At 39.9% G+C, this 72,089-nt stretch overlaps 3 protein-coding genes across 11 annotated transcripts in view; all 3 read left to right on the top strand.

Annotated features, from left to right (window-relative positions):
- Window positions 1-18,941: 18,941 nt before the first annotated feature.
- LOC125880460 (tryptophan 5-hydroxylase 1-like) lies at window positions 18,942-30,098 on the top strand. Of its 4 annotated transcripts, none has more exons than XM_049563001.1 (12): window positions 18,942-18,962; window positions 19,907-19,975; window positions 20,689-20,835; window positions 20,986-21,169; window positions 21,439-21,539; window positions 21,649-21,716; window positions 24,717-24,913; window positions 25,299-25,434; window positions 25,539-25,665; window positions 27,656-27,751; window positions 28,863-28,996; window positions 29,907-30,098. In XM_049563001.1, exons 1-12 carry the CDS (start codon window positions 18,942-18,944, stop codon window positions 30,079-30,081), a joined length of 1,455 nt encoding a protein of 484 aa, XP_049418958.1. In that variant the 3' UTR covers window positions 30,082-30,098. The 4 variants fall into 4 exon arrangements, with proteins under 4 accessions (XP_049418958.1, XP_049418948.1, XP_049418931.1 ...); XM_049562991.1 differs by lacking the exon at window positions 18,942-18,962 and adding an exon at window positions 20,643-20,662 and having other exon boundaries at window positions 19,880-19,979; window positions 20,713-20,835; XM_049562974.1 differs by lacking the exon at window positions 18,942-18,962 and having other exon boundaries at window positions 19,880-19,975.
- A 10,637-nt stretch (window positions 30,099-40,735) lies between these two features.
- Window positions 40,736-54,406, top strand: LOC125878555 (protein NLRC3-like). 6 transcript variants are annotated; one of them, XM_049559830.1, is made up of 14 exons: window positions 40,967-41,035; window positions 41,123-41,194; window positions 41,315-41,430; window positions 43,083-43,193; window positions 43,305-43,406; window positions 43,494-43,565; window positions 43,686-43,802; window positions 45,072-45,150; window positions 46,622-46,850; window positions 47,163-48,963; window positions 49,066-49,239; window positions 49,502-49,675; window positions 49,778-49,824; window positions 51,197-54,406. In XM_049559830.1, the coding sequence occupies exons 5-14, from the start codon at window positions 43,318-43,320 to the stop codon at window positions 51,778-51,780; spliced, it is 3,366 nt and encodes a 1,121-aa protein (XP_049415787.1). In that variant the 5' UTR covers window positions 40,967-41,035; window positions 41,123-41,194; window positions 41,315-41,430; window positions 43,083-43,193; window positions 43,305-43,317; the 3' UTR covers window positions 51,781-54,406. The 6 variants fall into 6 exon arrangements, with proteins under 6 accessions (XP_049415805.1, XP_049415822.1, XP_049415814.1 ...); XM_049559848.1 differs by lacking the exons at window positions 40,967-41,035; window positions 41,123-41,194; window positions 41,315-41,430; window positions 43,083-43,193 and adding an exon at window positions 40,736-40,821; XM_049559865.1 differs by lacking the exons at window positions 41,123-41,194; window positions 41,315-41,430; window positions 43,083-43,193; window positions 43,305-43,406 and adding an exon at window positions 40,736-40,821 and having other exon boundaries at window positions 40,934-41,035.
- Window positions 54,407-69,634: 15,228 nt separating this feature from the next.
- LOC125879269 (hatching enzyme 1.2-like) overlaps window positions 69,635-72,089 on the top strand; it is a 7,872-nt gene continuing 5,417 nt past the window's right edge. The window contains exons 1-3 of the mRNA XM_049561028.1: window positions 69,635-69,804; window positions 70,764-70,834; window positions 71,580-71,630. Coding sequence (XP_049416985.1) covers window positions 69,635-69,804; window positions 70,764-70,834; window positions 71,580-71,630 — 292 coding nt within the window. The remainder of the gene's footprint in view (window positions 69,805-70,763; window positions 70,835-71,579; window positions 71,631-72,089) is intronic.

The raw sequence follows: 72,089 nt of genomic DNA, 5'->3' as shown, positions 1-72,089 counted from the left end.
ACAGTTATTTTCATTAATCTGTTGATGATTTTTTTTCAATTCAATGTATTCACGATGTGGGCAATAAAAAGTCAGAAAATAATACTGCTTGTTTTGTCTGAGCAGCAGTCCAAAATCCAAATATATTTACTTCAGTATGACACAGGACCAGTGAATATTGACATTTGAGAAGCTAAAATCTGTCTTTTTTGTCATTGTTGCTTGTAGATGGGTAGAAAAAGATTTCCGCACGCTTACATGTATGCAGTGTTTCACTTTATTGTTGAACTTTAGATCTATTCAACCTTCATCATAGCATACATGAGGCAACAATGGACAGGCTGGTAAAAGTAACCACTATCAGTCTAATCACTGGCTATATGCAATACACCTGTGTGCCACCCTGGTGGTAGAAGCTCCACCCTTTGGGAGTTGTAGTTTTTTAAATACTGGATGGCAAACTGAAAGGCATACAAATGGAAGCCATATTTGTCTTGTCATACAGTACCACAATATAAAACAAGGGTGGAACACAGTGAAAACAGAAAAACATTTAAAATCACAAAGCACCTTATAACATTATCAAATTCCAATTACATCACATAGTAAATGGTTCTCTGGCAGGATTCAGGCTCAAGCCTTCATTAATCAGAGATTATGTTAATATACAATACTACTGGAAACACAAATAGAACATAGAAATATGAAAGGATGTCAGATAAGAACCATCATAAATCATAGACCCCAAATTCTTTTTTAAAAAAATGTGTTATTTCACTATAGGACTTGAATGCAGTTTTACTTGAATGCAGTTTTTTTTTTTTTAAGCACAAAATAGGCCAAAAAAATCCATTTGATTATTAAATATGGTCTTCTGCAACTGTTGCATTAAAATGCTTTAGAAACCTGACTAAACATGTCAGTGTTTCTTAAAAAAATTAAACAGTGCTTCATAACTGTAAACCAGGATGGTGAGAGGGGCAGCCTGCAATGCTCTGTGTCGGAGATGAAAGCTTGGGTCACAGGAGTGTCACCTGTGTATTTCATGTTCTGTGTTGTGTATGACATGCTGATGTCTCAGCATGTCATACACAACACAGCATGCTGATGTCTCAGGAAATAGCACAGGATGAAGTCATATACCCACACTTACCAAGAGCCATGCTATTGTGAGTTCAGCTGTATATACACAATATATATGCAGAGATTGCCAGTAGGCTATGTAACAAAAAAGTGCAGCACTGATGGCCTATAACACCAAGAAGTTAAAAAATATATAAGTAAGTCTATATTTTTATTAGCATGTTTATGCTGGGCTGTTTGTTGGACAGATAAAACAGACAGTTGGTAAACCAAAGACAGTAGCTTTAGATTTATCTATTCAGACTTGGTAACAGTCAAACGTCAATCCTATTTGATTCATTTAGCTACAATAAAATAGTAGCCTAGTGATGTAGGCAAAACATTGCCAATATTGGAGGTCCAGAAGCAAAAGGTCTCGGTTTGTAGTCTGTTTTCCAGAAACATCGTCGAATGAAAGTTGAGTTGCTGCTTTTCTCTCCGACAGAAAGTTTGTTTTGGTTCAAGTGTTTAAATGTGTGAAAAGATGCACCTAGAGACAACATAGCAACCATGGAACCATCAGGTCCGTAACAACATGTCTGACCTCAGAGTTGTCATTACGTCATCATCAGCCATTCCTCCACTGGAGATAATGCCATCTATTAGTTTGTGGCAATTTATTAAACTGGCAATTTATTTGTTAAACACGCTACGGATTTTTTTTTTTTTTTAAAATGTGTGTGTTTTGTTTTCTGCTGTTGTGATATTCACAAAATAGCCTAAGTATTTTGTTGAGATATTATTACTTTTTATTTCCTTTCCTCTAAGAGTCACTTTCTGGTTTATCACAATTGTATTTTATTTTATTATGTCTAATTTATAATGAGAGATTACAGAGAAGCACACAATGACATGCTGTTTCATAAAATGGACACTTGGTGGCAACACTGACCAGCAGCGTCACTGGGACTCTTTGCCATGCGCAGCGGAAATTGAGCTCATAATCCGGATGAATAATAATGCTGTGTCCTGCTTCGCTGATTTCTGTTAAATATTTCCAATATTTCCAGGTTAGCTACCCACTTTTCATGTGACTACAGATGTTTATAAGCTAATGTGAATCCCCGGTGATGTGTTGTCTGTAAGCTAAAAGTGCGTTAAGTGCGTTAAGCGCCCGGCGCTGTAGCAAATTGTTTTCTTTTGTTTGTTTCTTTCGGCTCCTGGGCAGTTGTGGGTTATTTCTGTGTGTGAAAAGCAGTTGTGTGTGTGGTACATTGTTCGAAATGCACTAAGCCAATGCTAATATACAAAGTAAGCCAAGCTAGTAAGCTACGGCGGCAGCCTTGTTAAGGGTGCACACGTTAATAGTAGACAATGATATGGTTCTAGTTCATGGGATATGGCGGCAGCAAGCTATGAGGCAGCCATGTTCATTATTTTAGTTTGTGTTCATACAGTATAATGTAAATGTAATGTAACTTAACTGCAATGGAAATTTATTCTGTTATATAAAGTGGACACTTATAAAATGTCCCCAATCTGCATGTCTTTGGACTGTGGGAGGAAGCCGGAGTGCCCGGAGAGAACCCACGCTGACACGGGGAGAACATGCAAACTCCGCACAGAAGGGCTCCCACGCCCGGGATCGAACCGGCAACCCGCTTGCTGTGAGGCGAGAGTGCTAACTATCACATCACTGTGCCGCCCGATTGGGGACTAGATTAATTGATAACTCTAAATTGTCCATAGGTGTGAATGTGAGCTGAATGGTTGTTTGTCTCTATGAGGCCGTTTACACGTTGCCGGCTATTTTCATAAACGGACATTTCACCGTCTCCGTTTTCAAAAAGATCTTGGTTTACACTTACCCGTGTATATATACACAAGAGCACGCCAAACCTGTAGGTGGCAGTGTAACGAGAGGCTCAAGCCTTCCATGTATCCATTGTCACCATAGCAACATAGGTCGCACTTTTGACACAGGCGCAAGTTACGGCGCATACTGTGACGTCGGCTGCCTATAACTCCATTTATCTCAGTTTATATGCAAACGCGCAACCGGAGTTTTCCAAAATCTCCTCTCTGGCCGGAGTTTTTAGAAAGACTCGTTTTCAGAGCAGAAATCTACGTTTGCGTGTAAACGAAGGGCACAAACGAAGGAAGATGTCTCCGTTTATCAAAATCACCGTGTACCTGTAAACGGTCTCTCAGTGTCAGCCCTGCGATAATCTGGCGACCTGTCCAGGGTGTACCCCGCCTCTCGCCCGATGTCAGCTGGGATAGGCTCCAGATAATCCAGATGAATGGAGAATAAGCACCTGTGTCTTGCTTCGCTGATTTCTGTTAAATATTTCTAATGTTTCCAGGGCACTCCTATCAGAAGATTATCTATATATGTGCCAGTGGAGACCGAGCTGGGACCCGCTACACTGTATTGAGGTGGACAGTTTTTCTCCATCAGCAGCCTTATTGAGAATCGGTTTACCCAGCCGGGTTTTTGTTCTTCTTGATGAAAATATCATCATGTGAATTAATTAAGGTGTATTCATTAAACGCTTTCAAGTCAGCTCGAGGCTGTCATCGTCTGAATCTCAAAACACACTGGTTGTGTGGTGTATAGACTCTGCCTCTAAAAAAATGGTATAAATGCAACTGAGTGAAAACAGCAATGTTGCAAAAATCATTATAGAAATAAAAATATTAGGTTTGGGTTTGCTGGGCGCTCCCTCCCTCTTTCAGCACTGTTCAATAAAGGCGCACTGCGCTTTTACGCACGACTATTGACACTGGAGGAGATCAGAGAGCCATGAAGACCGTCAGCGTGTGAGCGTTTTGCTGCCACCACCGCAAGAATTTGATCCTGGTGCCTGGTCTGTTGTTCTCTGTCTGGGGAGAAGCGGGTCGGTGCCTGGAGGAGGAAGGTGGCTTCACTTTTGATGGGGACCTCCGCGACTTTGTCGTGGCCACCAACACGGTTGACATCGCTACCGAGGAGAGGCTGTACCAGCTGATCCACCACCTAACTCTGGTCCAGAGTCTGACCCAGAGAGAGTTTTACCGGGTTCCTGAGATGGATGAATGAAACACAGCTTTCAGCGTCAACATATTTCTGCCGTTTGTTGCTGAATGAACCTCTGAGCAGCTGCGCTGTGATGCAGGGCCGTAATCACCTATTTAACACTGGGGGGACCATCGTAAATCAGCAGTTAGTTTTTAAAAACTTTGCAGCTAAACTGACCATTTTACAGCAATGTGAAAGAAAAATCTTCCATCAGGAGTTTTCAGAGTTTAGATGGCTGAGTGCCATTTTAAGGAGTCAGCATATGATTGAGGGTTGCACAGGACAAGTCAACTGTGACTTTTTATTTTTATATTTTTATTATTTTGTCATTTTTAGGAATGACACACTGAACTATGCTTTGTTATGAATATGACTTTTTAAAACTACATGCCAGCACTTTACAATACTGATCACAATTGACAGCGATAGGCTATAGCCTACAAAACACTTATTACATTCTATCTTCCACTTTTTATTACATTTGAAAGTAATGAAATAGATAGCATAATAGTGTACACTTCACCTCAAACTGGAAACAATTGAATTAACTGTTCAATGGATATTAAATTGGTTTATCTAAATCTACACTCTTGGAAGTTTATTATTGTCTTTGGTATTTATATGAAAGTATTAAGTGTGTTGTTACAGTCGCCCCTGCACGTGGAGGCAGATGTAACATTTGACTTCTACTGTTTTAGTGGGGACTCAAACATGGCTTGTAAAAAGTCAAGTTTGAAAAAACACTCATTAAGACTGAACAGCAATGGTCTTAAGAGGAGAACTAACAACTCACTTGCCCGATCGGGCAAGTTGCTAAAAATAGTAAAAGTTAATAACTAATTGATAAAATAAATGTATTTTAAAACGTGCTCCTTCGGCTCTGATGCAGCGGCCTCTCTGCCTGAAGTCACAGGCACAGCTGTGTAACAATGTCCTGCCCACAGCCCCCATTGATATTATTTTGCGAGACGAACGCTTCATATATTAACATAACATACTATTTATGGTGTTATGTCATCGTGTCATTTCTGTCTCTACATGGTCACGCGTTAACAATTCTCCTCTGCTCTCTGTATCGTGCACGGCGGAGTTCCACCACACACAGGTGAGCACGCTAGAGTGGCTCGGCCGCCTTTTCCTGACCAAACCTGACCCCGAGCCCAGTGCAGTTTGTCAGCTGACAAAGTTATTGTTATGGACAGTGTGTAAATAACCATCAGACTGCTGTTAGGCACAGACAGACACGCTGCACTCCGAACAGCGTAGCATGGCACTCATGCTGAGCTTGTGTTGCGTTCAGGCGTTGTCACGTAAATAACAAGTTCCAGCACTTAAATAGGTCATAGCACAAAACAGCAGCATGTTAAGTGACTTTTTACTTTATTATATTCAATAAAATTGTATGTTCCTAAATCTTGAGACACCTCATATGTAAGCTCGACAGACATTTCACCTGCTCATTACTGTGCACACATGTACTGTATGTACTTAGTCCTAAAGAGCCCTTCTGGTGCCAGTAGATACATAGAAACATCCCAGCAGGCTGTGCTTTGCAAGCATACAAAAAAGTTTCACGCATGTGAAAATTATTCTTCATGCGTATGCTTCACCTCCGCTGCTACAACTCCATCCTAGGGAAACACTGCTGTGTGCGTTTTGTGCAACAGGTGGATGTGGTAGTCTACTGGTAGAGTAGAGAGAGAGCTAAGTAGTGTTGAAGTGGAGTAGAGCAGGGCAGAGAGATGGAAGCAAAGTATATTAAACCCGGTGTTAATACAGCAGAACTGGAGAGAGGGGTGAAAAATAAATAGAGGTGGGCATGAGCGCAAAATTATAGACGGAGAATGACTGACACATTTTTCACTTTAAGCCCTGACACTGTCATATTTGTGTAGGAATTAAGCTACAATACATATGTTGTTTTAATTAATAAATACAGTGTGAATAAAGATTACATAACATGAAAATAACTGCAGTCTTTGTTAATTGATAGCCGCTTAATTAAACAATTTTTATAGGGCAAGTAAAAACTGACTTCGGGCAAGTAGATCTCTGACCAACTTGCCCGAACCCTGATGATGATGATGATGATGATGACCAAGTTGTCATAAGTAGTGTCTCATATAAAATAGGTGTTGGCTTACTGAATACCAAACTTGAGACCTATTAATGATAGATGAATAAATCAGAAGGCACTGATTTCAGGAAGGTATCTGCACTCTCCACAGGTTGTCCGGTAAGAACAGGAATGATGTTGATGTTGACTCTCATTGAGATGCCACTCATTTATTTGTGAATAAACTCTTCTGTTGATATTGTCTGTGTGGTTAACTCTCATGGACGCACAAGACGGAGCAAATCAACAAAAGGGGAAGCAAGAGTCCAGAAAAACACAGCTGCAGGTTAAAATAGAGTCCAAACTGCTGGAATGAATGAATAAATTCCAGAAACTGCAGTGGTGTTCAAATAAACACAACATAAGAAGTTTGTGCTCTAGAGAAAGGATCAACACTCAGTGAAAAACCTAAGCCCTATGATAAGCTAATATGGCAAGCCTTAACTATACAAACCAGTGAGAAGTGATAACTAGCATGTCTTTGGGGTCATCTGGTGGGAACCTCCTTTCACCAGTGTTTTGTCTAGTTGGTCCCACGACACCTCCAGGAGGCTAGACAGTGATCTCTAGCGTCCCAGAGACACTCCCCTAATGCCAGGTCTCACTGCTCCCCTCCCCGCACCAACCCAATAACCTCCTTTACCTTACTTACTCATGGCTTTCTCAGCCCAAACAGCACTGCCACCTTCAACCAAACCCAGGCTCCGTACATGCAAGCTCCAGGTAGAAGCAGGGCTGATACTACCTTTCCTAGCACATTCACCATACTCTATTTCACACGCTACATAGCATATACAATATAAGCTAAAGTTAAAGGAGCTAAATAAACTTACAGGATCAGCAAACACACTCACCTTGCCGCATGGCCTCAAACAAAATGGATTCAAATAGGCCACTCCCACACTTAAATAACCTTCCTCTTCCTGGACTTCCTCCTTACTTACACATGGCTTTCTCAGCCCAAACAACACTGCCATCTTCAACCAAACCCAGGCTCCGTACATGCGAGCTCCAGATAGAAACAGGGCTGATACTACCTTTCATAGCACATTCACCATACTCTATTTCACACGCTACACAGCATAACTACAATATAAGCTAAAGTTAAAGGAGCTAAATAAACTTACAGGATCAGCAAACACACTCACCTTGCCGCATGGCCTCAAACAAAATGGATTCAAATAGGCCACTCCCACACTTAAATAACCTTCCTCTTCCTGGACTTCCTCCTTACTTACACATGGCTTTCTCAGCCCAAACAACACTGCCATCTTCAACCAAACCCAGGCTCCGTACATGCGAGCTCCAGATAGAAACAGGGCTGATACTACCTTTCTTAGCACATTCACCATACTCTATTTCACACGCTACACAGCATAACTACAATATAAGCTAAAGTTAAAGGAGCTAAATGAACTTACAGGATCAGCAAGCACACTCACCTTGCCGCATGGCCTCAAACAAAATGGATTCAAATAGGCCACTCCCACACTTAAATACTTCCTCTTCCTGGATTTCCTCCTGAGAGGAAGTGGATCTCTCCACCTGATCTCAAGGAGTTATGTGCCCTGTTTAGTAGTTCCTCCTGCTGGCCCCCAACTGACATTATTTCTTCTCTTACAGATAAACTGGCTACATTTAATTGCTTCATCTGACATTTCCCTCACTGTCTTCCTCAAACTCTGTCCCCGTACTCCGAGTTCCTCCAGGAGCGAGACAGCTGATCTTGCTCTGAATCCCCTACACCCCACTTCCACTGGACAAATCCTAGTCATCCATCCTCGCTGCTCAGCTTCTGCTCCTAAGTCGGCATATCTAAGCTTTTTTTCTTTCATAGGCTTCTTCCACTGAGTCTTCCCAAGGAACTGTCAGCTCAATGAAATAAACTATCCGTTGACTCACTGACCACAACACTAAGTCAGGCCTCTGCCTGGTACAAACTATTTCCTGGGGAACAACAAGCTTTCCCCCTAAATCTACTTGCATTTCCCAATCACAAGCACCTTCTAGGCGGCCACACCCTTGCCTCCTCACTAACTTATCCCTTCTGTGTTCCTCTCCCTCACGGACAAACTGAATTACTAAACTCCTATCCTTAACACCTTCTGAATTCACCTGTCTTCGTTTCCCTTCAATGCCTGCAGCTAAACTTTTCAACACCTGGTTATGTCGCCATGTATATTGGCCTTGTGACAAGCTAACTTTACAGCCTGACAAAATATGCTTTAAGGTTGCGGTACATGAACACAATGGGCATGATGGGTCCTCATTTACCCACAGTTTTAGGTTCTGGGGGGTTGGTAAGACATCGTATGTAGCCCCTACCAGGAATCTAATACGATTCTCCTCCATACTCCACAGGTCCCTCCAACTAAGCTTCCTCTTCTCTACACTTTCCCAATTCAACCACTGTCCCTGTTTAGCCTGGGCCACTACCTTTGCACCCCTTAGCATCTCTTCCTGTCTACGTATCTGTTCTACAACCAGCTTTCTTTTATCTTTGAGACCTGCTTTATTCCATACCGGTTTGCCTGAGCCAAGCCCCAGGCCTCCCCAGCCAAACTGAACATTACCTACAATCTCTGCATGCCTAAGAGCTGCCTCTGCCTCTTGAACTGCCGATCTTGGGTTCCACTTCCTCCCCTTGGTTGGATTTGGAACCACACTCCTAACTACCACGTCCTTACTCCCAGATAACAAGAGCTCTGTCCTGACCTTGGTACATTTAAATTCCTCTGTTAAACTAGATACTGGCAGCTGAAGTACCCCTTTCCCATACAATGTAATACTACTTAGGCACCTAGGAGCGCCCAACCACTTCCTAATATAGGAGCAAACTGACCTTTCAATTCTCTCCACAACGGATATTGGAATTTCATAAATTGACAATGGCCACATTAACCTAGGATATAGCCCAAATTGCAAACACCACAACTTCAACTTTCCTGGAAGTTCGGATTTATCTATTCTATCCAATCCTTCTGCCACCTCTTTCCTAAATTTCCCTACCTGTTCCTCATTATTCAACTCCACATTGTACCACCTACCTAAGCTCTTTACTGACTTTTCCCTAATTGTTGGGATTTCCTCATCATCTATGACAATCTTCCTATCACTTAACTTCCCTCTACATATCGAGACGCTTCTAGATTTACTAGGCTTGATCTTCATGCTGGCCCACTTGAGGTTCTTATTTACCTTCTCTAGTAGCCTCTTTGTACATGGCATTGTTGTGGTCACCAGTGTCATGTCATCCTTGTAAGCCCTAACTGGTGGAAAATGCAACCCATTCTGCCGTCTCTTTCCACCTACCACCCACTTAGAAGCCCTGATGATTACTTCCATTGCCATAGTAAATGCTAATGGAGAAACTGTACACCCTGCCATGATGCCTATTTCTAGCCTCTGCCAACCTGTTGTGAAACCTGCTGTACTTAGACACAACCTAATATCCTGAAAATATGCTTTCACTAAGTTAACAACTACCTGTGGCACTCTGAAGTAGTCAAACGCACTCCAAATGAGGCTATGCGGTACTGAACCAAACGCATTTACAAGATCTAAAAATACTACATGCAGCTCCCTTTTCTTAATCTTCGCTGCCTGAATCTGGTGCCAGATCATGCTAGTATGCTCTAAACACCTTGAAAAACCTGGTATTCCTGCCTTCTGCACCATGGTATCTATTAAGCTATTCCTTTCTAAGTAGCTAGCTAATCTCTGCGCAACTACACTAAAGAAAATATTCCCCTCTACATTCAAGAGAGAAATCATCTGGAACTGGCTAAGGCCCACAGACTCCTTCTCCTTAGGAATGAGGACACCCCCTGCCCTAGGCCATGCTCTTGGTATAACTTGCTTCTCCCAAACTATTCTTAGCTGTTTCCACAAAAATGTAAGGGTATCAGGCGCACTTTTATAAACCTGATAGGGGACTCCATTAGGCCCTGGGGCCGAAGAAGCCTTTGCACGCCTGACCACCTCCTGAACTTCCTTCCACCTAGGTGGTCTGACATTCTTCTGAATAAAACTCTCTTCATCGGCTCACGCCAGACACTTCACACAGTGCAGCAGAGGTCTCTGATTGGTTCAGCGCATCATGCCATTAACTGTGCATGTGTGCTCCATGCACGTTCACGTGAACACCATGCGCAAGGTAACAGGCTCTAGGATTGTGCATGTGAACTGTGAATGGGCTGATGAGGAGTGCTGTGTTTGAAATTGGCAATGAAGGGCTACCCTTCTGAACACATGTCATATTTCAGGGTCTGTTGAGGAGACCAGAGACCTCATTAGGTTTTGGGCTGAACACAAAGAGCAATTTTACAAAAAAAAGTTTGCAGCAAAGCAGCTTTGCCCGTGTTCAAAGAAGAACTTACATTAAAACAAAAATGGTGCTATTTTCCATACATGCCCTAAATAAGACGTTTACCTCGTAAGCTCTCTCTGCATCAGTCAGTGTCTCATTGTGAGCCATCTCCAGACAAGTCTTTTTTTCTTTCTTGTCCTTTTCTGCAGCAGTGCGGCCTCCATTTCTAGCTCTGTCTCCTTATCCTGCACCTGAATTATCTCATTTATCCATTGGACAAATTTGTCTGCAGCTGCTTTGACTGTCTGGAAGTCTCTTGCCATGCCTGTAAAATTGTCCTGTGTTGCCACAACCATTCTATGGGCAGATAGGATGTCCATCCCGCCTGTTTGCAGGTACTTTGGAAGTGTTGATGTCTGCTCAGATAACCTGAGGAATACTTGAGCTGTCAGTACTGTCTCATACCTGAGCAGGGCCTCTGTGTATCCTCTGGTTTTGACCCGTCCTTTTGTATTCTTGGTTGCCTGTAGCAGTATATCAATGTAGAGACCATTTTCAGGTTTTCCAAAATGTCAAAAGACTTTCTTCAGGGCATTGTCCTTGGCCCACCACCGTGTCTTGCCGACTGGAGAGAGACGCCTGTGTCTTTTGCCCTGGCTCTCCTTCTCCCACAGATTCATTCTTTTGTAAGACTCTCTGATGAACACAGCAATGTCATTGAGGAAAGCAAACAGGGATCCACTTTCGATTGCTATCTGGGTTGTGTCAGCCAGCACCAGATTAAAGACGTGCATAGCAACATACATGCACATGATTTGGGGGACAGTGAGGACATCAGAGCAGAGAAGCCTTGATACTGACCTTGCATATTAGAAGCCCCATCTGTCACACTTCCAATGCACTTGGTCATGTCCATGTTTCAGCTTTTCAATTACCTCGGTTAGCAAATTGACAAAGTACTGTCCAGTAGATGCCTTGCACTTGACCACTGCAACAAACATCTCATTAACAACATTGGTAACATATCTCAGAATAACCGAGCATTGGTCCTCAGAGGTTATGTCCTGTGTTGTGTCAGTCTGAACTGAGAACATTCCAACGTTCTGAATGTCACTGGAAATTGATTCTTGAATAAGGTGCTGAACTTTATCTATGACTGAATTGACTGATGTTTTGGAAAGTAGTGTGATGAGGGAACCTCTGCCTCTTGCCCCAGACTGATGCAATTCTTGCTCTTCTCAATACAATTACTGATGATGCTCTTTAAGGCAGACATATTTTCCCAGTAGAAGTATAAGTTGCCATGATCTATACTGCTGTCTTCAAGAGTATATGTTGCCTCATTCTCCACCTGCCTATAGCTAAGCCTCCTCTTGCCTATAACTTTAACAACATCCACTATACGCTCAGTCTCTGTAAGCAGATATCTGGCTGCCACTCAGCAAATTCTTTTATGTCAGTTTTGGAAGCCTGTAAGAAAAAATCTTCTGCACAGCTCCTATGTGCAATGCTCTTCTCGAGCTCCTCTATGCACTGGTGCACACGTTTCCAATCTGTCATTCCAGTAAAAAATGAACTACTACTATCAGTGGGCTTTCCAAATGCCATACAAATGGAGCAAAACAATGTGTGACATTCTTCACTGTAGGTTAGCCACTTTCTATTGGTGCCGTCTTTACAGCAGAAAACTTTCTGCACCACTGGGTTCTTTGCCTTTTGTTGAGGGTGATAACTGAAAAACAACTTGCTTGGGACGGGTATAGTAGCCTAATTGATAGTTGGGCTTGTTGGGTTTGGGCTGACAATTTCCTGTCTTGGAGTTTGGAGTTGTAGGGAGTAGATCATTCCATTTGTGTGATGCTTCAAACCTAAATTATGTTTTTCCTAGTTCAGTAGGGGAGAGCCGGTACAAAACTAACGTGGGACAAAAGTAACAAGGTGATTTTCTCAGAGCCTGTTGAAATTTGAAACGTCTAATTATGTCAGCACGTACAGTACGCAATTTTTTCTGTTTTTCAGAGTAATTTATTATTTTTTTCTGTTTTTTGGTGTAATTTTTTCTGTTTTTCTGAGTAATGTTTTCCCTGTTTTTCGGGGTATTTTTTCTGTTTTTTGTGGTAATTTTTTTTTCCTGAATGAGGAGACGAGATACTTCAAAATCTCGTGATAAGCTCCCACCTGGCACCTGCAAGTGACCCCTGCATCCATGGTGACTCCTGCTCATGGATGTATTTTGCATCCGTGCTCTTGCTCCTAGACAATTTCAACTACGGAATCAATAAGGGTAAGGCACGTAATTAGTTACACACAGGGTATGATAATGTAGCTATGTTTTCAACTGCATCCTTCTAGTGTAGGCCTATTGCTCAGTGTAACAGGTTAGGTTAGTAACAGGTTGTAACGACGTTACCTGACAACTGAAACTGAACGTCGTTACAACCTGTTACTAATGTAGTTTTTTTATTTTTGTAGTGTAACACACCAGAAAACTTTATTTATTCCTTATTCCTGAAGAATATATTCCACTCAGAAAATCCAAAACTAAAAAATTATAATGTTAATTATGCTAATTGCGGAGTGCACCATACTCCTGAGCTGGACCAGAGAAGCTGTGCATCCCCTAGCCCCTACCAGAGAAGCCGTGCATCATCCATCCCTGGTGGGAAATTCTTGTTACATAAAGCAAAGATATGAGTATTTCTGTACTTGCTTCTGTTTGTATCTGCCAGTACCTGCTTTTTGCCAGTAATTGTTTTGATTACAATAAATGTACATCTTTCCAATCTGTTGTGTGATAGCGGAGCGGAGAGTCAGCAGCTGGATATTGCACCCACGGTCAATAGTATTAGTAGGTGTATAGGCAAACAAACAAACAACAACCACAACGACCATTATTCATTGTATTATTACATTTGTGGGAAGTTATTACAATAAAGATTTTCACTTCCCCACAAACGTAATAAATCCCTGCAAACGTAATAGTTATTAGGCTACATTTGTGGGAAATCGTGTGTTACGTTTGTAGTAGGCAGCGGCTATTATGTTTGTGGAAAATTTATTACGTTTGTGGGTTTATTACATTAAATGCTGCAAATTTTTATTACGTTTTTGGTTTATTACGTTTGTGGACAGTTATTACATTGGCGGGCATTACAAGGCACTCACTTTTTTCTTTTTTCTTGGTAAGAATATCAGTTCTACTTGGGAAAAAATAAGATGTCCAGGGTTCCCATGGTCATGGAAAACCTGGAAAAGTCATGAAGTTTTAAAATGTCATTTCCAGGCCTGAAAAAGTCTTGAAATGAAGTAAAATCATCAAAAGTTTTTGAAAAGTCATGGAATTTAATTTTGTTGTCTGAAGGCTATCTTACATTTAGTGATGACCTCGTGAAGCCTCATGAAGCATTTTCTTTATTTTCTGAGCCCACTAGATGGCACTCTTGGTTTCAAGAGAGAGGCTCAAAGGATGGCAGTTCAGAGTGTTTTAAACCTTTTGTTGAACAGAAAGCGCCATCTCTCCAAAGTCTGTCCTCTGAGTGCCTCCACTTCTTGCACTTCCTTCAGAAGATACATGGTGTGCTGAGACATCTCTTTCACAAGGATGCTCTGCTCCTCCTCCAAGGATTTCAGCAGCATTGACTGGTCAAAGACAGACCTCTTCAACCTGAGGGTGTTGCCTTTAGGTTAAGGAAAGGAATGGAGTAGTGGACAAGAAATATTTATTATTATATTATACATATATTATTATAACTGAATGATGTTTATTTCTGAGACACAGATCTATGTAGGAATGGCATTGGTTTTCTTGAATGTAAACAATTAAAAAAATATATCATTACAAAGTGACAATCTTATTTGGATGGAAAGCTTGTTAAATTGTGATGGTAAAGTGTCTCATTTGTGATTACTACAGCATGGTATTAATATCACCATAACTTTTTTGCCCCATGATGATGGTGATGATGGTTCTGATGGTGATGAGGGATGGTTCGCCCATGGCGTAAAACTAGCCAGGACCACCTCTGATGGTGTTGCAATACAACACCACCTCTGATGGTGTTGTATTGCAAGACCTTTTCACGAAGCTTCTTCTTCAGCTCTGTCATTTCCTTTCTCTTTCTTTGTCTTGCCTGGTTGCTATCTGCAAAGTTTAATGAAAATAAAAATGTGTGATGGCATTTTTGTGGTTTTTGACGTGTAATTTAACTTGTTTTGACAACAAACCGTGCTGATGATACAGATCTTGCTTCTTGTGCAAAAGGGTTACAGTGATGCTCTCAGTATCAGCCCCGAGGTCTTCAGTACACCCTGGAGCGTAGACTCTCTCTAAATCGGTTAAACAAAACAATTGGAGAAGAGATACAATCAGTGACAGTCTCACTTTCAGACTATAGCAACCTTCTATAAAGGTACAGTCATTAACAGATGTATATACGAAAAGACATCAAAGTACTGTACATGTTTTACCTGTGACTGCCCAGTGGCTGACATCACACACCCACTGCTGTATGGTCTCCTGATCAAGGTTGTGCTCCTTTTGGATGTTGCTAAGGTTAGTAGCTTCCACCTTTGCCCTTTCTGTGACCTTTTGAGGAGAAATAAAATAACAAAATGTCAGAACAAAAGCTCCATGCAACACCATAATGCAAGACCTTCATCAGAACAGGTGAAACATTTAATGACACCATCTGTATAGACACCCAAGTGGAGGTCTGAATAAGTGAAAAAATGTCTATATAGCTTTGAGGTTACAAGCTTTTAAAACTGCAGGCATTTGTCACAAATATGTAGTGTCACATGAGAAGACAACTTTAATTTGCCCTTACTTTGACATATCTGTGGGTCAACACTTGGTGAAGGTTGTCCCTCTTCTGTTCCAACCCATGGCTTGTTGTGTCAGCATGTTCACTCTTCCTAATTAATACAAAAATGCATCCACAAGCCAGTTAGAATTCAAATAAAAAAAACTATACTAAGTGAGAAACCCAATAGACATGACTAAGCCCAATTCAACAACCCAAAAATTTGTTTAACTGGTAATGCATTATCACAGTGTTTACTGTAAGTGTAATACCAACCTGCCTTTGTCATGTACTTTGTGACTAGAGCTGCCCTGAAGAGAAAGCTGTTCACCTACAGTACAGGCCAAAAGTTTGGACACACCTTCTCATTCAATGCGTTTTCTTTATTTTCATGATTATTTACATTGTACATTCTCACTGAAGGCATCAAAACTATGAATGAACACATGTGGAGTTACGTACTTAACAAAAAAAGGTGAAATAACTGAAAACATGTTTTATATTCTAGTTTCTTCAAAATAGCCACCCTTTGCTCTGATTACTGCTTTGCACACTCTTGGCATTCTCTCCATGAGCTTCAAGAGGTAGTCACCTGAAATGGTTTTCCAACAGTCTTGAAGGAGTTCCCAGAGGTGTTTAGCACTTGTTGGCCCCTTTGCCTTCACTCTGCGGTCCAGCTCACCCCAAACCATCTCGAATGGGTTCAGTTCCAGTGACTGTGGAGGCCAGGTCATCTGCCGCAGCACTCCATCACTCTCCTTCTTGGTCAAACAGCCCTTACACAGCCTGGAGGTGTGTTTGGGGTCATTGTCCTGTTGAAAAATAAATGATCGTCCAACTAAACACAGACCGGATGGGATGGCATGTCGCTGCAGGATGCTGTGGTAGCCATGCTGGTTCAGTGTGCCTTCAATTTTGAATAAATCCCCAACAGTGTCTCCAGCAAAACACCCCCACACCATCACACCTCCTCCTCCATGCTTCACAGTGGGAACCAGGCATGTGGAATCCATCCGTTCACCTTTTCTGCATCTCACAAAGACACGGCGGTTGGAACCAAAGATCTCAAATTTGGACTCATCAGACCAAAGCACAGATTTCCACTGGTCTAATGTCCATTCCTTGTGTTTCTTGGCCCAAACAAATCTCGTCTGCTTGTTGCCTCTCCTTAGCAGTGGTTTCCTAGCAGCTATTTGACCATGAAGGCCTGATTCGCGCAGTCTCCTCTTAACAGTTGTTCTAGAGATGGGTCTGCTGCTAGAACTCTGTGTGGCATTCATCTGGTCTCTGATCTGAGCTGCTGTTAACTTGCGATTTCTGAGGCTGGTGACTCGGATGAACTTATCCTCAGAAGCAGAGGTGACTCTTGGTCTTCCTTTCCTGGGTCGGTCCTCGTGTGCCAGTTTCGTTGTAGCGCTTGATGGTTTTTGCGACTCCACTTGGGGACACATTTAAAGTTTTTGCAATTTTCCGGACTGACTGACCTTCATTTCTTAAAGTAATGATGGCCACTTGTTTTTCTTTAGTTAGCTGATTGGTGCTTGCCATAATGTGAATTTTAACAGTTGTCCAATAGGGCTGTCGGCTGTGTATTAACCTGACTTCTGCACAACACAACTGATGGTCCCAACCCCATTGATAAAGCAAGAAATTCCACTATTAACCCTGATAAGGCACACCTGTGAAGTGGAAACCATTTCAGGTGACTACCTCTTGAAGCTCATGGAGAGAATGCCAAGAGTGTGCAAAGCAGTAATCAGAGCAAAGGGTGGCTATTTTGAAGAAACTAGAATATAAAACATGTTTTCAGTTATTTCACCTTTTTTTGTTAAGTACATAACTCCACATGTGTTCATTCATAGTTTTGATGCCTTCAGTGAGAATCTACAATGTAAATAATCATGAAAATAAAGAAAACGCATTGAATGAGAAGGTGTGTCCAAACTTTTGGCCTGTACTGTATATAGAAAAAATAATGTTTTGTCTCCATTACTTAACAATATTACCAACACATCATATATCTTACACTGGATGGTTTAAGAGAAAACACGTACACTGACTTAACCTAGGAATTTAGGACCCCTTCCTACAATATGCATGCATTTTGTGTTTCTGAAAATATGAATTGCCTATCTTTGATTTTAACTCAGACATAAATGATGTGCTTTATCCCTAACACTCACTTAAATGACAAATAAGTAATTTTAGTGTGCTGGTTTCTATTAAGACTCCTTGTATACATATGGTTACAGTAATGAGCACGTGTGTTTGCAGAATGAGGCAGAACGCATTGGATAACAATACCTGCTACATTCAATGCTGCACAAAGGCCTGGGCTCTCTAATTGTATAAACAGAGAGCAGATGGATCCCACTCTGAGATTGGTTTTCATTAAGCTTCTCATGGAGCAGAGCTGCACCAAGGTCAGATTTACCGCTCAGAAAATCCTGGCTGCAGATTACTTGATACTTGTGAACAAATTTGCATCAGTGATTCTCTTCTCAGAGGGCTGTTAAAGGTCAGATCCGGCTGTAAACGTGTTTATATATGCCAGGTCTCATATGGAGCCTCCTTGAGACAGGCTGCTGTTTCAGACAAAATTAAAGAACCAGATGGAGACTTCCTGTCTCGTTATAATTACAGTTACTCAGATGGATAACTGCATGGGCAAAGTGAGCACATGCTCAGGGACCTGGAGTGAAAGGGGGGCCCTGGCCTTAAGATTTCTTTTCATTGATTGGAAATAGAACTACTTACATGCAGGTAAATCTGTGTGGCCTACCCCCTCTGCCAGTGACACAAAACATACGTCATTTCTGTGCTTCCTCACCACCAGCGTCAGAAACCCACATTCATCGTGTGAGAGCAAATTACTGAACCACATCCTCAGTCTTAGTCATTTTCCCAAGTGGAGTCCTGATACTGCTAGGAATATTTCTGAGCATGCATATGGCTTAACTCTCTCTAAATGTTGGGAATCAACATCCTATTTGATTAAAATGAAAAATCCAGTAGTCATCTGCACATACACAACGACAAACCAAGATGCACAAACATATTGTTTATAGGCATGTCTGACGTGAAGAACATAGATAAATGCAGCCAGAAAACGTGAAAGAAGGTCTGATTCACCCGTTTTCCAAGAGGGGAAACCTCATTAATTTCACCCCTAATGTGGATACTAATGGCAAGAGCTTATAAACATGTTGGGTGCTCGTAACAGCAACATCATTAACACACCATGCAGTCTTAAGTACATTTATGAGTCACCCACTAAAGCTGTTACACGTCAGTGACAGCTACCTTGGTAACAGTAACTATAAAGAAACTGATTAAGTGAAGCAGTCACAGAGTTGTCCTTTCCATCAGTATGGATAGATGAGCATAGAAACAAAATGCACAGTTTGTACAAGGAATTGGCCAGCATTACCAATACAACAGAATATCGACTCACCATGTATAACAGTCCTTGATGTTGCCTGCAACTTGACATAACTCTACACATATGTGACAGTAAAAAATGACTGTGCAGTTATAATTGATAACACGCAAAAAAGGTTTGGACACTCAGCCTCCAGCCTGGTTCACAGAAAATGTTCCTAGCAAGTTAGCATGCTAGCTCACCAGCTAGGAGTTCACCAACTAGCCCTGCAAGTAGTCACTGTGTCACCAAGCTTCTAAAACTTAAAAAACCCAACAGCAATGTCTGTCCCGCCAACTGTATCACATTGCAGCAGGAGGCATGCATCTAGTCAAAGCAGAGTCCTACACCAAGTGTGGTACCCATGGTACCCCATTTATTTAATTTCATGGGTATGGGCACAGTTAAAACTGAACAAAATGCAGGTGAGAACCCATCTTAAAATTTTATGCATCTTACACGGTTGTGATGCTATCGTGATGACAAAATATGTCCACACACATATAAACACCTGGCAAAATACTAACAACTACTTTTGTGGTGGTTTCTGCCAAAATAGGTGTCTCTGGGATCTCATTTTGCCATGATCTCTCTCTCTCTCTTTCTCTCTCTCTCTCTTTCTTTCTTTCTCTCTCTCTCTCTCTCTCTCTCTCCCTCTCGCTCTCTTTCTCTTTCTCACACACACACACACACACACACACACACACACACACACACACACACACACACACCCTTGCAACTGGTTGGAAATAAACACTTCATGGCCACTTAAGAAGCAGTCACTGTTGTGTTTTTCTGTGGTGTGTATGTCAGGCCATGTGATATGTCAGTTCTGATGTTAATCGTGACCTAAGGTATGGACCTTCCTCCTGCTGAAAGAAATGGCTGCCCCCTCTCTCCACGCACCCTCCCCTCCACTGCAGCTTCATAAACACCACAGCAGCTCTGTGTGACAGTACAGCTGGAGACATACACTGGAGCTGATCTCAAAGTCTTCTGCTGCTGAAAGAGGCTGTCTTCCTGTCAGAGAACTAACTGTCATCTAGTTTGGAGCTTAGCTGTAGCTTGTGTAGAACAAACAACTTTACCGAGAAATAGTAACATTTCTACCACTGATCTGGAGTCAGGCATGTATGCCAAGAGGTCTGAAGAACAGGGGCCACGCAGAGGAAGGTCTTTTGACTCTGTAAATCATGCTTATGAGGAGAAGCAGCTCAACAAAGAAGTAAGTAGCACTAATGATGCTTGTGTTCTGTGTCTTTTCTTATTTGAAAAGCTCCAACAGTAAGAAGAACAAGCTTTTAGTAGGGGTTTTAAGTCGGTGGTACTTTGAGGTAACCTCTTAATTGTCTAGTTGTTTGACCATCAGAGCTGATATGGCTCTGTGGGGCCCACCACAGCTGTCAAATTATTCCTGAGCCTCAACAGCAATGTCTCTTTCCAGAAATCATCGTTACTAACAATAATCAACAGATCTTGTTGTGAGCAAGATCATGTAGGGACTATTTTCTTTCTAGCGGACTACACCCACCAACTGTATCACAGCATAGAAGGAAGCATGCATCTACTCATGGACAACAGGCTCTTGACAGCATAGAGTCTAATTGTTAATGGTGTCCTCTTCTGCTGAGCTTGATTTTTTTTTTTGTTTTTTGGCACTTTGAGCTCCACAAGCCGAGTGCCATAGTTTAATTACATTGAAAAAAGACAGACATCTCTATGAGCAGTATCTCCAGCTCTCTGCAATTTACACCAAAACAATATAAATAGCACTACAGGTTAGGGTTCAAATATATATTTTTGATTTTGGGGCGAACTGTCCCATGAAGTCTCAGTGCATTAAATACTCTAAGCTAGCACACAGTTATGTAGCATATGTGTTTTTATTTTAGGCTGCAGTAAAATCACTGGTGCATACAGTATGCATATTTTTTAAAGGTTATATTTATTTTATTTATTGAGACCCAGGACAACAGGAGCATCTCCTCTGGAAGGTCCACCAGCTCTGAGAAAGGCACTGTAACTATCATATTCTCACTGAGAAATGAAGTTGGTGGTCTAGTCAAGGCACTTAGGCTTTTCCAGGTGGGTGTTATTTAAAATTTTTGAAAGCATGCTCTGTCATCTTTAACCTGAAATGGCTGAATCTGTTTTGTTGAAGTGATCTTCCCTGAAGGACTTTGATCATGTTTGGAAGCTTTCCCACATATTTTGTTTATCTTATGTTATGTGCAGGAAAAACATGTCAACCTTGTTCATATTGAGTCCCGCAAGTCCAAACGAAGGAATTCAGACTTTGAGATCTTTGTGGATTGTGACAGTGACCATGAACAGCTCAAGGAGCTGACTCAGCTGCTAAGGAAGCATGCTGATATTATTGAGATTACTCCATTTGAAAACTCCACTCTGTCTGATGATGGTAGGTCATAGTTTACTTTTGACTACAGTACACTGATTTATAATAAGAGAATACATCTATTCATGCTTCAAAACATATAAAGCAATAAACAATGTAAGACCTGCAAGCAAACACCAACATCAGTAGTGTACATGGTTCAAGTCTAATCCACAGGGCTATTTTGTAACAGTTAAATCATGATTACACACAAAGGCAGAAACTGTGTGACTAAATTCAGTCATGAGATACAGGCAGATTTCTATCTGAACTGAACCTAAATTGTATTTCAGATATTGCTGGTGTGCCCTGGTTCCCTAAGAAGATCTCTGATTTGGATCTGTGTGCAAACAGGGTTTTGATGTATGGCTCTGAATTAGATGCAGATCATCCGGTATGTAGGATGGACAAAGCTGTCATAGAGTCTGATACTTAATTTACTTTTGTAAGGGAATTGTACAACAGTAAACTGTGATTGTGCTTCTTTTATTTCTTTTTTGCAGGGATTTAAAGACAACACGTATCGTAAAAGAAGAAAGTATTTTGCTGATTTGGCTATGAGCTACAAGCTGTAAGTTCAAATGTTTCTTTGACTGTGATGTGAATTGTTTCATTTTGCTTTGATGTATAAAATTGATTGAAGTTATATTACAAAATTTAACAATGAACTCCCTGAGATGCGCCATCTCATCTTGGATGGGATCACGGACAATAGCAGTAAATAAAGGCAAAAAAAGGTAAAATATCAAAAACACACTAAAGCAAACAGGGCTCTCCCAGAACCCCAAACCATGTCTACTATATCTCTATTATGTGCATCATCTGCACAAAACTGACAATAAGTATAATAAATGAGCAAGTGGCAGAACAATTAAAAGTATTGCAGTAGCACAGAGAAATGTAACCTATAAACAATGAATGGTTGAGAAAAAAAGGATGATAAAGCATAAAGATTTAAGATTTGGGTAAATAAGCAAATGAGTCCTAAAGTCAGGATAATGAGTAGTGTTTTTTTGTGATTTTTGAATGTATTTGAAAGCCTGATGGTGCTTTTCAGTTAGAGGCTTGTCCCCCAATTTCTTTATGAATCACACACAACAAAGAAACAGACTTGAGAGTGTCTGCGTATGATAAGCAAAATGGAATATTAATTTTTTTTAACTAACTTTTTAACTTTGACATAAATGCATTTAAAAACAAAAAGCAAATCATGAAAACTTTTATTTAAAATTTTAAATATATTTATATATTATATGTGTGTGGCACAAGTTGATAATTCCTCCTGAGTCGCATAGACTCAGTGGCCTCTCTGGTTCCAGTAAACACGGTGTTACTGAAATGTTATTCATTGTCCATTTTTGGATGAGAGTGCCAGTGCACATTTTATCAACCAGGTCTACCACTGTCTGACATTTCTGGAAGTTGGGAATTGGCTCCCATCCAACATTGAATCAGTATTTAAGGAGAAGGTACGTAGCCTTAGCTTGCTATGGGGACCAGAGTCCGAAGCTGCGGCTGAAGTGGACTAAGTGTTATTGCAGTTCCAACAACTCCAACAGAGTGATACATCTTAGCTCTAGCTCATCATGTGACGTCATTTTCCAGATCTGCATTCAGCCAGTTAAACTTCAAGTAATGTTATATAGTTTGTTCTTGTCATTTTGAATCAGTATCTTCTGTGTTTGGATCAAAAAGTTTGTGAAAAAGTTGTGCCACACACATTTGTTACAGTTTATTGCGATGAAGAAGATGCAGAGAAAGAGGATGATGATAGCAGAGAATCAGACAGATTAAATATGTGATTAAGAGTAGATAGATGCTACTACTCTGGACAGAGAGACATTGACTGTTGCTTGCCTGATATCAGGAAGAATTATCAACTTATTACACTCCTTTTCCACTTGCAGTCCTACATTGCCTCCACTCTGGCTCCCCTACAAAACTCCCTACACACTGATGTGTAGCCATGCCAACAAACTAGTTTTGCTGGGTTTTGAGAGTGAAGCTGAGCAAAGTAAAACAAGAAACAATACAAGGATGTTGGCACAGCTTGACAACACTTGACAACAGACTGACAATGGTGTTAGTCCTGCCAGTGGTCCTGACTGGCTAATCGCCCATCCTCCTGCTTTGCTCACTGGATTGATTGCTTTTTTAACTGAGAAATAGTTGTTTCATGTCATGATGCCAGACGAATCAGTCTCAGTGGAGTGGGCAGAATTTTTGGAATTGGAATTAATATCTATGACAGTTTTCACACTTGGGAGTGATGAAATGGTAGAAATATATTGAGGCGCATGCACGGCACTGAACGCATGGGGCATGAGTAGCTCCAGGAAAAGCTGCGCCTAGACAGCATAAAATAAAGAACCAAAGAATGAAGCTTCATGTAAGAGCGAAGATCAACTTGAGTCAAGTCCAATTTTACAACTGTAAAAGATTTGAGAGATCCGATGCGGCGGTTAAGTGCAAATAATCAGATCAATTATGCCTCCAAAGGCCGCTGCAGCCAGCAGAGAGAACAAAGAACATGGAGACACAAAGGACACCAATGAACAGTTGTATGATATTCAACAAAACATTGAGAAAATACTGAAAATGCTGGTATCAGGTGAACGTAAACTGAAATCTGTTGAAAATCTTGAAAACTTTGTTGATTCTCAAGAAAATAGAATGGGAAGAAGTAGCATATGAATCCTCAATTTACCAGAAGAGGAGGGTGACAATTTAATGCACTACCTGGTCAACTTCATTTTTGGAGGAATTAGGAGTGACAATCATTTCAGCAGATTTGGAATGGTACTACAGAATTAGTGTCAAGCAGAGAAAAGCCAAATACCCACGCATGATTACCATGAAGTTCTGGAATGACCAGACCAAAGTCAACAATCTGAAGGCACGACAAAGACCAGAGGATTAGTTTTGTTCAGGAGAAAAGAACTAAACTTTTAGCTTCTGTAATAATCAAGGAAAGTATGCTGCTCCTCGTGTGTAAATGCTCGCAGTGTTTCTCTGAATGAGTCGGACAGCAGCTTCATGTTCACATTTTACAGAATGTCATCGAAATTTTCCTCATTAATGGTGTATCATTTCACCCACCTGCAACCCACCCATGCGTCCCTATGTGTGTGACAAGCAGAGTGTAAGTCGTTGTGAACCCGCTTATGTAAGTGTTTTATTGTCGGAATAATGCGCCCTGACGGTAAGCCAGGTTTTTCCTGGTCAGTGATGCAATTGCTTTCTGCTGCCTCAAAATAGCTAAACACCAATGATGCACCTCACCACACCTCACTTGAAAACCTACATGTCCATGGGCATATGGATGGGCGCAACTGCATTCACTATTTACACAATGTTAGTGCTTGCTAAGCGACAACTGCATCTGTCTGAAACTAGCAATGACAGATGCACTGTGCTGTGCTCTGCTTTAGTTTGGGTGTAAGATAGGGCCCAAAGACACAGTATTAATTTACGACATTACTACAATGTTTTACCCATGTTTTTATTTGATCTCTCAAAGTCATATTTTATATCGACATCAATAAGCTCACTAACTTCTTCTGTGTCTCAGTGGTGATCCTATTGTTCGTATAGACTTCACACCAGAGGAGGTGCGTACTTGGGGAGTGGTGTTCAGGGAGCTCAACAAGTTGTACCCCAGCCATGCCTGCAAGGAGTATCTGAAGAACCTCCCTCTGTTGACCAAATACTGTAACTACAGTGAAGACAACATTCCACAGCTGGAGGACGTTTCACACTTCCTCAAGGGTACCTGTTCAAATCTAATCAACTTTTGATAATTCTGAGTGTCTCAACAAACAATACAATACATTTAGCAATTGCCATGGATGAGTGCGCAAAAAGTAACACCACCTAAATTAAGAAATCCGATACAATGATATTTTTTATATAGTGTTTTTTTATATTATTTCCATGGCCAAGCAAAGTTCAGTCAATATTTGTGAACATAAACTACTCTGTCTTAAAGACTGATACCAGAGAAGTAAGTCTCAAACTTATGATGTCAGCTAGTATAAAGTCTAGAGCTGCTCCATAGACAATGCATGGGAGCCTGATTTTGTCGACCCATGGTTTGTTTTCTTTTTTTAATACCCAAATGGGCTCTATTCCATGTATGTGTGTGTGAATAAAGAACGTTCAGGCTTCATCATTCGGCCAGTAGCAGGGTACCTCTCCCCCAGAGATTTTCTGGCAGGCCTGGCCTTCAGAGTATTCCACTGCACTCAGTATGTCCGCCACAGCTCCGAGCCTTTGTATACACCTGAACCGTGAGTATATACGTACAAACACACAAGACATTGATATTTTTTAATTATGAATTTTTCAGTGAAGCAATATCTGCACTTACCCTCTCAATTTGTGTTTGATGCAGAGACACATGCCATGAACTGCTGGGTCATGTTCCTCTGCTGGCTGAGCCCAGCTTTGCCCAGTTCTCTCAAGAAATTGGTTTAGCATCACTGGGAGCGTCAGATGATGCTGTACAGAAACTGGCCACAGTGAGAAAATACACACACACACACACACACACACACACACACACACACACACACACACACACACACACTATGGCTCATTCTTACTTATAATCTCTTCCAGTTTCCAGAAAAAATATTTGTCACTATTTTGGTCACGTTCACCATTGCACAAAATGCTATCCCATAATGACACTCACTGTGGACTCACAAGCCCAAAACTCTGTTTCTTCCATCTACATGTCAACACTGATAATGGAGTTTCTGAAATCTTCACCCTGGATGAAATTTTACAAAAAGTCAGTTTTCTGTGACCTCAAACGTAGTTTGCAAGTGGACAAAAGGCAAAATGTATAGAAAAACATACATTTTTCAAATACAAATGAAAGTGTGTACTAAGCTTAAAACTAAAGAGACAGATATCTTTTTTTGTCACTGACACACGATTAAAACAGCATAAAGTGCAGTTCAGACCAAAGATCGGCAACAAGATGAAACTGTTTTAGAATGATGCAGAGAAAAGTTGCGCAGTGTGAACTGGCTGGTCTGAGTTCAACCAAAGCCAGCTGATGGTGTCACCTGTTTCAACAGCCTATCAGCTTGTAGATACATCTGCTGGTCAAGTCAAAATGACCGCAGACGGCATGTTCGCTTGCTGTAGCAGGTGCTCTGTCCCCGCCGAGCCCTCTGACGGCGTGCTGGTATTGAAAGGTGGGTCGCTGCTGCTGCTCGCTGTATGTGCTTCTCTGATCATCATCAATAAGCAGCATCATCTGACGCTTATTTTATGTTTTTACTGTTTCATCACTATTTCAAATGCAGATGTGGCCAGTATCTCACTATCACTATCCTCAGTCATATTTTAAGAAGCTACAAATTACTGTATATTCAGCCATGAAATGAGTCTCAAAAGCTGCAAATCAGAACTGAAGTAGAGAGTTGTTGCTCAAAGATGATACACTGTGTCATCTAGTTGCATTGGTGTGAACCGGCAGATTTTTGGAACATTGCAGAATGGCATATTGCAAGTAGCTGCCTTTTTCAACTTGTCTTGCCTCGAATCTTTGGTTTGAATTGGGCTCAGTATCGTTTGGCTGCTAAAGAGCACCCATTTTATTGAAACCAGCTGTCGTGTTTACAATTTGGCAAATTCAGCACACCTATTATAAGATGCAACACCGAGTGTCATATTGGTTAACAGCTCACTTTTGATCGACAACACAGATTGCATGTCAAAGTTCACCAGAGTAGAAGTTCATTTGTGTGGATTCACTTCAGCCCAGTCACCAGAATAAAATGTTGGCTTTGTATGTTTCTGTAAACCATATCAACATTCCTAAAGAGATGTAGTTCAGATAACTTGTATATTGGCTGACCATCTCAGTAGGAGGAGGAGGGTACTGTGGATGGCTTGAGACCGAAGGGGCGAGACGGTTGCCGAGCAGGCTGTCAAGCAGCAGACCACTGTTTGACACCAGTGACATTTCCAGCCATGTGTGTAGTGACAGAACTCGGTATTTTAAGCCAAAACATGTTTTCCTAATCAAGTTGACTTTGTGCCTGAACCTAACAATATGTTAACCATCGCATTATCACAGCATAATATTAAAAACTGAAACATAAAGAAATGTGAACTTTTCACATATACATATGAAATGTACAAATTGAATGTATCCGTGGTTTGCAGAAACATACAATGCCAACATTTATTCTGCCACTTGGATTGTTTACTTTGACACCACAACTAAATCTACTGATAACTTCAATCCATTGAATTTTAAATGTTGATGTGACCAGACCTTAAGGTCTTGACAGCATTAGCAATGGAAAGTGCTTTGCATTTATGATTATTTGTGATAGCATAGCAGGTGGAATCCATAAGCCTGCCTTAAAACAATAGAATAAAAGAATAGTGAATAGAATTTAAAGTTTATTTAAAGTTACATCTATTATGTACATTCTCATGTTGTGTGTCAATAGGATGGTGTCAAAGTTACAACCTGTTTTGTTCTAGTGTTATTTCTTCACAGTGGAGTTTGGTCTGTGTAAGCAGGATGGTAGGCTGAGGGCTTATGGAGCTGGACTCCTCTCCTCCATCAGTGAACTCAAGGTAACACATGACCTGCTATCTAGCTTTATACAGAACACTTTCAACTTTCACTCCAGTGTAAACCCCACTGTTTGTACTATATGAGTAACTGCTTATGGATCCTTTTTGGGTTTGCTTACACCACACTTTTTATATGCTTAAAAACAATAAAGATTACAACAAAGATGGTGAAAATGTGGCCATTTATGAAGGACTTGAGATTTTGGGTCATAACCTCAGCTCATCAACGGCAGTAGGTTTTAAGAGGAAATCCATAGCTAGCTTTTAAAACTCTTTATCGTTTAACAGATTTTTTTACTGGATAGACAACTCTACATTTTCTTCTTTTCTGTGTTAGTGTAACAATTAGAGCATTCCAACTCTTTCTCATCCCCAGGGCATCAAATATGACAGCTTGGTCAGTGGCCCCCAGAGTCCAATACTGACCCACAAGACACCCTTTAGTGTCTGAGACAAACTAAGCTTTGAACTAACTCCAGTGTAAACCCATCTGCAGCAACATTTGACACTCAGAGCAACTGACATTGTATAAAGAGCAAGAAAGTCTGCACACTGTGGGGTGGAAGGGTGCTAGATGGGTCAAACAATCACAGGACTTTTACCCAAGAGACCACTGACCACTGACACAAACTGTGTCCTGTGTGAAACCAAAAGTCAACTTTGAGTTTTATTACCAATATATCTCAATCAACGTCACATGACAAAAGTGATCATATCACATATGTCACATGACATAAACTTACCCACATAAGTTAGGTAACAAACATACTTTTTTAAAAACAAAACCATGGTCTTTTTTTTTTTTTTTTTTTTTTTTTTTAATTCTAACCAAATAGCTTGTTACCTTAAGAAGCTTTGGTGCAGAAACTTACATTTCCTGTAAATAGGAAAGTTTATTTTAAAAGACATTGTGCTTGCAACAAGCAGAATTAACCCAAGAACTGACATACCCAAAACCGATGCTAGAGGGGTACCGATGGAGTCATTTAAAGGGTAGGACTACTGACCAAGCAGCCTCATATTTGATGAGTTGGGAGTGAGAACGTGATGAGCTGGACCGACCAGGTTAAAAAGAGCATTCTCTTAACAACATGTCTCCTTCTTCTGTTAGCATGCTTTGTCTGGCAAGGCCCACATCCTTCCATTTGACCCCATGGTGACCTGTAATCAGGAGTGCTTAATAACTACGTTCCAAGATGTTTACTTTGTTTCCGACAGTTTTGAGGAAGCCAAGAACAAAATGAGGTCAGTAGAATTCTGCTCTGTAAATGCAGGTCTTCCTTAATAATTTAGCTATAATCCATTCTCTAATCAGCTGACATAGCCCAGCACTGTATCATGTGACCAGAGTTTCATCATTTACTTTCCTTTGTAGAATTGAATAAGATGTGTCGATCCATACAATATTTTGCTAGAAGCGGGTGGTGATCATCTTATCTAAGCATAAAGCCTAGAAGCAAGTAGAAACAGTTTGTCTGCTCCCTCCAAAACTTTAGGACATCACTGCACCCAGCTGTTGGTCGCCAAAAACTGTTGCAACACTTTTTTACATGAATGTTTTTAACTGATAAATAAGTAAGCTTTAGAAGTGTTTGTACAATTATGCAATTACAATCTGAAGTTTGGGCAGGGCAGGCCAGGCTAGTTGTTTCCCCCTGGTTTCACTCTTTATGCTAAGCTAGGCTAATAACCTCCTGGCTTTAGCTTCATACTTAGCACACAGGCATGAGAGTGGTATGAATCTTCTCATGTCACTCTTTCAGAAGAAAGGCGAATAAGCTCTAGGTCAGATTATTTCTTCACTAACAGCATCTACTGTATCACAGCAAAAGTTGTCAAAATACGTTTTAGCAGTTAGCATAGCTGCACATCTGGACCTTAGCTTGGCTGTCATCATAGTGTTTCCAATTTTTCACAGTGTGGTTGCTTAGGTTAATATATTTGATTAAACTTTTAAGAATTTCAAAGGGCTTCCTTTTTTAGGAATTTACACTTAGTTATGGATCCTGGAATTGTATTTCCCTTTTTTCATTTGAGGTTTTTTTTAAATTTCTACAATTTAAACTTTGGTTGAATAATTCGGTAGCTACAATGTTAGAGTGATGTGAAAGGTTGAACTGGGCTATCAGTACAAATGACTTTGCTGTGTCTGCAGGGAGTTTGCTAAGACCATTTGGCGTCCATTCACAGTCCACTACGACCCCTACACCCAGAGTGTGGATGTCCTGAAGGACACCAGCAGCATCAACAGCATGGTGAAAGACATCCGGCATGAGCTGGACATTGTAGAAGATGCCCTGAATCGACTCAACAAACACCTGAGAGTCTGAGAGTTGGTTGTTATGAGAGGAGGTTAGCTTGAGTTGATAAGGTTTGGCAGGGGATCAGTGGGTTGGATGGCCTGAGTATAAATGGCTGGGAATGTGTGAGGTTGGATGGGGATCGGGTTGGATTGGTGAGAATAGGTTTCAAGCAAACTAGGATACTGACTTGAATCCAAGATGGTGGTAAGGCTTTAGTGAATAGATACACTTAACATGACATGGCGCTTTGGCCAACCAGGGCAGAGATTCGCATCTCTGTACAACAGGGCTATCCACTTGAAGGTGTGTCTTTACCTGATGACGTGTTGTGCTTGTAAACTAACAGGTTTCTCAGTGTGCCCTCCTGATGTTGTTGTGGTCGACAATTTTCTTTTACTGTATCAGAGTTTTTGTCTCAAAGAATTGACTTCAAAATATTGTTACTTGTCTATAAATCACTTCATGGTGTAGGGCCTATTTGTTTCTACACTATGAACTCTCTAGACACCTAAGGTCATCAGGAACCAGTCTGCTAAGTGTTCCTTGAATTAAAACAAAGATTCATTCACTTATAATGCTGCACATAGCTGAAATAAACTTGTGGATGATGTTAGCTGTGCCTCAGCTCTGGATACTTTTAAAAACAGGCCATAGACTTTTTTGTTTTGCTTTTAGTCGCTGTTAATAATTGCACTCATGCATTTTATACTGCTTAATGTTTTTTTATTTTCTATATTCTGTTCTTTTATCCACTTTTATGTAAAGCACTCTGAATTGCCTCTGGGTATGAAATGTGCTGTATAAGTAAACTTACCTTGTCAAACCAAAAGCAGATTTAGAGCTGCGATGATCCCAGCCGCTGCTGCTGGCATTAAAAGTGTTCATCATAACAATATGAACTTGGTAGCATTGTTGTAGTCTATATGCCTTGGCAGTGACTGCTATGTCTGTGTCATGCTTCAGGATCTTACTGACTTTTTTTGTCTGACACATGGCCAGAGACTAGTTTATGTTGGGCTGCAGTAAAAGCTTAGAAATGTGAGAGTGCATAATCATGTGATTCGTTTCTCTTGTCATATATATGGCCATTACAATGTAAGAAATGTGGAGTAATAATGTCTTGTAATAACGGAAAAATAATGTAATCTATGTTAGTTTATGTGGTAGATTTTAAATTAATATATAATAGAGTAAAAAAAAAAAAACTTTTTTAAAACCCATTCAGAACCCAATTATGTTTCAAACACAGACACAAAAAAAATGAAACGATAGTGGATTTCTTCTTCTGTGAATGCAAAAAAATGTTTGATTACGATACTTAATTATGTGGTTTTTTTTGCATCTATTCTAATGGAGAAAGAATCAACACAGAAATCACCCAACAGGAAACAGACAATAACAGGACATTAAATGGTCTAAACAGAACTTTTTTCAACAAAAAACAAAATAATTTTTTATTTTTCATGAATGGTTAACTCAATGAATAAAATGATACTTTAAGACACACTGCATATACATATATTGCATTGTATTTGTCATATCAACTCAAAATATCCTTAATTTCTGAAGTATCTTGATAAAACAGTATGTTGAAAACCCCCTGAGATTAATATTCTGTGGACATAATCAATAAAATGCATTATAAGCTGATTATATCATTAGAAAATCAAATCAGAACAGTATTTCTCTATATAAACAGTATTTCTTCTGTTCATTTTCTGGTAATATTCAGATCCCTCGTCCATTCCAGTGGATGAATATCTTTGAAAAAAATCCTGAGAAATCCTGTTAATCTTTCATATGATATTTTGACATGTTTCATTAATATAACATTTCATGTTTACTTTAAACATAGTTTAAATGCAAATTCTGTACTTTAATAATATGATTTTTGGACTGAAACTTGTGCTTCTACCTTGCCTCATGGTCGGCAACGATTGTTAAAAAAGAGGGTGTGGCTCTTCTGCAGTCCACTTTAGATGATGTGGAGCATTGTTGTAGAAATCCCATCAAATAAGTTTGTGCATTTAGTTGGAGTCAGAGAACAGTAATTATAGATCTAGACATGCTATAAAAATCCTATAAATGGATGCGGGATCTGACAAGGTTAAATAAAAAAATCACATCAAAATCCTAACCTTGTTTTCACAGCGTAAATGCTACCAGCTCACACTGTAAAGATGGATCCTGGTATTTTCTGGTGACTGCTTCTTATTTGTTTGTTCCCTTCCTCTGTTGATAGAGCACTATGAGGTTATATTGACACCAATGGATTACAATACCTTTGTTAAATGGATATGGAACAGGCTTTAAATGGTGAGTACCAGTCCAATAAAAATACAGCTACACGAGGTGTCCAATCATATTGTTTTGACATACATGCATGAAACAACTTTTTTAAAGCTCAAGTGGAGAGAAACAGACCAAAGTTGTTGAACTGTATTAAAACTGATGACCTTGCAGTCACAGGGTCTGAGAGCAAGAGCAGATTACAAGCCTTTAAAAATCTCTGATTCACTGTGCAGTTATCTCACACTACAAGGCATTTTGTGTCCCAGACTGTTGAGTAGTTTATGTTCCATCACTTCAGCCACAACAATTACTACTTAGCAGTGTTGGGGAAGTTACTTTTAAAAAGTAGTGTTTGCTCGTTACTCGTTACTTCTTAAAAAAAGTAATCCCTTACTTTACTTAGTTACCCTCTGTGAAAAGTAACTTTTTACGTTACTTGTTACTTTTATGTTACTTTTATGGTGCTTGACTTTGGGTAGAACCCCATCTCATTTCCTAATTGTGAAAAAAATCGAGTTTCCCACTGGTATTTACCACTTTGGTGATAAAATAAAGATTAAAGAGTGAGAGTTAATTTGTGTTAACTAGGCTACATGAATTTGTTACATGACAGATTACTACTACTAATTGCCTATTTGCCAGACCTGCTGCATCACTGAATGAGGAATATTAATATTCACAGACACTATCTTTGAACAAATAGTGTCATATTCATGAATAAATCAATTTTTTTAAATCAATCAAATTTTCTGTTCTGTTATTACGTGTGTAACTGTGAGACTGTGTTTGTGTAACAGACTCATACTTTGCAGTAAGCTACAGACCTGCACGAATAAATTAATTCATTTTCTCTTCTGGTATGGTATGGTAGGTACTTTATTAACCCCTCGGGGGGAAATTTCAACGTCACAGCAGCAATTTAAAATACACAAAATAGGAGCTGCTGCAACAGGCTGCCGTTCACACAGCGCCAGGAAGGTAGGCAGGTTATTATTGTTCTGTTTTCTATTAACACAATGCTGCATTTTATTGATGTTTTGGCGGTTGTTTTGATTTCGTTTGAGGTTCCGGGGTCGTATGTTGCCCATGTCTGAGGTCTGACTAGCAAGGTTAACGTTACATTAAACAACACTTACCCAGCCATACAAGTGCAGTTCGCTGTCAGTATATAGTTGGTCGTCTTGTTCAGAATCGCCCAGGTCTTGTACATTAGTTAACGTTACTGTTTTATGTCCTTGTCGCTGGCTCGGCAGTACTTCGGTCCGTAGAGCACAAAAACCATCAGATAAATCCCGGTATTCAATATCTTGGACATGACCGCAAAGTACAACATTATACACATCAAGGGATTTACATGCCTTGAGTTTTTCATGTGTATAAACGCTGGGTTTCTCCACAAGATATAAAAAAATGTCCGGCCACTGTAGCTTAGGCCATTTCGTTGGGTCAGTGACCCACTGACCCGACATTAAGTACGGGTCAGGAAACCTCACTCCGTTGCTAATTGTTAGCTTATTACAATAAGCTAACCTGTCTTCGGTTGACAAACCGTTAAAATAATCCGAAGAGGCCTGTTTATCTTCCATTTTCCTCATACGATTCTTGATTTTGGCACTCCTGTCTGTACTGTTGACATGGCAACTGTTACAGTTCCTGCCTAGTGCGCAGCTGAGGCAGACAGGCAGTGTCACGGTCAAATCTGTCCCCGTGAAAAGTAACGTTGTGCCCAACTGACAAAGCAACTATGTTCCGTTACCATATTTTCAGTAGTAACGCGTTACACTACTTTTTACCCAATAAAAGTAGTTACGTTACTGTAACGCGTTACTTTGTAACACGTTACACACAACACTGCTACTTAGATTATTATTACTTAGATTACTTCACCAGAGAAATTGAGGAATGGATGAATTATCGGGATATTACCAGAAAATCACATGAGAGGTGTCACAATGTGGCCTCCTGTGGGACATTACAAAATAAGTAACAAACGCAAAATGCCAGCAAAAATTATTCAATATAAAGATCAACTGAGAGGTAAATTTTGATATGAAGTATTTTAGTCAGTGACAGCAGTAGTGTTCATGTGTAGGCTTTGTGTGTGTATAATAAAGTGTAAGCCATTGTTGTGAAATCAAAAGTGAAACCGCAAAAGGGGTTGAAGGGGCTGGCAGATGAGAGAGAAACATACTGTAAGCTGGGACATTTATATTCTTTGGAGCACCGAGAAAGATCTGGCTAGACATTACAGTCTGCTCCTCTGGCACCTTTAGGGAGATGTATTACGCTTATCCATATTTTCTTTCACATATATAATGTTACAATGTTGGATGTTCATACTGAATGTGGCCAAAGTTTCCAATAATCAGGAAAACATATAAAAGTAATTCCTGTGAGCCCAAACCTCCAGCTTCAGGCCGTTCCGAATACTCTGTTTCCAATGGGTTTTTTGTTGTTTTTTTTTACTACTTTAAAGACAAGCTGACTTCAGTTGTGACATATTTCTTTTTTTAAGATATTTTTTGGGCATTTTTAGCCTTCAATGGATAGGACAGCCAAGCGCGAAAGGGGGAGAGAGAGAGAGGGAGTGACATGCAGCAAAGGGCCACAGGGTGGAGTCGAAGCCGGGCCGCCGCGGCAACAGCCCTGCACACGGGGTGGCCGCTCCACCACCAAGCCACCAACGCCCCAGTTGTGACATATTTCTTCATATGGTTTGCTCCAGGCATGCTGCTGCAAGTGTTTACATCAACTTGTACCACGAAGCTACATGCTAATGTCAGGAAAACATAAATCTTGGTAGCTGATGTCAAGGCCCTAACACACCAAGTTGGTCAATGTTTGACTGTTGGTGAGCATCTGTCGTCCTAGTCTTTGTGGTGTGTTACGCACAGTTAGCCCTCGCCGGCCTTTGTTTGCTTTTTTTCAGCCAATTCTGCATGATGAATTGGCGTTGGTGATGGCAGAGTTGATGAAAACACTTCAGCTCAGTGCACGAGTGGAGAAACAGTAGTGACGAAAAGTACACACACAGCTTAATTCAAGAGGGAGTGAGACAGAAACAAACTTTTTCCATAAGATATGATTATTTTTCTTTTACCATTGAGCTCTGTAGCAGAAATGCTGTGTGATCGTTTGTGTTATTGTTCGGCCAGATGGAGCTGCTGAAAATCTTGGGGTGGCACAACAAAACCAAAAGCCACAACTGAATTTCAGGTATTCTATTGTGCTGTTGTTCAGCAAATTGAAAACTATCTCCGCATGAGAGTTAAGGTTCAGTATGCACTTCAAGGTCCAGGTCGTTAGATACCAATCTTGGGGTTGGTAGTTAGCCCAAAACGACAATCAAGGGCATTGGTATTTCACTAACCCAGGAATGAGACTCAACTATCTTTCTCCAGAATTACAAACTGCACCTTTAAAGAATCACATACTGATAGTGGGGTTTTTTATTTTACAGTAAATGTTACTGATTAGAGATGAGGGGATAATGATGGTTGGAGCAGGAAGCCTCGACAAGATGAGAGCAAGCAATAAAGCACAAAGTTTCATGAGCTGAGCCCCATCTAAAAAAACAAATCTTAACTCAGTCCGTCAGCAATGTTTTACCAAGCGCATCCAAATTATTTTGCTGGGGGGGGGGGGTCGAGTCACCAACGTGCCCTCTGTGCCAGCAGATGGAAACCCACATCCTCAGCTGCTGTTTTAAAGCCCTGGGTGAGGGACATTACTGCTGGTGCCATGAACAGGTCCTCAGGGCCATGGCTGACACTATTTGCAATGGAATCAGGCAAGCACCTCTGCCCTGTAAAGAGGACCATTACATTTGTCACTGCTGGGGAGATGCTAAAAAGAGCTGCCAGGACCTCCTCCTTTGGCCTGATAGCACCAGCACAAGACTGGGAGCTGAGAGTGGACCTAGGGAAACAACTGTAGTTCCCAGAAACTATTGCCAAAACAATACAAAGGGCAGGGATGATTCTGATCTCATAAGCCCCTAAGCAGATCATTTTCTTGGAAGCCACTGTTCCCTAGGAGGAAGGTACTGAGAAGGCCAACAAGAGGAAGAGGGCAAAGTACGCTGAGCTAGTGGAAGAATTCTAATGCAATGGATGGCAAGTATGGTGTTTGCCCATACACAGATTCTACATATATATGCAGAATCTATGGATGACAGGACAAAATTTTAGTATCAGAAGTGTTCTAGTTTCTGTCTGTGGTTTGTTTGTAGTCAGACTAGTATTGACCAATCACACACTGGCTGAAATACAATCTCTGAACACATGTGGGCATTACAGGGGTCATTAGGAGAAGGGCCATCGAGTTGGCCAGTGAGGCAGCATAAGTTGACTGTGATGGCTGTGGATCAGGAGAGCTGTGGGTAGGATATTGCTACTTGGACACAACCCTACTCAAGTTTAAAAATAACACATATAGGCCTTCAGTTATTTTCTGACCAGCATTTGTATCAGAATGGCCATGACCCAGTTCAGCCTGTTTGCAGTGGCCAGTGGCATGCACAGATAGACACTAGGTGGTGCTATAGCACCTGCCATTTGCCCTCTGGACCAAGCAAGTGCCCTTTTGAAAGTTAGTTTTTTTCTTTTTACAGTATGTGGCCCATGTTGACATGATCATCAATCAATTCTCGATTAAAAGTGTGTGATAATAATTGTCCCCTAAGCCTCAGTTGCCAAGCTATAACTTGCATTTATTTGTCTTTGCTGTGAAGTAGCCTGTCTCAAATACAGCGCCAAACAGCTGAGCCTAAATTAGCCATCTGTCCACCTGCTGAACAAACTAGACCATAGCCAAAATCAATAATGGATATAACGTGGTGACCACCACACAACCAATGTCGGTAGAATTTGTCATTGGTACAGCATGTAAAGCTATCAGTATACTTCAGCTGAATATTTAGTATCGTGTAGGTTTACATTAGGCTACATAATTAACACTTTCAGTAATTTATTTGCTAAATGACAAACAGGCAATTCCCAATTGCCTGCAGAAAAAGTAGCCGTCTGCCTTGTTGTAATGTCACCAAGCAGTCTTATTCATACTGTTGGTCTCTTTTCATTTACCAGTTGCAGCATAATGCCTAGAAAGAAAAGGCTGAGAAAAGAAAAAGAAAGGGAGCTACAGCAGGCAGCCCAAGGAAGCAGCTCTCTGCTCTCCTGGATAAAGCCATCTACTAGCAGCAAGGAGGATGAGGAGGCAGATGTACCTCCTCAACCCACTGATGAAGAAGAAAGGTCAGTCAAGACCAGAGGCATGTTGACTGTTTAGGGCCTTTTAAAGCTCAAATTTTACAGTTGAACTGTTCCTCTAATTTTATTGAAATATCTTAAAAGCTGTCCACGATTTATCTTAACTACACAAAGTGGTTTGGTGGTACTAAATCAGGCGTGAAGCTATATTAGCTAATTCTATTATTTTGTACCAACCATAAGTTATTTCTATGTTACAACACTTGCGGTAATCTTGTAGGCTATTTACCTTAATAGGCTATTATTAAAACTTTGACAATGACAAATAGCCTATTAAAATTTGTCTGCAGAACACGTTTTTCTCACACTGCTATAATAAGGCAGCTAACGGCTCCACATGCCGCAAAAGGTGCCCTTATTTTTCACTGAGCACCTGCCCCCCAAAATGTCTGTGCACGCCACTGGCAGTGGTTGTATCTGTGCCAGAAATGTCACAGATCACATGATGTATTTCTACTGTTTCTCCAATAGGTGGTGGTAATTAACCTCATCCAGGGCAGTACTGACTGTAATGTAAGCCAAATTTGTGTGGGGAAATGGAGATAGATAGATGGTCTTTATTGTCCCAGGAGTTAATTTGTTTTCACAGTTTGCTCATGTATCTTGCATGATAAAGACACATATACTGCAAACCACACCACATATACATGAATGTGAATATATATGTGTATGTGATCAGTGTATACTATACACTGATCAGCCAAAACATTAAAACCACTGACAGGTGAAGTGAATAACATTGATCATCTTGTAACAATGCAATGTTCTGTTGGAAAACCTCAGGTTCTGACATTCATGTGGTTGCCACCTGACATGCTCCACCCACATGAACACCAGTGCAGAACAGGTACCCCTCCCTATTTACCATGGTACTGCCATCCACAATGCCATCCTCATGAGGGGGTTTACTTGGTCTGCAACAGTGTTCGGGTGGGTGGAGCACATCAAGTAGCATTTACATGAATGAGGGGATCAAAGGTGTACCAGCAGAACATTGCACTCTAACAAGATTATTCACTTCAACCAGTGGCCAGTGGTTTCAGTGTTTTGGCTGATTAGAGATTATGTGGGGATATAACGCACTGTATGTAGGAGCATGAATATACACCAATCTACCTCCATGTAGTTTGTATGTCTCCACCTGTGGGAAGAAATTGTGGAGAGTTTGGAGTCCTGAGGAAAACAACAACAAAACAAAACACTGATGTGCAAAAACCTATTAAAGAGAAAGATGAGGATATTCAGGACTGGAAAGAAGCAAAAGTTCAAAAATGTGTTCAGTGGGATTGATGTTTAATGTTTGATATTTACCATTTTTCACAGTTATTATCTTCAACAGCTTTATATCGAAGCCTCAATTTCTCCCAGTTTCTGGATATGATGGAAATGTAGGCAGATATTTCACAGTTTTAGTCAACTTGAGATAATCAAAAATGATGATGCAGATGAGAGCGCAACAAACTGAATGTCTGTCCAATGCTCCTGTGACTATAGGTCTAGTTAGGGACTGTTGTAAAAGTGCAATATGACCCATTTCAGTATATGTGTAATTTTAATATGTAATTTCAATGTTTTCTTATTCATGAAAATATTGACAACAAATCTCCTGTGATCTGTCTTTGAAAATCCTCACACAACTTTCACATCTGGTAGTTTGTGTAAAAGCCCTTTGCAAATCTCTTAACATAATTACCTGTGACTTATTGCCTAAAATAAAACCATTTCAAGGTTGTTATTTCAATAGCTTGCTCTTTTATGAATATATCGACGTCATATCACATGCCATGTCTCATCGCCTTAAATAAAACAATTTCAAGGTTGTGATGTCATTTGCTCATTTATAAAAATGTAGATGTGAAACCCCCTCTGGTGTGTCTTTGACATCCTTTCCAACTTTTACAGCTGTTAGTTTGTGGAAAAGCCCTTAGCAAATCTCTTAACATCATTACCAGTGACCTATTGATTTGATATGCACAATTCAAGGGTGTAATTTCAAAAACGTGATCATTTATGAATATATTGACATTGAAAGACTTCTCATGTGTGTTCTGTTTCAAAATTCTAATATATACATATGTGTGTGTGTGTGTGTGTGTGTGTGTGTGTGTGTGTGTATACATATAGGTCCACAAAATCAGGCATCAGGCTTCCATTCAGAGACTTACTTCTTTGGTTTTTGGCTTGGAGAGAGAGTAGCTCATGCTCACAAATTTTGATTTAACGTTCCTAGGTCCCGGAAATAACATATTGGAATTCTAAATTTAGGTGGTGTTTCCCTTTAAGACTAAGCTGAGGTGAAAATGTTGACATTTCTTTTTGTTCAGTCCATAATATGGAACTTTTTGAAAAATCCTGCAAGAAGTACAAGTGCAACTAAATAAAATAGCAGGAAGTGCATTTTATTCAATGCCTGTGACTTCAAGGAAATGTGTTGCAAGGAAAAGAAATGCATAAAAAGTCAAATGAATATGAGTTACAGAAAGTCACTCAGACTTTAAGAAAATGTAAAAATAATAAACTTTACAAAGGAAATAGATACAACAACAAAACAACAGAGGTCGGTTATTAGCTGCCAGGTAACTGACGTGGACATTCTTTTGAAACCAGTCTTTTCTGTGTGCAGGTGATCAACAATCTATGCTTTGTAAGGACTGTGTGGGTGTGGTTTAACAAGATTTACAGAGATGTTGTGTCACTTTTTTTCCACTGAGCCCTACCCGTCTTCAAACCAGGAAGAAACTAAACTTTTTAATTGTGTCTTCATGAAGGAGCCCATTGCTTAATGGTTTTCAGAACCTTTAAGACTAGCTCAAAGGTCAGAGTATGGCAAGTAACACTTATGATTAAGGTTAGGGTAGGCCTTCAGGGAATGGATGAAAGTCAGGAGAATGTCCTCATTAGTATAGCAGTGTGAATGTTACATGTGTATAGCCTTGTGGGAAATAACCCCTCTGGATGAGGTTAATTACCACCATCTACTGGAAACACAATAGAACTACGTCACATGATCTGTTACATTTCTGGCACAGATACATCCTCTACAAACAGGTTGAACTGGTAAAAGAATGTAAAAATAAAGCCAGGAGCATGTGAAAGAAATAACTCAGGCACACAAACCCTCAGGAGCAGCAGACGGAGAATACAGAGTGCTTTCTGGTTTAATACTTAGTGGTTTTTAATTATGATCTGGATGTAAATTTGACAGGTAAGAATCTTTACCTACAAATGACTTGTCGGCGAATAATAGGGATGATCATATCCCTCGAGGTTTAATGGAGCCCTTACTGTGAAAATCAGTCCAGCTTGTTTCTGTAAAGGTGTAGCTCCAACATGAATGTGTCTGAGGAGACAGAGGACACGGGCTCTGCCTCTGATGTCACTCCATCTGAACAACATGACAGTCAGACCAGAGATATGAGGTAAGATTACATTTTCTGTGACTGTTTATGACTGTTCACCATCTCAGAGCTCTAAAATCAACTTATAACAAACCCACCTGTACCCAGCTGTGTGTCCACGAAAAGTGAACGGTGGATGGCAATTGGGTTCAAGAGTCGAGGCCATTCTGATAAACAAATGTAAGAAATTAAAACATGTCTGTTTGTTATTTACTGATTTGGATTTGAATTAGAGTCAGAAATTCACATAAGTTCAATTCATAACTGAGAGTTTGAATTAATGTCTATGTTGTGTTAAAGCCCACCAAAGCAGGAGAGACAAGATCCACCTTTGCCAGACTATGTGTCCGTGAGAGTGACCAGTCTAAAAGTGAACCTATTGAGTTCAAGAATGGAGCACCAATCAATGAGACAAGGTAAGTATTTAAAGCATGAGTATGTTACTGCATTTGACTTGTACTATATCTGATTCAAAGGGACCTCTTATTATTGTTATTATCATTATCATTATTATTATTATTATTATTATTGTTTACTCTGTTATGGGACCTGAAAGTGACAGGAATTTTTGTGGTAGTGGGATGGGACAGTATTGAAAATCGACTCTGTGTCACCCTCTAGTTCTGTAGTCTTGTTTAGCTGTTTGTTAGCAACTGCCTTTTTTAAGACATGTAAATTTCATGTGTGGGGTATCCACTGACATATTTTACATCATAGCACAAAAGTGAAAACTTCTTAAGCTTGTGTTAACTACAGATCTTATTTCAGGCATCTAATGCAACTAAAAGCCCATTCAAAAAACCCATTGACTTGAGGGAACCAAAAGTGGTGAACCACTAACTCATTTACGGGATTTAGGATTCATTCCTGCACCACTCTGTTGCAGCTGGGGAGAATAGTGGTAATTTCTACCATGAAAAATCTCCAATAAAGGCTTCAAAACACAACTGGACATGTTTTAGCAGGAATATGACCCCAAATTGCAGAGAAATAAACACTACAGTATGAACAACCAAGATACTTTCCTGACATTAGCATGTAGCTACATACAGCAGTGTATTTGCAGCTGGGGAAAGACTGTGTAGCAGCATTTTTTCCTGTTAAATATCATCAATAAAAGCTTCTTAACACAATCAAACATGCTCCAGCTGGAGTACGATCCGCAAACAGGAAGAAATTAACAACACTGGCAACCAAGATTACATCTTTCTCTGGCGCTAGCATGTAGCTTCATGTAGCAGTGTAGGCTACATAATGTAAATGTGCTTGCAGTAGTGTGCCTGGAACAGATGACCATATAAAGAGATCCCTCACAATCTGATGTTGGCAATATACATACATACATACAATACGGGAACTGCCCATTGGTTCGACTGCCCATTGGTTCGACATCCCATTGTTCCGACCATATTAAACTCATTGTTCCTAAGTCCATTCTGAAATCATCATGATGCCCTGTGGTTAAGGTCTGGTTAGGTTTAGGCACAAAAACCACTTGGTTAGGGTCAGGAAAAGATCATGGTGTGGGTTAAAATGAAAAAGAAAGTGACAAACACATAAGCCGTGAGCCTGCTCCGCCTCAAGCCGGTCGCGGCGCACCATACGCCCGCCGCAAGCCGTTCAGCACTGCGGACAGTCGGACTAATGGGATGTCGAACCAATGGGCTGTCGAACCAATGACATGGACCCATACAATACAATAAAACCTTGGAAACAGAGCTGTCAGGACTGTCTGAAGACTTAAGTTTTTGCTCACATGGATGGCGTTTACATACTTTTATCTCATCATTTAAAGCCATGTTTAACATTAACATCTGATATTGTAAAATTATAGCCTATGACAGATAATGAGGTGAATAACAATAGGTACTCTTTAAGGTGAGTGGAGAGAAATGTTCCCATTCCAGCAGATGAAAGTGAAAACCTCTTTGGGTTAAACTTTTTCTGCACAGTGAAGTCCAAAATGCCAAGTGAAGTAACAGAAAGCAAATCACTTTTTTTAATGGAGGGGTACTTTAGGATCAGTACATAACTTGTTTGGATGTAAAATGTTTATGTTGTGTTGAAGCCAAGTACAGCAGGAGAGACCAGACTCATCTGGACCCAGCTTCGTGTCCTTCAAGAGTGACAGGTCTTTGGGGGAGCCAATTTATTTCAAGGATGGATGCCAGTTTGACAGGTAAGAATCATTACCTACAAATGACTTGTCGGCGAATAATAGGATGATCATATCCCACGAGGTTTAATGGAGCCCTTACCGTGAAAATCAGTCCAGCTTGTTTCTGTAAAGGTGTAGCTCCAACATGAATGTGTCTGAGGAGACAGAGGACACGGGCTCTGCCTCTGATGTCACTCCATCTGAACAACATGACAGTCAGACCAGAGATATGAGGTAAGATTACATTTTCTGTGACTGTTTATGACTGTTCACCATCTCAGAGCTCTAAAATCAACTTGTAACAAACCCACCTGTACCCAGCTGTGTGTCCACGAAAAGTGAACGGTGGATGGCAATTGGGTTCAAGAGTCGAGGCCATTCTGATAAACAAATGTAAGAAATTAAAACATGTCTGTTTGTTATTTACTGATTTGGATTTGAATTAGAGTCAGAAATTCACATAAGTTCAATTCATAACTGAGAGTTTGAATTAATGTCTATGTTGTGTTAAAGCCCACCAAAGCAGGAGAGACAAGATCCACCTTTGCCAGACTATGTGTCCGTGAGGAGTGACCGGTCTAAAAGTGAACCTATTGAGTTCAAGAATGGAGCACCAATCAATGAGACAAGGTAAGTATTTAAAGCATGAGTATGTTACTGCATTTGACTTGTACTATATCTGATTCAAAGGGGACCTCTTATTATTGTTATTATTATTATCATTATCATTATTATTATTATTATTATTATTATTATTGTTTACTCTGTTATGGGACCTGAAAGTGACAGGAATTTTTTTGTGGTAGTGGGATGGGACAGTATTGAAAATCGACTCTGTGTCACCCTCTAGTTCTGTAGTCTTGTTTAGCTGTTTGTTAGCAACTGCCTTTTTTAAGACATGTAAATTTCATGTGTGGGGTATCCACTGACATATTTTACATCATAGCACAAAAGTGAAAACTTCTTAAGCTTGTGTTAACTACAGATCTTATTTCAGGCATCTAATGCAACTAAAAGCCCATTCAAAAAACCCATTGACTTGAGGGAACCAAAAGTGGTGAACCACTAACTCATTTACGGGATTTAGGATTCATTCCTGCACCACTCTGTTGCAGCTGGGGAGAATAGTGGTAATTTCTACCATGAAAAATCTCCAATAAAGGCTTCAAAACACAACTGGACATGTTTTAGCAGGAATATGACCCCAAATTGCAGAGAAATAAACACTACAGTATGAACAACCAAGATACTTTCCTGACGTTAGCATGTAGCTACATACAGCAGTGTATTTGCAGCTGGGGAAAGACTGTGTAGCAGCATTTTTTCCTGTTAAATATCATCAATAAAAGCTTCTTAACACAATCAAACATGCTCCAGCAGGAGTACGATCCGCAAACAGGAGGAAATTAACAACACTGGCAACCAAGATTACATCTTTCTCTGGCGCTAGCATGTAGCTTCATGTAGCAGTGTAGGCTACATAATGTAAATGTGCTTGCAGTAGTGTGCCTGGAACAGATGACCATATAAAGAGATCCCTCACAATCTGATGTCGGCAATATACATACATACATACAATACGGGAACTGCCCATTGGTTCGACTGCCCATTGGTTCGACCATATTAAACCCATTGTTCCGATCATATTAAACCCATTGTTCTTAAGTCCATTCTGAAATCATCATGATGCCCTGTGGTTAAGGTCTGGTTAGGTTTAGGCACAAAAACCACTTGGTTAGGGTCAGGAAAAGATCATGGTGTGGGTTAAAATGAAAAAGAAAGTGACAAACATAAGCCGTGAGCCTGCTCCGCCTCAAGCTGATTGCGGCGCACCATACGCCCGTTCACTGTTGTGGAATTTGTTTGTGTAAAATGACCTCATGTTTTCTGGATCTACAGAGCTCACTGGATGAGGTCAGAGGTTCCCAGTAATGGGGCAACCAAGAAGCACCAACAAAACCTGGACTCAATTTTTATGGTATGTAAATGTGTGTTCTGAAATTAAATTGCATGCGCTAAATTTGTATGTGCATCAGTGGAAATGAATGCTGTGATTTTTATCTGAATACAATTTTAAACACTTTCAGAGTCAACATTATACAGATGTTGACTGATGTTTCTGTATGCTTCTTGGTTTGGCACTCTTTCAAAGCTGTCATGAGTTTTATTGTCTGGAAAATCCCACATATTCAAACCTGTTTGTTTACATCGTCAGGCCATGACAGTCACTTCCTGTTGATGCATTAGATGAGCTCCAACAATGTGTTGCACTAACTGGTCTTAACAGCTAAGGCAGTCTTTGTTTGGACTTTAAATTGATTTTACGTTGGTTGTACCAACCAAACTAAAGCCTAATCTTGAATAGATCCACTGCACGTTCATATGAATGCCCAGCAACTGGATACATGGATACGTTGGATACATTGTTATCATTCTCCTGCTGTCTGGCGTATGTGTAGCAAATCATTCATCATTTGCGGAAACGTTTTCATGGGGGATCAGAGAAAATAAAAAGGAAATTTCACAAACATCATGATACAAAAAATGATAGAGCTGTACAGGAGAGACATGTTGGTGTTTGACTGACAGCAGCTGGCAAGTGGAGCTCCACAGGAAACATGAGAGGAGAGAAAAAGTAAATAAAATTGGCTGTAGCTTACAAACTCATGGATGGACAGTATGTTGTTTGTACCACATCAGCATCTGAAAAGAAACAGTTGCAGGTGAGTTTATAATGCTGCTTAATGTGCTGCAGGTGACCAGCCATTTAGCTTGTTATCTTGCTTGATAACTGACATTAGTAGTGCACTTTTTCACTGGTGAGTATTTGTTTGCTCACAGTTCAACATGCCAAGGTGAAGGACAAGATGTGTGTTCATGTTTGTAAGTCAGCTAGATAAAAAGAAGTTTGTGGTTTTTGTATTGTGTGTAAGGCTGCTGATACAGGCTATGGAAACAGCCTAGATTTTGATTTTAATCCTCACTAGGCATAAGATTTAGGCCCATGCACCGTTTTAGCAAGAACAAGTCTTAAGCCTAGATGGTGCAACTGGTGTAATCATTAGGTTGGATTTAAAACACCAAGTTATGACCACCTCAGCTGAAGACCAGGCATGAGCCCTGTTGGTGCAACAGGCCCCAGGTGGTTTATTGCATGTGCAAGTTTGACATGTATTATAGCGGTAGGTACCCGCTGCAAGTGTCACATGAGGAGGCAGGTGTTCCTGCAGTAACAATTTTTGGCCACTGGAGCATCAGAAGCCAGCTGTGTCTTTCAGCAGAGGCAGATAGACATGAGATATAATTCATGTCTCTTGTTCTGGGTACCTTGGGTGTTTTGTAAGGTGCCTTTTTAAATAAAATGTGTTATTATTTATTATCTCATTATTGGAGTTCTTTGTTTCCAACATTGTAAGAACATTTTTAAATGATACACTTTACTCTTTTAGCTTCTTGAAGAGAGCATTGTGACATTTGTGAGAAACGAGCTGAAGAAGTTCAAGAAAGTTCTGGATTCACAAGAGCCAGAGTCCTTAGAGAAGCTGAGAGAGGATGATGACATCTTTGCTGGTGAAGAGGAAGAGAAGAGAAAAAGCAACAAAGACGCATTTCTGAAGCTCACACTGAACTTCCTGAGGAACATGAAGCACGACCAGCTGGCCGACTCTTTGCAGAACAGTAAGACACTTTTGAGAATAACAAACCACTCCCGGAAATATGGAATTTTTCTTTTAGATCTATGAATCCCAAATTTGAACAAACTTTACAGTAATCTAACTTTAAATCGTCTGAATATGCTCAATGTGAAGTTGTTAATGTGGGATTGGATGCCTGAATAAAGTAGTCATTATTATCTAATCATTATTTTAAATTAGAGGTAAATTGTGATTTGCAGAACCAGACCACTGAGAAATGTACACATCAAAAGGTGTCTCATTTCACAAATGTACCGCAACAATCATTGACTGAAGTTGCCTGTTGTTTCCTCAGAAATTTGTGCTGCAATTTGCCAACATAAACTGAAGTCTAAACTGAAGGACAAGTTTCAGTGTATATTTGAGGGGATTGCCAAAGCAGGAAACCCAACACATCTGAATCGGATCTTCACAGAGCTCTACATCACAGAGGGAGAATGTAGAGAGGTCAATGATCAACATGAGGTTAGACAGATAGAGGCAGCATCCCGAAAACTGGCAAGTTCAGAAACAACAATCGGATGTGAGGATATATTCAAATGTTTACCTGGAAGAGGTGAACCAGTCAGAACTTTGGTGACAACAGGAGTGGCTGGTATCGGGAAAACAGTGTTAACGCAGAAGTACATCTTGGACTGGGCTGAAGGCAAAGCCAACCAGGACATACAGTTCATGTTTCCATTCACTCTCCGAGAGCTCAATTTGCTGAAATCAAAAAACTACAGCTTGGTGCAACTTGTTCATGACTTCTTTACTGAAACCAAAGAAGCAGGAATCTGCAACTTTGAAGAGTTCCAGGTTGTGTTCATCTTTGACGGTCTGGATGAATGTCGACTTCCTCTGGACTTCCGCAACAATGAGATCCTGACTGACGTCACAGAGTCAACTTCAGTTGATGTGCTACTGACAAACCTCATCAGAGGTAAACTTCTTCCATCTGCTCGCCTCTGGATAACCACACGACCTGCAGCGGCCAATCAGATTCCTCCTGAGTGCGTTGACATGGTGACAGAGGTCAGAGGGTTCACTGACCCACAGAAGGAGGAGTATTTCAGGAAGAGATTCAGAGATGATAAGCAGGCCAGCACAATTATCTCCCACATCGAAGCATCACGAAGCCTCCACATCATGTGTCACATCCCAGTCTTCTGCTGGATCACTGCGACAGTTCTGGAACATGTTTTGAAAACTAGAGAGAGAGCAGAGCTGCCCACGACCCTGACTGAGATGTATATCCACTTCCTGGTGGTTCAGACCAAACAAGGGAATGTGAAGTATCACAGCAGTGCAGCGACAGATCCAGTCTGGACCACAGAGGCCACAAAGACCATTCTCACTCTGGGAAAACTGGCTTTTGAGCAGCTGGAGAAAGGAAATCTGATTTTCTATGAAGCAGACCTGAAAGAGTGTGGCATTGACATAAAAGCTGCCTCACTCTACTCAGGACTATTCACAGAGATCTTCAAAGATGAGCATGGGCTGAACCAGGGCAAAGTGTTCTGCTTTGTCCATCTGACTGTCCAGGAGTTCTTGGCTGCTCTCTATGTCTTCCTGACATTCATCAACACTGGCATCGATCTGCTAAGAAGAAGAGGGCGGTTCACTTCAGTTCATGCTTTGCCATTAAAACATGACTTCAAACACCTCTACCAGAATGCAGTGGACAAATCTTTGCAGAGTCCAAATGGACATCTGGACTTGTTTGTCCGCTTCCTCCTGGGCCTTTCACTGGAGACCAACCAGACTCTCCTTCGAGGACTGCTGAGAAAGAGAGGAAGTAAACAAGATGTCAAAGAGATGCTACTACAGGACATCAAGAAGAAGATCAGGGACAACCCTTCACCAGAGAGAAGCATCAATCTGTTCCACTGTCTGAATGAGCTGAATGACCATTCTCTAGTGGAAGAGATCCAACAGCACCTGAGATCAGGAAGTTTATTTGGGAAAAAACTTTCTCCTTCTCAGTGGTCAGCGCTCGTCTTCATCTTACTGTCATCACAAAAAGACCTAGATGTGCTTGACTTGAGGAAGTTCTCTGCTTCAGAGGAGGCTTTTCTGAGGCTGCTGCCGGTGATCAAAGCATCCAAAACAGCTCTGTAGGTGTACACATACATGGAAGCATAAAATGTGTTAGATGTGGTAATTTCAATGGCAAAGAGCAAGGGAAGACTTTACTCTCAAACTTTTTTCTTCTTCAGGTTGAGTGGCTGTAACCTCTCATCCAGAAGCTGTGAAGCTCTGGCCTCCATTTTCAGTTCCAAGAACTGTAGTCTGAGAGAGCTGGACCTGAGTAACAATGAACTGCAGGATACAGGAGTAATGCTGCTCTCAGCTGGACTTAAGAGTCCACACTGTAGATTGGAGATTCTCCGGTTAGTATTTCTTAACAACAAAAAAAAAAAAAAAAAAAAAAGGTTACTATTTAAATACGTTAATGTCTATTTGTAGTCTTTCACATTTACAGGATGCATCATTAAAGTTATCTGACCTCTTTAGAATTCTGTTCTCTGTTTGTCTTTGTTCTTCTAAAAACTGTCATTGTCAGAAGTGAGCTAAAGGTGAACCTCTCAATTTAACAGTTATTTCAGAAAAATGATTGATTAATGAGGGTGTACTTTGTGTATGTGTTTGCAGAATGTCAGATTGTCTGATCACAGAGAAAGGCTGTGCTTTTCTGGCTTTAGCTCTGAAGTCCAACCCCTCCCACCTGAAAGAGCTGGACCTGAGCTTTAACCATCCAGAAGACTCAGGAATAAAGCTTCTGTCTGCTGGACGGGATGATCCGCACTGGAAACTGGAAACTCTCAAGTAGTAGATTATATAATTGTACAAATACAGTTGTAAAGTTTTCTGTGGGCATGTGTCCATTTGACTTTCTGTGTCATTCACAAGTCTGTACCTCTCCCCTAGGACTGATCACTGTGGAAAATGTCGACTGTACTCAGCACCTCTCAGATGTAAGTTAAACTTTTCTAGTGTCACTGATGTGATTAATCCTCATGTAAAAAGGTTAAGCATTAATGGGATACTTCGCTGATATTTAGCCACCTTTATATCATATCAATGTGGGTAGTGTGTGTAAATGAACTATGGTTAACATCCCTCCATTTTACTCATGCCCAGATTACCCTGCTCCGCTCCCAGCAAAAATTGCACCATCTAGCACATTTTTGATGTCTCTCAGGCTGTTGCATGGATGTATAAAGAAACCTAGCTACAGCATTGAAGGCAGGACCCCGTTCATTCCTATATTCCATGCCTAAATGTTAGACCAGAACTTGAATGGGGATACAATTATTTAATCATTCAGCTATCTAGACTTCCCAAGTGTTGTCAGGCCAAACTGATTAAATCTTCATAGTAAAACAAATCATTTCGTGGAGGTTGTGCTGCTCCTAAAAACTTAATCCACTGATTTACAGATGTCTCTCTTGCCATGAAAGTCAATATGAAAATGCCATTTGGGCCTCAGGGTGTCACGTGATGTTGTAATTGCATTGTTTGGCCACTACAAAAATTAACTTCAAATCCGAAGTCAAACCATGGGGCCTGGAATGTCATCGGTCAAACTACAGATTGTACTTTCCCATTTTTGCATGCCTCCCATCATGGACACAATAAATGTATAAGCAGAACAAGAAAGAGACTCGTCTTCTCTCACTCTCTCTCAAATTCAGACCGAACTTCAATCAAACTGTGAATCTAAACCATGCTGATTAACTATAAACCAAGATTCTGTTGCTACTACTACTTTTTTTGTGTAAAATGTCTTCAGAAACATTTTAGTGTACTGTTTGGCTGTAATACAAAAATTTGTGAACTGGAAGTGGGCACCATTCAGGTCCCTGTACTTTGAAAAAAGAAGATTCCTTTACTGCGTTGCCTATTTCGTGCCTCAAAGGTTTTCAGAAAAAGATTTCAGTGTGCTGTTTAGCTGTAACTCCAGACTGTTTGTTACCGCCTGCCCCAATATTGTTCTTCTGGAAAAACGTCCAAGCTTGCATTACATCACCCACCAGCTGGAGGGTTTATTAGTCCTGTGTGGCACTGTGCATTCTGATAGTTGTAGATTTTCTACCTCTTGAGCAAAAACATTGATATCAATGCTCTGAAGTCCTGCAGTAAAAGTGGCCCATTATTATAACAATTTTAGTCTGATAATAAGACTGAAATGCCATTTAGTTTCACCTCATTTATTTATTTTGTTTTGTCCTTATTATCTAGTGAGTTATGTGTCCGTTCACCCAACATCATGTTCAGTTAATGTGAAGCTGCAGTTGTGGTTAACTTAAGTCAACTGACATGTTTGTGTCTTATTTCCTCCATTAGATTTCTGTGAGCTTTCATTGGACCCAAACACAGCAGACAGAAACCTCTTACTGTCTGACGACAACAGACGAGTAATGGTGGTGAAGGAGAAGCAACCGTACCCTGATCATCCAGAGAGATTTGACAGCTGGAAACAGCTGCTGTGTTGCGAAGGTCTGACTGGGCGCTGTTACTGGGAGGTCCAGTGGAAAGGAAGGGTTCATATAGGAGTGACATACAGAGGAATCAAGAGGACAGGAGACAGCGATGACTGCTGTATTGGATGGAACGATCAGTCCTGGAGTCTCTTCTGCAGCAGTCAGAGTTACACTCCGTGGCACAATAACAAACCAGTGGACATCGATACACACCCACCCTCTGAGTCCAACAGAGTAGCAGTGTATCTGGACTGGCCTGCTGGCACTGTGTCTTTCTACTGTCTCCCCTCCATTGTCTCTTCGCTCAAACGGATCCACCTCCACACCTTCCACTCCACATTCACTGAACCCCTCTACCCTGCATTTGGGTTTGGGCGAATGCGTGAGTTTGAGACTGACTCGAGATTTTTACCATCCTCAGTTCATCTGTCACAGGTTGAGGGATAAATGTTTCCCCTTGTGTAGAACAGTGGTTTTCAAACTGGCGTGTCTTAGAGACAGTACCTATGTGGAAATATTTACTGTAAGAGCCAAGGCTATAGCCATGGAGTCAAACCTGCAGACCCTGCTGGAGGGTCATCATGTTTTCAGGTTGGTTAAGAACACCTTGAGGGACTTTATTTAAATTTTGCACAAACCTCCATTTGTAATCAAAGATTAACTGATCAGATTTTTTTAGTTAGGGGCAAGGTCACTGTGGCCTTGTCATTCTCATTCTCATGAAAGCAATACCTCGAGAAACCTTGAGGGAATTCCTTCAAATCTGGCACAAATGTTGACTTGGATTCAAGGATGAACTAATTAGAATTTAGTGGTCAAAGGTAAAGGTATAATTACCGCTAAAGTAAGAGCAAGAGATGGCTAGTATTGTCACTGTAAATCAGGGGTGTCAAACTCATTTTAGTTTATGGGCCACCAATTTTATCTCAAGTGGGCCAGACCAGCAAAACTACTGTAAAATAACATATAGATAACACCAGCTACAATAATTTCACTTTCTTTTGTTGTAAAGAAGTACAAGGACATTCTGAAAATATCCTTTTACAACAAAATGATAAAACAGTTTTTCCACATTCAGTCAGTCTACTCTTCACTGTCATTACATGTGTATTTTTTACATATATTTCCACCCCTGTGTAGAAATGCTGGCATCAACACACCAAACTAAAGTGGAAGCTACTGAAGTTGCTGATTGACAATACTGTGTTCTGGTCAGGGTGGAGCAGCCTCTGAAGCTGCATTTTATATGAAGGCCACTTACTGTTGATCTTGCTCCTGAAACCTGCCACCTCTTAGCCTTCACAAGTGCATCAATATTAGATGTGCAAAGTCATCCAGCAGGCCAGGTTTGACCCTTTGGCAGGCCAGTTCTGGTCCATGGGCCATATGTAAATGCCATATGTAAATAAATAGAGCTCAAAGAAATGTTTATTAATTTATCTCAACACAGACTAACAGACCTAAGCCAGTCAAAACACCTGAAATGGCTTTTTGTAGATAGCTAAAACTTGCTGTCCCACACTGAAATGCCATTGAAAACAATGCTGCAATGGCAACTAAACACAAGAGACATCTTTAGACACAACAAAACTCTTTAGCAAAGAGTGAGTAGAAACTGCAGTTTGGAAGTACCTCAGTTTTGGGGCCACAGTTCTGTATATTTTCCGGCACAGCGGGGGAAAACAAAAGCATATCAAGATATCATTTATGCCTTTATCTTGTAAATAGTAAAACTTGCTCCTTGGCTATAATTCTTACCATAAGAATTATGGTCATCAACTCCAAAAACCTTAAACAAACTTTTAACATGGACAAACAAACAAACAAACAAACTGATATCAGATTATTTGGCAAAAGCTACTTGATTTGCCTTCTGTGGAGAGGGGAAACTAGCCATCTTCAGGAAAACTCAAGAGACATCTCAACAATAAAGCAGTGCATGATGTCATGCGTTGACCTGAACTGTAACCAAATTTTCTATAAATACATTTGACCATTAACAGTGACTACTGGCATACTTAATTTTTAGTTTAAAGGGGCTGAATGTGAAATTCACAGTGTATGAACTGTCTGGACACTGGGAGTGGCGCTTACACTGGAGTCTGCGGCTAACAGCCAATGGTGCTAATTTAACAGCGCTAAACAACAGCAGCAGTGCTGACAAAGCTAAGGGTGTTAACCAGGGAGGAACCAGTAAGTGTGCGCTGTGCTTCCACAACAGCGGCTTTCTGATAGCAGTGTAAATCACCATGTGAGCGCAGTGCAAAGTGGCAGTGATAAGCTTGCCAGTGGGATACAGACATGCACTAACATGCATGTACAGCCGGTCCATCTTACCACAACAATCTACAGAGAAACTCAGATTACAGCACACGCAGAGGACGCATCATTCTGCCATTATTCCACTATATCTTTACATGGCAAAAAGTGGTTTCCAGCTATATTCATCCTCTGAATGTTGCAAACAAAACATTTTACTTAAATCTGCACAGCAACATAGTGAAAAACTGCTGGCTGAGTGATTAAATATAGGATTTTATTATCTATCATCATACTGAGATTGGTTTATATGCGTTTGAGATTTTTATTTCTAATTTAACTTATTCTTAAATAGTGTAAAATACATTTAATTCTTTTAATTTCTTTCTTATTCTGTATCTGTATTATGTGTTCATGTGCTTTGTGTTTTATCGTTTGTGTTCACTGCTGCACATCCCCTTTGGTAACAAATAATGGGATTGATTGACTGATTGATTCATTGATTCATTCATTCAGAAATATATATTTGGCTCAGTTTCCTGATACTGATAAAAAACATGGCTGTGTTGTTTTGTGATTTTTTTTTATGTGATGGCAGAAATGTATGTAGAATATTTACAATCACATAAAGTTGTATTTTATGTTGTCTTTGTTTTTTGTTTTTTTGTTTTTTGTTTTTTTTTATCAGAAATGTCAATACATGAATTTACCAAAAACAGTAATGGTGTTATTTGCTATGACATGATTTTAATGACTCGCATGCATGGGAATTTCATTTGAAAATAAAATGAATGAAAGATTCAACCAGACAGAATCATTTTGTTATTAGTCACATTTAATTTATACACAAAAGCCTCAAAAGGCTCAGCTCAGTCTAATTGTTCTGCTCTGTTCAGGTTTTCTTCATAACAGTCTGTGTTTGTAGATATTCACTTTAATGTGTCCAAAATCATTGTAATAGTTCAGTATAAATACTTTTATTGAGTATTTTTTCCCTACAACTATTGCCAGATGCAATACCCATTAAGGTCAGTAGAGAGCAGGGCAGGCTTGGTTTTGCTTTAGTATAGTACGAGGGAGTCAAACTTCAAACTTAATAATGTGTTTTTATGTATCAAGTGAAGCCCAATGAATGTAATTCTCTCATGGATGACTGTGAGGATAGTTATCAGAACATTATCTTCATGGTATAAAGCCATTTTAATTTAGTAATAACTTTGAAAAAATGAAATACCTGTCATGGCTGGTGTGTGTGAGGCAATGGCAAGGATATGAATGGAGATAAACACAAAAAGGGAAAAGATCTGGATTGATTTATTAAAGAAAATAAGCTTACAGGCAGGTTAAGACAGACAGATTAAGATGCAGGTACAGCATACAGATACAGGAAAAAATCAAAACAATAATTGTTATAAGTAACAAGATGTAAGTCTTACTTTAATCCCTTGTCTTTTAACCGTCAATTCTGACATATATCACTACCATAGCATGCTACACATACAAGCACACTATGATGTTATTAAAATAACTAATTTGACTTTTGGTATCACACAGGAAACAAACAACAAGTTCCTGGGTGAAAGTTCAGAGTTTGTTTGATCCATCAACCTCCCCTGCCAACCTCCATATGCAAACAACATCCATAAAAACTCATTCCTACCCACTGCCATAAACATCTTAAATAAGCAATGAACAATGGACAAAAATAACCCTGATGCACTATGTCACTTCACACATATCCACACCTTTTATCTTGTCTATTTTTACAGTTTTTAATTTTACTTTACTTTTTATACTTGTTTTTAAGATCTATGCACACTGTGTGTGCTCTCAGAATCTGTGTTGTGCAGTTGCTTCCAATCAGTGTATTGTCTTGTTTTGTATGTGGAGCCACGTCAGAGCCACGTCATGTGGAGCCACGTCAGAAGAAGATAACAGAAGATTTTCTGTTATGACAGACAATAAAGTTTTCTGAATCTGAATCTGAATCTTTTTTCACTCTTTCTATTACAGCAGTTGCTCAAAGCTTCAAAAAATGCTGCCACTTGATGTGTCTGACACCACTGATAAATTGTGCATCTGTGCATCGGTATCTTGTCAGTATGTGAGAAGTTGTGAATGAGACCAGGTTGTGATATCAGAGAAATAAAGGAGAAAGAAGTGACTGACTATGTGTTCTGACTTTGAAGTAAATCAAGTTAAAACTTTACTTTTTTCATAATGATGATAATTCAATGATATGCAGTTATATAACAATTTGGTAACACTTTAAGGTATATAAAAAAGAGTAGTTACTAACGAAATAATGAGGAAAGAATGAGGAACTAACAATTAGTTAATGGTCCTTCCTTGAGTAACTCTCAATCATATGTCATACAGGAGCTAATCATTAGTTAATAATGTATTAATTTGTAATGACTAAGGGAACTAATGAGAAATGAATGAGTAACTAACTATTAGTTAATGGTCCATTCTACCCATCGAATGTAATAGAGTTGCTAATCAGTTGTTTATGACTAGTTAAATTAAGAAACAAGTAAGGGAACTAATGAGGAACTAACTATAAATTGATGCTGGGCTGGGAACTGGAGGGTCGCCTGTTCAAGTCCCCGTCCGGACCAAATATGGAGCGTAGACTGGTGGCTGGAGAGGTGCCAGTTCACCTCCTGGGCACTGCTGAGGTGCTCTTGAGCAAGGCACTGAACCCCTCAACCGCTCGGGGCGCCTGACCAAGGCAGCCCCCTCACTCTGACATCTCTCCACTCTGTGCATGTATAGGTCCTGTTTGTGCATGTGTGTGTATTTCGGACCTGTGTGTTAGTGACAAAAGAGTGAAAAAAATTAATTTCCCCTCAGGGGGATTAATAAAGTATATAAAATTAAATAAATTAAAAATTAAAAGGTAACTACCCATCACATCTCATAGAGTGTCTAATCAGCAGTGAATGATTAGTGAAACGAGAGAGGGAACAAATGAGGAATGACCTGGAAGCCTACTTGTTAACCCGCAGGCTACTTTCCTAATAATTATGGAGGACTACATAGATACTGACAAATTACAGAGAACAGAGTGAGGGATCCTATATGAATTCATCATTAGGTAATGATTAGTTCATGAATATCTGTGAATCTATCACACTGAGCACTTTCTTCGTGAGTAGTGCCTGATTAACTCTGAACCAGTTGCAGAGTGGCACAATCAGTGTGATGCTTTTATTTTCCACTGGGATGATACTGCGGAGCTCAGGGGCCCCGAAAAGCACTGGGTTCCCTGTGTGGCTTTGTTTGGGAGTATAGTAATATATGCTGAGGTACAATATCAATCAACATGAAAGTGTTTTCAGTTGGGTGCTGCTTTATAAGAGGGACCCTTTATCAAAAATTCAGTTTTAAGACTTTCATTATTTGAGCTTTGTGCTGACATAATGCAAATTCCTAAAATGACGCATAATAATATAATGACACAGAAAATCTGTGAGCCAGCACTGTAATGCTGTACACAATGCACAGAGGAGGTGAGGTCATGAGGTTTATTATGGGTCCGGCAGCTTATTTCTACTCCACAGTGTACTAACAGTTTCATCTAGCCATGCCTCCACCCAGTTGTATTCTGTATTTTCAGGCTTCCTGGTAGAGTGGATGACTTTGTTGATTTAAAATCAAACAAAAGCCCAAAATGACCAAATATGGAGATGCTGTCATGAATACACCCAACAAATTGCCATTATTGTTATTAATACCAGTTCTAGTATTATGGTGCACTGAAGTTCGGCGTGTGGTTTGTGCAAGTGGTGTTGCCGTACACCAGCAGAAGCCATTGCTTGACTGCAGTGGGTAGAATCAGTGTCAAACACTGCTCTGTCTCTCTATTTTATTACTTTCAAATGGGTCAGGTTAAATTGTTAAAAACTAGAATGTCATATGAGTGTTATGTAGGCTATATTACAGTTGATGTTGATAGTTTGAAAAAAAAAAAGATATAAAGTCATAGAATCATCGCCTAATAAAAAAAAAGTATAATATGCCATAAAAATGTCATGAAAAGTAATGTTATAGGATCTTAGTATAAGAAGTAATGGTAACACTTTACAATAAGGTACACAAAATTAGAGTAGTTAATGAGGAACTAATGAGGAACTAACTATTGGTTAATGGTCAGTTCTTCATTAACTCATGATCAAATTTCAGAGGAGTAGTTACTGAGGAACTAATGAGGAACTAACTATTAGTTAATGGTCAGTTCTTCATTAACTCATGATCAAATTTCATAGAGGAATTCATCACGACTTAATAATTAGTAAACTAGTTACTTCATCAGTGCAGAATCATTACTCAATAACCTGTCCATTAGTAAACCTTTTTGTCCTAAAGTAAAGTGACACATAATGAGTAGTCTTTCATTACTTCATCATCTTTACAATTAGTTCCTTAACAAAAAAAATCACAGACAGCAGGATTCTTAAGAAGAGTTTTATTCATTATTTTCAGACCACATACACATTAATATGACCATCCATGTTATTCTGTACGATGATGCCTTAGAAATAAATATGATAGTGTGTCACATTTTAGGTAGGCTAAGCTTAAAGAATTTATCATGGGGGCTGCGTGTAAAGTACTGTATGCTGATCACACCGTTGTTCACAGTACAGGTGTTTGAGGTGCACAAAATTGAAAAAAATTTGGAATGAATGAGGAACTAACTATTAGTTAATGGCAAGTTCTTCATTAACTCCTAATCAAAGTTCAGAGTAGTAGTTACTGAGGAACTAATGAGGAACTAACTATTAGTTAATGGCAAGTTCTTCATTAACTCCTAATCAAAGTTCAGAGTAGTAGTTACTGAGGAACTAATGAGGAACTAACTATTACTTAATCATTACCTACTCATTAGTTACTCTTTGTGTACCCTAAAGTAAAGTGAGACATCAAAATGAGTAGGTAATGATTCAGTAATCATTACCTACTACTCATTTTAGGTAATACTAACATACAAAATGAGTAGGTAATAATTCAGTAATCATTACCTACTCATTAGTTACTCTTTCTGTGTACCCTAAAGTGAGACATCAAAATGATTAGGTAATGATTACTGAATCATTAGTTACTCTTTTTGTGTACCCTAAAGTAAAGTGAGACATCAAAATGAGTAAGTAATGATTCAGTACTCATTACCTACTCATTTTGATGTCTCACTTTAAAATGAGTAGGTAATGATTACTGAATCATTACCTAATCATTAGTTACTCTTTTTGTGTACCCTAAAGTAAAGTGAGACATCAAAATGAGTAGGTAATGATTACTGAATCATTACCTACTCATTTTGATGTCTCACTTTACTTTAGGGTACACAAAAAAGGTAGGTAATGATTAAGTAACAGTTAGTTCCTCATTAGTTCCTCAGTAACTACTCCTCTGAAATTTGATCAGGGCTTACTGAAGAACTAATAGTTAGTTCATCATTCATTCCAAATTTTCGGCTGATTGAGCATGTTGAGTCGGCAGCGGAGCTTGTTGGTGAGAGAGATCACTCTGATTGGCTGTTCAGGTGTTATATCCTCTTCCCTGTAGCAAGTGAATCTGCCTGTAGTGAAACCGGGGCTAACCGGTGCTTCCTCCTCAGGCTCCACTTCACTCAGCTGCCAGACAGATCCGCTGCTTCTTCCCACTTTAACCTTAATAAGAAACCAGAGCTAGCTGGGAGCGGCTAGCGGAGCGTTAGCCGCAGCATGACCGGAGGGAAGCAGCCAGTTAGCCTCCGCTAGCTTCCCAGCTAACGTTAGCCCCGGCTCTCCGTTTGGATCCAACCTGTTTTTCAGGTTTACGTGGGAAGAAGCAGCGGGTTTGTCGAGCAGCTGAGTGAAGTTGAGTGAAGTGGAGCCTGCGGAGGAAACACCGGGACCGTCTGGATGTAATAGTCCGTGAAGGTGCTGCGGTGCTCGGCTGCACAGATAGGAAACCCCTCGGCTGACAGGATGTATCACTCTGTCACTCCGCGCTACTTTGTTGATCTCATGCATTCAACGGACTTCCGGTTTCCCTTTTTGCGTTATTTCCTTTCACGCAGGCGCAGAACGTACGTGCTACGTGGCCGTCGGACGTAGTCTTCTTTTTTCCCCCCACAACTTTATTTAAGACAGGAAGTTTACAGAATGCAGATCTTCAACATTACACATAAATGTCATATATCACATATGCCAGGGGGAATAAGAGTTTACAAGAAAATATTAAAAATATAAAATGTTTTCTATGTGTAAACTTACATTTGTGAATGTGAAATCTTGCCAAAAGTAAGATGAGATTTATAATAAATCTTTCAGTGGGTTTTGCCATATTTCTGTTAAAGTCAAAAAGTCCAAACAGCACATCCCTCCAAAACAGCTTAAATTATTTTTTAATATTGTTCGCAGTAAAATTACAAATATCACTCCAGAGTCTTTTGACAATGGAGCAGTGCCAAAATAAATGAGTAACAGTTTCAAGCGTTGGGTGTAGTCTTTGTGGTGTGTTCAAATGCAACTGACACAGGGTGACGTGAGGTGACGTAGACGATGCAACAGCTGGCTTTCGTTGCCACTAGTTCTTTGATGTCGGTTTGGTGTGTCAGCACCTTGTACAGAATAACATGGATGGTCATATTAATGTGTATGTGGTCTGAAAATAATGAATAAAACTCTTCTTAAGAATCCTGCTGTCTGTGATTTTATTTGTTAAGGAACTAATTGTAAAGATGATGATGAAGTAATGAAAGACTACTTATTATGTGTCACTTTACTTTACGACATAAAAAGGTTAACTAATGGACGGGTTAGTAACTAGTTCACTAATTATTAAGTCGTGATTAACCCCTCTGTGAAATTTGATCATGAGTTAATGAAGAACTGACCATTAACCAATAGTTAGTTCCTCATTAGTTCCTCAGTAACTACTCCTCTGAGATTTGATCAGGGGTTACTGAAGAACTGACCATTAACTAATAGTTAGTTCCTCATTAGTTATTCAGTAACTACTCCTCTGAAATTTGATCAGGGGTTACTGAAGAACTGACCATTAACTAATAGTTAGTTCATCATTAGTTCCTCAGTAACTACTCTTATTTTGTGTAGCTTAGTTCCTCAGTAACTACTCTTTCGTTCCTCATTAGTTCCTCATTCGTTCCTCACTAGTTCCTCATTAGTAACTACTCTAATTTTGTGTAGCTTAGTTCCTCAGTAACTACTCATTTGTTCCTCATTAGTTCCTCATTAGTTACTCATTCATTCCTCATTAGTTACTCATTCGTTCCTCATTAGTTCCTCAGTAACTACTCTAATTTTGTGTACCGTAGTTCCTCAGTAACTACTCATTCGTTCCTCATTAGTTCCTCAGTAACTACTCTAATTTTGTGTACCATAGTTCCTCAGTAACTACTCATTAGTTCCTCATTAGTTACTCATTAGTTACTCATTCGTTCCTCATTAGTTACTCATTAGTTCCTCATTAGTTCATCAGTAACTACTCTAATTTTGTGTACCGTAGTCCCTCAGTAACTACTCATTCGTTCCTCATTAGTTCCTCAGTAACTACTCTAATTTTGTGTACCATAGTTCCTCAGTAACTACTCATTAGTTCCTCATTAGTTACTCATTAGTTACTCATTCGTTCCTCATTAGTTACTCATTCGTTCCTCATTAGTTCATCAGTAACTACTCATTAGTTCCTCATTAGTTCCTCAGTAACTACTTGAATTTTGTGTACCTTATTGTAAAGTGTTACAGTAATTAAAATGTCTTCACTATGAATAAAAAAAAAAGTCGTAGTCCGTCATAATAAAGTCATAGTGTGTGATCTTTTCCTCGGTGGTCTTTAATCATATGCTGGCTCCCTAAAATGGCATTCAGTCATCAAAACTTCCAGAACCCCTGATACGTTGTTTTTAAAAATGCTCTTAAATGGTTTCTGTTTGGCATGTCACAGTGTCAGAGAAACCCTGACTGACAACGAGTAACTGCTTTATTCAGTGTTTCTACTGGTTTAAATCTCTTGGTCTGTTAGTTTTGGAGAGGAAGAGACCTCTACTGATAATTCAGCTTCTGATAAAAACCTCCTGACCTCAACAGTGAGCTGGTTGCAATCTGCAATCTTCACCACTAGATGTCACTAAATCTCCCTAATCTTACACACTGTTTCTGTAAAAGGTCGTGTGTATTTACACTCTTGGTCTACAGAACAAAGTGATACAGGAGAGAGGGATGAAGTGAAATGCTCCTCAGAACCAAAGGTCAGAAAACATAATTAAAAAAATAACATACACTAATACTGTACAATAAAAAGCTGCGGTTCAAGTTCGGTTCGGCTCAGTTTTTTAGTGTCTCTAGTATAGAGTTCTCGATCTGCAGCTGGATTCCTCATATATCTGATGACTAAAGGTGCATACTGTTTCCCAAATTCTAAGACAACATCTGTAAAGGATCACTGGTCTGAAACAAAAAACGTTTCTATATAAACAGCTTCAACAACACGACCGTGTCAGCAACGTAGGCTGGCTTCCTGAATCATAGTGTATATGAAAATATGCTCCAGTATGTATAGCCAAATTAATACTAATGACACCACAGTCTGACAATAAAGATGATCAATTAATCAATCATTCAATTTTATTTATAAGCCCAATATCACGAATCTTAATTTGCCTCAGAGGGCTAAACAGCATACGACATCGATCTGTCCTTATGACCCTCACAGCGGATAAGGAAAAACTCCACAAAAACCCCTTTAATGGGGGGAAAAAATGGTAGAAACCTCAGGAAGAGCAACTGAGGAGGGATCCCTCTTCAAGGATGGACAGATGTGCAATAGATGCCGTACAGAACAGATCAACAGAATAAATTAACAGTAATCCATATGACACAATGAGACAGAAAGAGAGAGAGAGAGAGAGATGCAGGACAGACGGTAATGACAGTAGCTTACAACAACATTAATGAAAGTCATAATATTATAATTCTAATTACGGCTATTGTGGTACAATATGTTGAAAGTATATATTAATATATGATAGTATACATATATGTGCTAATAATCATGTGTATAATAACAATAGAAGTATGACTAATGATAACAGCAGCAGCAGCAGGAGGCATCTGGCGGGACCACGGCAGCAGCACAACCACGTCACACTATCCAGACACCGCTGTGATATAAGTTAACCTGCGAGACAGTGGAGCACAAAGGCTCTGGAGAAGAAGCCGAGTTAGTGACATGCAGTATGGCCGAGTTAGCAAGATGCAAGAAAATAACACTTGATGATCTGAACTAATAGATCTGGCAGTCTGGGAGGCTGTTCTCAGATCAGTTTGCTTTAGCTGGAGGGCTTACATTTCTGTTCTGGATGAAAAGGTGCCCCTTATTTAATCCTGACACTAAGTAAGTTGAGACCTAATTTAAACCCTTAACCTTATCTCAGTGATGACACAAATATATTAGAACAAATTCAAGAAAAAAAAAACAATGTTTTGACTGTCAGTTAATGTCAGTCAGGTTGAAATCCAAACCTTTCCCTAAAGTGGAAAAATTGACTGACGTGTTCAATCAAAAACATGTGAACTTGTTCATGAAAGCTCAAACAAGTAAATACAATAAAACAACAATAAAATACTAAGGTAGGCTCAGAAGACAGTGTAATGGTTGTGGATTTTAGAGAGAATGCAGCCCCACATGCTCTCATCAACCTATGTCAGTGGTTCCCAACTGGTAGGTAGCGACCCAACACCCAGCGACTTTCACACAGGAGATTGGTGTTTGCTTCCTGTTAGATTGTAAAGCCAAACACGTGCTTTTGTTGTTGAAGGAAAAAAAGGACAATTTGGGGTTTTATATTGACAGAAGTGTATTTTGAAAACAGACATGCATGTATCAGGCAGAACTTGACACAGTGTCCCAGAACAACGCACCCAGGGTACCTTGCACGTCATATCTTGATGTGGAAAGAACCATAACTAAACGTTGATACATGACGAGGTGGGAGTGAGAATGTGTTGAAGTGACTAACATACAGCTACTTGACAGAGACAGCAAACTAGCTCAACGGCATGGCCAAATGCAAGAATGACCTGAATGAATTAATCTGTGTGGAACTTGCTCTAATAACAGCAACATCAGCTCCCTCAGCAGCTGAGGAGTGTATCTAGAAAAGACAATGATGCACTTCTACACTGCCATCACTGAGTCCATCCTCACCTCCTCCATCACTGTCTGGTGCGCTGCATTCTCGGAACCCATTGGCTGTATTCGTCGTCTGACTTCCTGCAGATGGCGATACAGCCTCTGGGGGCAGACCCCCGATTTTTTGGCATTCCGGTTTGATTTGGGTGTAGGAGGCGATTTTCCGTTTCCGACTTCCGTTAATATATGAGTAAATATGCTGAACCATTGCGATGGATTTAGAGTTTGCAGTGAATGCCAATTATGTTCCGCCTCGTAAGTTCACCACACGGAGCGTTTAACCTGGCAACAACTGCAGCCGGCTCAAACGTGATTGGTCAATATCACACGGACTACAAACAGCCTACAACTGGAAACCAGGGCTCTTCCGCTCCTCTTCCGGAGGCAAGATCTCTGGGGTTTGCCTACGGACTCTACATTCACTGAATGTAGAGTCTGTATATAGAGACTAGGTGTGCTGCAGCCACTGCCAAGGACAAGGGCAGACTGCAGCTTATCATTTGCTTTGCTGAAAAGGTGATTGGTTGCAATCTGCTGTCCCTCCAGGACTTATGCATCTCCAGGACCCTGATACAGGAAAGCAGGAAAGATGGTGGCCAACTCCTTCCACCGTAACACAAAATCTTACACCAGTGATGCCCAACCTACAGCCTGAGGGTCAAATCTGGCCCTCAGTAGAGTGCTGGGTGCGCCCCCCCCATGTGTCAATGCTTTAATCTGCACATGGACTGATTTAAAAACATCTGTTTTGGGTTCTGCAGAGTGATCCAGATGGTTCGTTGTAGCTGCTTGTTTCAACGCAAAGCTGTTTTAGAAGCATTTTAGCCACTTTAGCCACATTTTTGACAGTGTTTACAAAGATTTACATTTATTCACTGAAGTTAAACTAAACCTCACAATACATATTGTAACTTCAGATGATCAGAATGTTTTTTATTATTCAAAGCAACACCAAACCAATTAAGTGGAGAAATGAGAGTGGCAGAGTGTGCTCAGTGGACGGCTGGGACGGCGGCTCTGTCATTTGATTAGTTCTTATCCACTCTCAGGAGCCCCTGGACACAAGAGAAGTCCTGCCCTAAAACAAGAAGTAAAAATAAAAGTGCTTTTTAAATTATGTAAGTAAAATGTATTTTCCTTTGGCTGCTGTCAGCATCACTGTTTCTAAAATTCTATTACACTATTGGACTATTAAGTGTGGGCCTGTGGGCTGAATCATTTCCAATTTAATGTTACAGCAACATTCACAGGCTTCATATTTGACACTGACTATAGCACATATGTTAAGAGGTTAGCTATAAGAAATGTCATCAGTATGTAGTGAAATTCTTTGTAATAATAAGACACTTACTTAGTGGACTGAAACACAGATGACCACTTCTCTCCAGCTGTTTTATCAAGGTAAGCCAGAAGTCTCTCCAAAACATATGAATAAAAAAGCATAATACAATAACATACTCATCTTTGAATTATTAGTTAATTAATTAATTATTAGTAACATCAAGACTTGCAGGAGATGTCTGATAATGTTGCCATGTAAGGATAGTGTGGAGTTTTTGAAGTGGGGTTGTATGGGGTACTTATTCATAGAGAGTGTATCACAAGAAGTAGATGTCAGTCTGCATGCCCCCAGTTTGGAGAAGCAGCCTGGAGTCCAATATGGATGCTAAGCAATGTACTGCTGTGGATTTGGGTCAGAAACAAAACCTATTTTAGCACTTAAAAAGTTTCAAGCTTCAAGATTTTCTATTATTATATATTTTTTTTAATTATATTTAAACTATCCGATGTATCACTGAGGTTGCATTTATGAATGATCCATATTTGAATTGTTTTTAATGTTAATCTGAACCAGCTGGTTTCTGTTAAAAGGGACACACGCCCACAAACCATTTAACGCTGAGGACGGCTATGAGCTGAAATGCGTTCGTTCGACTGCTGCTGTGCAATCCACTGTATTAAAAAGTATTGCCGTAGCGACCCGAGTTCGACTCCAGCCTGTGGCCCTTTGCTGCATGTCACTCCTTCTCTCTCCCCCTTTCATGCTTGTCTGTCCTATACATTAAAGGCTCAAAAGCCCCAAAAAATATCTTTACAAAAAAAATAAATAAATAAATAAATAAATTCTTATACTTATTAATGAGTGCTCTCGGGTTTTTCTGCTTTGCTGTAATATTTTGGACCGGCATCCAGTTACACTTTGAGACTTTTGAGTGAGCACTCCAAGTTTGCTGAAGACTTATCTCCATACACAACAGTACTAGCCAGCCGGCCGTGACCTCCCCAAGATGGCGGCGACGTTGACGCACAGTAACCACAGGAATGAGTCATCTCATGATTATATATCTATGAGTCAGATAGCTAGCTAGCTAGCATTATCTGATGTGAAGTGCTCAACATTAACGTTAGCGAGCAGCTGGATTGAGTTTGTTTTAACCAGATTAGTTAAGTTGACTGCATCGATGTGGCAGGCCTTGGGTATGATAGTTTATAAAGGATTCAAATTTGTTAAAAATAGCTGCTGAAATTTGCAAGGATTCTTTTTTTAATTTGTGGGGGCATTTTGCCTTTAATTGACATTTGACAGGACAGTAAAGTGTGAAAGGGGGAGACAGAGTGAGTGACATGCAGCAAGGTGTCACAGGCCAGTGTCGAACCCAGGCTGCTGCGGCAAAGGCCCTATGTGCAACAAGTACTTTCATTCAGTAGGCTACAAAATCAAATGATGAGATGACTTACTGTTCACATGTGATAAGGCACCCCTGTTGTGTGTGTACACCCTCTTCTTGCTGCAGTCAGATCACCTGTATCTTACCTGGATACAGCAATGCTATTTTGTGATTGGCTGATAGGTAGCCGTATGTTATTTTTTGATTGGCTGATGGGTAGCTGTGTAACTGGGTGGGCGTTATCATAATAATTTTTTTATGTGTGAGAAATACCAGGTGGAGGGTGAGAGTGTGAAAAGGTTAAAATGCACACATGTCACACTCTCAAAGCGTGAGACTTGAGAGCCCTGTTGGGGTTCTCATCATGCCCTCTAAAGGGAGGGGACCAAGACTGTCCCCCCCCAAAAAAAAATTACATCTGTGTGATGGGGGCTCAAGGGAGTTTGCCCACTGAGTCTACGTGTGTTTGATTGATTTGGAGAGGGTTTATGACCATGTCCAACGGGGAGTCCTGTTGCTGCGAGCCATCTGGTCCATGTACAACCAAAGTGAGAGCTGTGTCTGTATCCTTGGCACTTGCCTCCCCAAGGGATGTCCCATACAATTGATTCTGTCTGTGATGTTCATGGACAGGATCTCAAGGCACAGCCAGAGGGAGAAGATTGCCCCCTTTGGGGCCAAGAGAATTGTGTCTCTGCTCTTTGCAGATAATGTGGTTGTGACAGCTTCATCACACTGTGTCCTCTAGCACGTACTGTGGTAGTATGGAGTCAAGTGTCAGTCAGAACCTCCAAGTCTCCAAGTCTCCAAAACCAAGAATTAATTTAAATACTAGTGAGTGTGAAGTGTGAAGCAACAGCCTGATCTACTGTAAGTGTCACAGAACAGTTTCATCCCAAAAAAAAATTATTTCATACCATGTCCCTTCACTCGTTCATCCACCTAATCATAATTACACGTGTGCCCTTGTGTCACACACTGACACGTTTTCAGACACTGGTATTCATAATTACAGACATTTAGGATGTACAGTACTGTGAAGTGTGAGGATAACCTTACACACATTGTTTCTTCTTAATGTACATGTCAGGCACTGCCGTAACCTGCTAAGCCAGAAACATTACATATGGGGAGACTCCAGATGCATAACAAAACTTTTGTTGATGGGTGGTTTTATTCAACATTTTAAGTTTGCTCCTATGATTTAACCCATCCTCGCACCTTTCAGATAAAGTGGAGCAAGTCAGACTTTATCATCCAACATCAGTGTTGCACCTCACTAATCAAGTTATTTTATAATTAGGAACACTGTCTTCATACTTTCGCTATTCATTTTGAAAAAAAAAAAGAAATAAACATTTTCCACATTTAAACAAAGTGTTGCTGTTTTTCTGAGTCTGACAGTCTTAAGTTTTAAACATTGACCCCACCTCATACACCAAAGCCACAAAAACAGTAAATCTTCTTCACATTCAAAACCTGTTTGGTTCCATCTTACTGTAACCAGTCAGTGGGGAAAGTTGACTTTTAGGTTCTGAAGTCAACAACCAAAAACAATGTTTTTCACATTGTGGAATGAAAATTGAAGCTTTTGAGTGAAGGCATGTAAGAGTAAATTGTGCAGACACATGACCTGATTTCTGAACATCAAACATATATTTTACGCAGTTTTCCATTTGACTAAGAATTTGATTTGCTTTTAAAGAGATGCTTCCATCACGTATATTTCCCTTTTAGTCAATTTTCTTGGTATGCTTCATTGTGCCGATACAGTGACTAAAAGGGACACTACTCTTCATTCTGCATGCAGGCAGGCCCCGTGGGTTTACATTAAAATACAGGTAAAGCATGCCGTTAATTGAAACCATCTTTCTAGTTCTGTCCAGAACATGTCTCATATACATATCATCCGGTCATTTTTATCTTTTCCCAATAATTTGTACTACATATAACATAATTATCTCTACAAGAGCACAACCCGGAGAAATAAGATGTAAATACTAAGAGATCAACAGAATAAAACTCCTCCGATCTGTTCTACTCTGAAATATTGTTGGCGTGAAATTCAAGCGTGAACAACAAAGCTTATAGAGACCTACATGTCCCATATGTGCATGCAACAAGAACATGCAGCGGTGCCACATTCCCTAGTGTGTTGGGGAACGGTTTGTTCTTTTAGGTAGCATTGTGGAAGTCAAACTTAAATGTCAGTTTTACGTCAGCTATGTCACTGTGACGCTGCTCTAAAGCTTCAGGTAATCTTGCTTTAAATCCCAACCCCACTATTCACAACCAAGAGATGTCCTTGTTCTCGTAATAATTAAACTGACATGAGCGATGAATGTTTTAAAGTGACAAACATCACTGCCCCTCGCATATTTCTGTTGGATGGACAAAACTTGATGTGCTGGTTCTGAACTTATACAAGCGTTTCCTGGTGAACAAGTTTGAAGGAGTTTTAATTGCTGGAGCTGAGTGTTTTTGACTTTTAACCTCCATGTTTAACTGACATTGGCTTTACTTCCTCATTGTCTGGAGTCCCACAAATCCAACTAAATAATAATTAATTTTAAAGTGTTGTTTTTTGTGTTGTTGTTTTTTTTTTTGCCACAAACTCTGCTCGTACATTGATGATGAAAATGACAAGTATGGATCATAAGGCATTGAACTATTATTGAAAAAAAGCTTAAAATATCATGTTGTATATGTAATAGGGAATATGCATAACCAAATATAAACTGAATCACAATGTTTATTTAAAATAAAGTAGAAAACACTCACATCATGTACATAAAATCAAACAACGCTGAGGAAATGCCGCCTCGATTGGTTCAGTTTTAGCCACCAGAAAAAAGGCCCACCATAAAAATCCATATCAGTTTATGTGTATGTTAGAATATTTTGTACAGCTTCACCTTGCTCTTGTCTTTTCTGCTGTGGAATTGAGGCCATTTAATCAAAGCCATCAGAGGGGTATTCCAGGTAGGAGGTTCAACAAACTCCGAGTCTAATCTTTAACTCTGAGTTGACCCTGAGCTGGGAAACTCTGAGTCCAGAACAGCTGATTTGAAGTAGTTCAATCAACTCTGAGTAGGTACACCTTGAGTTAGGCGCGTGCACAACCACAATAAGAAGCCATCATCAATGGAGCCCTGATACCTTGAGTCACCATGGCAACACAAGAAAAGAAGCGATCGATTTATTTCACACAAGTGGATCTCGAAGTGCTCATGAATTCGTACAGCGAACATGAACATATATTTAGAAGAAAAAGTAACACTGCTAAAGCTGCCAAGGAGCGAGAGGCAGCATGGGAGAAAACTACTGCCCAAGTCAACGCGTAAGTTTGAATGCACTTGTCCATTAATTTAACATTTAACCACACTTAATTAAAATCGTAGCTTACAGGTGAAAAAGGGGTGGAGTGGTTTTGAATAAATCTGATTTTCATGTAGGTGCAAACTTTATAAAATACTGTGTTTCCTGGTTTTCAATCCAACCCCTTTTGTCTAAAAGTGAACAATCAGCTACTTAGTCACTCATCTATTCACATGCATTCTTCCATCTACAGACAATCCACCTACTGACTGTTGAAGGTTGTCGTGCTCCAACCTAGTGAGAAAGAAGATATAAATTAGACCTTTAGTTTGGATAAAAATACCACCATCCCCTGGAAGTGCACAGGCTTTACCTTCTTGTCTGGTAAATTTTACAGAAACAAGAAGCCAAACTCAAACACTTTATATTGTTTCCAAATGCATTCTAACACTACTCAACAGCACAAACACTGTTTCAGATTATTCATGGTTGAGTTTTTTTTGTCTTTTTTCCCAACAAGTTGATTAAAATTTGTTTTTAATTGCCTTTACTCTTGACTTCTTTCTCTTTAGTTACATATCAGAAATCTTCAGAGGTGAAATGCCACAAAATACATATACTTGAGTATTATTGAGCATTATTTCATAATAATTATCATTTTATCATTTTAATAGTTATAAATGTATTATAGTTTAAATGTAGCTGCTACCAGCATCTACAGTTAAATACCAATTTTCAAATTAATGCCTCAGTAACAATAATCTAAAGTTATCATATAATGTATCACCCATGGGGGGCATTTTTGTGCATAATGAAAACTGTTCACTTTTGTGGGGTATTGCCGTTTTTACTTGAGTAAAATATCGAAGTACTTTCCATCCTGGAAAATTTCTGACAGTTCAATTATTCTTCTTGAGCAGCTTCAAGTGAACAAGTAATTTGACTGACAGCTGAGCTCGACAGATATTGGTGAATTGTCAGACACACCCAGTGTGAGCTGCCTACAAAGAGCGAGAAGCCGAGCACCTGCTACACCGAGCATCAGAGTCCAGGTACGACAGGTATGCTCCACTCATCTCCTTCTTGAAATTGTTGTTCTTACCTTAGCAATTGAATACATCAAACGGATTCCTTGGCCACCAAACACTGTTCATACTTTGACTTTATATCCAGATTTAAAATTTCAGTGGAGTGGACCACCATCATGACTCCAGTTTTGTTTTTCCTCCTCTTCCTCTCATTGACGGCCATTCCTTCGGTAAGTCTGACTCTTTCAACACTGGGATTTAAAAGAATCTCCAAAATCTCACTTTCAAATGAACTAAAAGAGAAAAAATAAACATTGCTATGAACTTGGTGCAACGTTAGGATAATGCAGTTGGTTTGTGAAGGATTTTGTGAGCCTCTGAAATGAGGGAGATTAGTCAAAATCCATAAAAGAGCATGTAATGCTTTAATTCATATGTACGGGAAATAAATAACACAAACAAAATCAAAACATCAAACAAGCTTATTTTTATTAGTCTGGTTCTCGCTTGACAGAAACAGAATCATCATAAAAATGTAGAAAACACTTTTTTTCTTTTTTTTTTTCTTTCTTTTTTTTTTTTTAAATGGGCAATTTAGTGCCTTTGTGTTGCAGGGTGCTTCTGAGGATGAACCTCAAACCGGTGAGCTGAATAAATTTCCAAATTTCCTAAATACTTAAGTAAATTTTTTTAATCTTTTTTTGTTCCACCCAACAGCTAGCTCAAGCTAAACAGCTGGTAATTGTTTTTTTTCTCTGTTTTCTTCCAGAGGAGTCTTTGGATGTCTCTGAAATCATCGCCAGAGCTAATGCTGACCTAAGTAGGTTTTGTAGGATCCAACTCTAAATACACAATGGTAAAAAAACAAAATGAGATGTTGGCTCCTGCAGTCACTCACTTGGCTCTAGCTGCATTTAGCACAGGGGTGGACTAAACAATGTTGCACCATTAAGGGGTGAGTGGGTCCTCAGGGAGCTTCCAGGATTTTATTCACACAAAGTTCAGTCTTTCAACTGATTTATTCAGCCAATTTCAATTTAGTTATGGCACTAATTGCTTAAATAAAAAAATGCAGCAAACAAAACCAAACTTTTTTTCATTCCAGGCTTTTTGAGGGCCCGCCTTGCATTGGGGTCCTAAGTAATCATTCCCACTTTTCCCCCATTATGATGCCCCTGTCCGATAGTTGATGTCAGTCAACAGAATATAAGTTCGCAGTTATGATAATAATCGTTTAAGTCACTTATCAAGGATTATTTCAAACATTTGTTGGTTTAGC

The sequence above is a fragment of the Epinephelus fuscoguttatus genome, linkage group LG2, assembly GCF_011397635.1.
Source record: "Epinephelus fuscoguttatus linkage group LG2, E.fuscoguttatus.final_Chr_v1".
NCBI classification, from domain to species: Eukaryota; Metazoa; Chordata; class Actinopteri; order Perciformes; family Serranidae; genus Epinephelus; species Epinephelus fuscoguttatus.
The sequence above is the reverse complement of the archived record's forward strand: the minus strand, read 5'-3'. Positions and strand labels throughout refer to the sequence as shown.

Bases quoted from the DNA above. Each gene is read 5' to 3' on its own strand.
- LOC125880460 (XM_049562974.1), top strand. From the start codon at position 19,880: ATGTATGCCAAGAGGTCTGAAGAACAGGGGCCACGCAGAGGAAGGTCT. The intron at 21,170-21,438 runs GTAGGTCATAGT...ATTGTATTTCAG, and splicing joins CTCCACTCTGTCTGATGATG to ATATTGCTGGTGTGCCCTGG. The intron at 21,717-24,716 runs GTAAGTTCAAAT...TCTGTGTCTCAG, and splicing joins TTGGCTATGAGCTACAAGCT to TGGTGATCCTATTGTTCGTA.
- LOC125878555 (XM_049559848.1), top strand. From the start codon at position 43,318: ATGAATGTGTCTGAGGAGACAGAGGACACGGGCTCTGCCTCTGATGTC. The intron at 43,566-43,685 runs GTAAGAAATTAA...GTTGTGTTAAAG, and splicing joins GGCCATTCTGATAAACAAAT to CCCACCAAAGCAGGAGAGAC. The intron at 48,964-49,065 runs GTAGGTGTACAC...TTTCTTCTTCAG, and splicing joins AAAGCATCCAAAACAGCTCT to GTTGAGTGGCTGTAACCTCT.